Source organism: Scardinius erythrophthalmus (genome assembly GCF_964197995.2).
Source record: "Scardinius erythrophthalmus genome assembly, chromosome: 23".
Taxonomy (NCBI): Eukaryota; Metazoa; Chordata; class Actinopteri; order Cypriniformes; family Leuciscidae; genus Scardinius; species Scardinius erythrophthalmus.
The window spans coordinates 16071745-16143833 of NC_138243.1; the positions used below are offsets into that span (position 1 = coordinate 16071745).

At 38.3% G+C, this 72089-nt stretch overlaps 3 protein-coding genes across 4 annotated transcripts in view; 1 reads left to right on the forward strand and 2 right to left on the reverse strand.

The window, feature by feature from the left end:
- Window positions 1-7339: 7339 nt before the first annotated feature.
- On the reverse strand, window positions 7340-21743 carry slc43a2b (solute carrier family 43 member 2b). 2 transcript variants are annotated; one of them, XM_081354779.1, is made up of 14 exons: window positions 21622-21743; window positions 19823-20060; window positions 14297-14579; window positions 14055-14110; window positions 13863-13939; window positions 12065-12157; window positions 11836-11969; window positions 11548-11741; window positions 11263-11406; window positions 10262-10394; window positions 10010-10142; window positions 9083-9156; window positions 8858-8981; window positions 7340-8756 (listed from the first exon to the last, which is right to left on the reverse strand). In XM_081354779.1, the coding sequence occupies exons 2-14, from the start codon at window positions 19980-19982 to the stop codon at window positions 8595-8597; spliced, it is 1767 nt and encodes a 588-aa protein (XP_081210905.1). In that variant the 5' UTR covers window positions 19983-20060; window positions 21622-21743; the 3' UTR covers window positions 7340-8594. The 2 variants fall into 2 exon arrangements, with proteins under 2 accessions (XP_081210905.1, XP_081210906.1); XM_081354780.1 differs by having other exon boundaries at window positions 19823-19984; window positions 21622-21742.
- Window positions 21744-24314: 2571 nt separating this feature from the next.
- hephl1b (hephaestin-like 1b) lies at window positions 24315-53755 on the reverse strand (the record flags this gene model as incomplete). Its single annotated transcript, XM_081353890.1, has 20 exons — window positions 24315-24391; window positions 24507-24669; window positions 25173-25312; window positions 25583-25802; window positions 26421-26527; window positions 26718-26846; window positions 26959-27098; window positions 27173-27380; window positions 27822-28034; window positions 28566-28710; window positions 28788-28993; window positions 29098-29229; window positions 29356-29495; window positions 29581-29752; window positions 30426-30680; window positions 30883-31080; window positions 31762-31974; window positions 38246-38490; window positions 39829-39940; window positions 53410-53755. The coding sequence occupies 20 exons, from the start codon at window positions 53753-53755 to the stop codon at window positions 24315-24317; spliced, it is 3561 nt and encodes a 1186-aa protein (XP_081210016.1).
- Window positions 53756-64749: 10994 nt separating this feature from the next.
- The window catches only part of paxbp1 (PAX3 and PAX7 binding protein 1), a 12791-nt gene continuing 5451 nt past the window's right edge, over window positions 64750-72089 (forward strand). The window contains exons 1-7 of the mRNA XM_081353831.1: window positions 64750-65165; window positions 66193-66321; window positions 66877-67059; window positions 68325-68546; window positions 68802-68902; window positions 69519-69742; window positions 70196-70385. Of these exons, the coding sequence (XP_081209957.1) occupies window positions 64889-65165; window positions 66193-66321; window positions 66877-67059; window positions 68325-68546; window positions 68802-68902; window positions 69519-69742; window positions 70196-70385 (1326 nt within the window). The 5' untranslated portion in view covers window positions 64750-64888. The remainder of the gene's footprint in view (window positions 65166-66192; window positions 66322-66876; window positions 67060-68324; window positions 68547-68801; window positions 68903-69518; window positions 69743-70195; window positions 70386-72089) is intronic.

Here is a 72089-nt window from a genome sequence, read left to right on the forward strand (position 1 = left end):
GTTGAGGCATGAGTGACTAAAAAGGTATTTTATGGCAGATAAGATCAGTAGACCCAGCAGACATTGTGTCTGGATCCTGGAGGTAAACTGGATCAGAGGAAAGTGAGTAAGAGACACACAGAACAAGAGGTCACTGCTTTAGCCTACACAAACTACTGATGTCTAATAAAAGCAAAAATCCTTAAATGTAGGTAGTGGAAGTATAATATGTCCATGGATCATTTATAACGGTATCTCATATCCTATAATTGTTTTAAGTTTGTCACCATTTTTACCTTCACTAGTGTCATTTAGTGTGGTGTGACAAATTATTTTTAAAGTCACCATGAAATAAAAATGTACAAGTCTTGTATTTTTATGGAATATTGATGTATTTATTATAAATGATTTATCTGTGCACATCATTCTTTATTTATTTCATGTATAATGTGCCCATGTGGCCTCGTAATCAAAGTAACTTCTTTAGGCAACATCTCTACTGGCATGAGGGCGGGACAACCTGTCACTCACATGACATCACAGCAATAGCAAATGACAATAATCAAAAGCGCTGCCTTCTCATACGAAAAAACGTTTCATTTGGATAAATGTCACAATAGGCAAGAAAAAGACTATCGCGACTGTTGATTTAAAACAACAAATATTTCATGAATCTCTCAAATATGAGGTCATAAAAGCTGCATGTATAATAATGAAGCTTGAATTTAAAATATGACAGTAATCTGCATTAAATACAACTGATCAAAACTGAAACTCAAACCACATTCCAATTTCAGTGGTCTAATTCTTCACCCGAGGGTGTTTTTAGTGTTGAGGGTTATTTTTTACTGCATTATTGGAAGCATCAAGTACCATGGACCGCAAACCCTGAGGGACCTGAGGTGTACAAGCATCCACTTTAGAGCCAAGAGAACCTGCTCCTCTTAATAAACGTGCCAATTATTATTATTTGGTTGTTACTGCGGCAGAATATGAAAATTGAAACTATATTTCATGATTCTTTAAACCAATATGCTGCATTTTTTTTCTTTTATAGAACGGACATCTCGTTCTACGAAGCCCTCTCTTTCTCAAAACCTCCATGACGTGGTTGAAAGTGACGTCAGAGAAATGCCTGTGTATTTTTTACAGTCTATGTGCATGACAGATGATGATAATACAGCGGCGCGTCCTTGTTACATGCGTCGCGTTGTAGGGATTCAGCTCGTGTCTGAGTCATCCCGAAGACGTGTGTGTGCGCTTTCCTGCACGAAAGAACACCTCGACAGTGGAATTTAAGAGAAAAAGGTATTTCAGAAGGACACACATTAGGAGAAACCTGATGTGCACTGAGTTTGTGTCCGCTTTAAATCCATTTCCTTTTTCATTTTAAAACGTAGCCTTCCCTGCTGAGAGGAAAAAGATGGTTTGCTTGTGTTAACTGGTCAACAACTCCCAGCTTATAACCAGATGAACACAGTTTTACTAGGTTTACACAGTCACCACAGAAGTTTACTGAGAATGTACTATAGTATACAAACGCACGCGAACAGAATTCAGCTTTGCGCGAGTAACCATAGCAACAGCTGCTCGATCGTTATGTAAATCGGCTCTGTCGCTATGTAAATCGTCATACAAAATTACTGTCATGTTTTACACTTTATTACAGTGGTTTTACATCTCATAAATGTATAACAAAATCGCCTGTTTGTTGAAAACGTCTTTACGATAGTTTGACGATAGGGGCGCCAAAACAAACCTGGCTCCCAGAAAATTACTGACAGAAATTATTTTAAAGTCATTGAACAATTCGCACACTAACCAAAAACCATCTAAAACCAACAAACAGCCCAGGTTGGGTTTTTTTTGTTCTTTTTTTTTTTTTTTTTTTTTTACCACTGACATCAGAAAATATGTGATATCATACGCACTGCACAGTTTTGAGATGAATAGAGAGCCTCATATGGTTTCAGTGACCTTTCTGACGGTGCCTTCTGTTTGTGGGCAGTTAAAGGTTATTAATATTTCAAAGGTGAATGACGGGGGACTGAGGGTTGGAGTATTATCAAGTAGTTAGTCGCGCGGTTCAATGAAACATGCGCAAGGTGAACGGATCCAGTTGTTCTGAAAATTTGAATATGGCATAGGCCTATCGCATTGCCACATGGTGATGAATGAACGGGATATTTCTTAAAGTATTAGTATAAATACGCAGGCGCCATTTAATATCGGAACGCGGTGTGCTCAATTCGGTCCGTTTCACCTTCACGAGCGTATCAATAACACAATGAAGAAACAATTAAACTCACTCGATGATATATTTGTTCCAAAAATCCTCTTCAAAGCGTTTAATTGATTAATAAAAATTATTATCAAGGAAAAACGTTTTAATTGCACCAGCCAAAGCGTCACAGACACGTTTTAAACACATATAAAGTGTATTGTAGGCCAAGGTAAAATGATAAATATCACCAAAGCCATTTGTATATTAAATGCCTGAAAAATAATTGCGATCAAGGACTTTAAATGTGAACTGTCAGAAAGTCAAGTTTACAATGTCGCCATGGCCTCTGGTACCTGCGCTGCATGAACAGAGGATGCTCTCATTACAATCAGATCAAAAATAGCGCTGCACTTACAATTCTTTAATAAGCATTTTCTCCGGTGCTTTATGCCTTTCAGCGATTACGTCGTTTTGCACCTGGATGAATCCAAATTGGTGTCGAGTCCTGCGTTAGTCCCGGTGTCTCGGTCTACCCCACCTCACCCGCTTCTATGTCATTCTAGGGACCGTTTTTCTATTTCCCACAGATTCACTTCCTGATCATGGCCGAGGGGGGCGTTAACGACAACCCCTGATGCCGTGACATAGGAGTGATGTCGTCACAGAGGAGGGGGTAATCGTGGTCAGCTTTAATGTAAATATTATTTATTTATTTATTTTATTTTTTATAACTGGGACGACCGTTGATGGATGGTCTGACTTTGAAGTGGTCGCTTTAGTGATGTAACAGCTGGTGGTCGCATGTTTAGCCTATACCAGTCAAATTACAATCTGTCACAAATTATGTAACGATAAACTGGTGCAGTCTATTTATAGCACATCTGGAGACAGATCCCACCATCCGATTATTTTCATGTAGTTCTGATTTGCCCTCCACCGAAACATTTCTCAAAGCACAGACTGTGTCTTCCGTTCACACTGTTTATTTATAGTATTTCAAAACCTGATCCAGTGTATGCTATGTTTCTGCAATGGACTAGTAGCTAATCCTAATTGAGCATTTTAAAATCTGATTTATAATTTTAATAAGGAGTCAGATCATCATTCTCGTTTAATGTCATACATAGACTTTCAGCAAACCTTTTAATGCTAGTTAATTCTAGGGACCGTTGTGTGTGTGTGTGTGTGTGTGTGTGTGTGTGTGTGTGTGTGTTCTATCCCTTTAAGGACGCCCAAATATGATGATGATGAAGGGATAACGGCATGTAATTTTATTTATTCATTCATTTAGACTCATTTATAGAATTTGAGAAAAATATGAAGAGACTATAGAGAGACACATTTTATTTGTTTTATTTGAGACAAATAAAATATTTGCATTAAATAATTGCTCATTGTAGCCTACTAAAAAAATCTATATTACTTACTATCACTAATATGTTTTTTTTTTTTCACAAAACTATGCAGAATTTGTTTATTTGTTTCTGTTAAACACTGTCAATTAAATAATCACAATTAATCTCATGATTAAGGCAGGATGAAAAATATTCAGTGTTGGGGTAAGGCATACAATGGGATTGGATGTGAGGAAAGGCAAGGATAGAAAATGAGGACGGAGGAATCGGATGAAATATGGTTGAAAATAAGTCGGTCCGCTAAGATACCACATGTTTTCAACTGATCATCTAAGACAGGATAAGTCTGTTATACATGCTAAAATAACGCAGAAAAACAAACTAACAAACCATGTTCATTATTGTCTCAAATAAATGAAAGAGTTTTACATATTCCATTAAGATGTTGAAGATCGACCTGTTTTCAACGTTGAAAAGTCGTAATTAGACGTTGAAGATTTACATCTATTCAACATCTAATAGATGACTTTTTGCCAGCTGGGTTATACATTTGATTACTTGATCACTCGAGCGTCACTTCACAGCGTCATCAGCAGCGCTCAAAGGATCTGCCCTTATGTTGTATTAGTTTGGTTATTTAAGGAATTCATAATCAATAATAATAAAGCAAGGTACCCTGTTGAAATATGTGAGATGTGTGGTTTATATAAACTGCAAAGGTAAAGTATAAATTAAAATTATTGTGACCGATGTGACGGGAGAGGAGAATTTATACGTGCGTCACGTTTTGTCGATAAAAGCTCATGACTCCTCAGGAAGCCTCCTCATCCTCGATCCTCGCCTTCTCGCGGTGCAATTAGAGAATTGAGATGTCCTTCAAGATGGCTGAGCTCGATCGGTTTCCGGGTCATTGGATGGAGGATGGAGGAGCGAGGAGAGGCACCCTTGTCTGGTCCTTGTCGGCCTAATTATGTTGACCTGTTCCTCATGTGCTCTGCTCTCTTTATATTGAGCTCCTTCCCTCATGTGTTTGATGGTTTGTTGTTTTCATTGTGTGTAAAGATGTGCTGCCTGTCAGTCAGTGCTACATTTCATTTCTAAATTGCAAGTTGTAGTTTTGTATTTATTTCATTTTTTGTTTTTTCTTTTATTCTACTTAGTCAAGTTCAAAGTTTGCTTCACTTATCCCAAGTCTTGTTTTTTTATTTGATTGCTAATTAATCTTTTATTTATTTTCTCTCTGGTTCCCTTTAAGGTTGTTTTATTTCTTTTTGCAAGGTGCTAGCTCCAGTTATTTCGTTTCTTTATTTGGTTTTATCTAGTCTTATAGTTGTCAGTTTTGCTTTTATCTCTTGTTGTCTTGACGTGTGTGTCTTTGTTGGTTCCGGCCCTGCTTCCTGGTCGCCGACTCTCCTGTCCTGGCAGCCAGTCTAGTGCATAGTGCTGGTTACATCTCACTTATGCCAAGCCTCTGGTTCCTTAAAGGGGTGGTTCAGGATTTTGGACATCAGACCTCATTTCCAAGTTAGCCTGTGTGTTATTTATCAGTGGAGACAGTTTTCAAAAAATTTCACCCAGTCCTTCCAGTTGCATAGTTCGCCGGTGCTTGGCTAGCGCGAGTCAACGAACGGTAACTGCTAGCCTGCCATTAAAACAGTTTTACCCACTCCACAGTACACCAAAAGCAAATAAATTATAACGCCAGACTATCGCTGTAAATGTCTGTTGAGAGAATAATGTTAGAAATCAAACTACCCTTTCATCGCATTGCAATACTTATACTTTGTTCCCTGTATTTATTAGCACAGTCTACAGCAGCGGAGGAGTGATATTAAAGGTGGTATCATGATTTCAGGCCCAAAAATATTTTTATCACATTCATCTAATCTTTCATAACGATCCGCTAGCTGCCCGCCCCATAAGCATGCCGTCAAAAAAACGCGTCTCTGTAGGCAGCCTAGGCTCTGAGATCTGCACACAAAAACAAATGGTTTAGCCAAACAATCAAAACCAAAACAAATAGTGTTCTAACCAATCACCGACAGGCGGAGGGAGTTGTGAGGTTTTGTGCTCGTGCACGGCTGCACGCGAAGTCAGAGCTGAAGAAAAAGCTGGCCCAAAACCTCACAACACCCTCCCCCTGTCGGTGATTGGTTGGAACACTATTTGTTTTGGTTTTGGGTGTTTGGCTAAACCATTTGTTTTTGTGTGCAGATCTCAGAGCCTAGGCTGCCTACAGAGACGCATTTTTTGACGGCATGCTTATGGGGCGGGCAGCTAGCGGATCGTTAGGAAAGATTAGATGAATGTGATAAAAATATTTTTGGGCCTGAAATCACTGATACCACCTTTAAGTTACCTAAACGAGACTACTACTAGCTAGCTAGACATCCCGACTGTAGTGTGCTTCTGTTCTGTGTTTACTTTTCGGCGCAGTACTAACCGGAGCAAAGTAAAATTCCGCCGCTGCTGAGAAACTAGTTCCTGTAAATGTAATTCGATCATTGAGATGCAAGAGTAGTTTCTAACATTATTCTCTCAACAGACATTTACAGCGATAGTCTGGCGTTATAATTTATTTGCTTTTGGTGTACTGTGGAGTGGGTAAAACTGTTTTAATGGCAGGCTAGCAGTTACCGTTGACTCGCGCTTGCCTAGCACCGGCGAACTATGCAACTGGAAGGACTGGGTGAAATTTTTTGAAAACTGTCTCCACTGATAAATAACACCCAGGCTAACTTGGAAATGAGGTCCGATGTCCAAAATCCTGAACCACCCCTTTAAGGTTCCACCTTTGCCATAGAGCCTGGAGTTGTCTCATCCCTGACCAGCCTGTTCTCCTGCCCTAATCAGATTGCCTTTTTCATGTAACTATAAAGTAACACATTACTTTTAGATTTACAACATAATATAAGTTATTTTTTCAAATAAGTAACGCAAGTTACTTTGTTTTCCCATTTATTGACTGACAGCTCTCCTGTCCCCATGTTGAGAGAAATCGGTAATAAGGTTCAGAGGTGTTGTGTGTAAACATGATGGTTACTGTAGTTCTAGATTAAATGTGAGCATGCATTTACTCATCTCACTTGCTCAAAAACAGATTCAGTATTCCTTAAAATAAATTAAAACAGTCAATGCTAACTCAAAATATGACACAAACCTTCAATGCTTAAATATGTTGAACACAAATACACTTTTCCCCGGTTTCACAGACAAGACTTAAGCTAGTCCCAGACTAAATTGCATGTTTGAGCTGTTTCAATTGAGAGAAACTAGCACTGGCAAATCTTAAAATATGTCAGTGCAATTGTTTTGTCTCAAGATGCACACTACTAATGTTTTATTTCATAGACACTTTTATAAAAGTTACTAAAATGTCCTAATTGAACTAAGGCCTAATCCTGGCTTAGTCTAAGCCCTGTCTGTGAAACCGGGCCTTAATGTATTTAATCTCACTTTATTAACCAATGTCTTTGCTGCTGATTGTTTTATTGTTGAAGTAAGTGTTGAAAATCTTTTAACAATATTGTAACACTACTTTTAAAAGTAACTTTCCCCAACACTGAAACTAAAGCTGTTTTTTTTTCATCCCCCCACCCACCTTTTTCCACCTGTCAAACAAAAATATTTCCATCACAGAAAACAACCTTCTTAATTCTATTTATATATATATATAAAAAAAAAATTAATTTTACAGTACATCTATTATAATAGTATTAGTATATAATAGTATAATAATATTAAAATGTTTTCACTGTAAAATAGTAAATGGCACAAATGAAATAATTACAAATTTTATTGAATATAATCTTCAACATTAATGCCATATAGAACAATACATGAAGGTTTTTGAAAAAACAAACAAACAGCCACTGCAACACTGAAATGTAAGTTAATATAACACAACCTTTGCAAAGACTGCATTGTCCATACGGCCCGTTAAGAAATAAATACATTACACACAACACCAAAACATTTCCACAGAATCCTTTACTCCAGTCTTCCTGTCAGCTATCATCATCTATTGCACCGTAAACTGCACAAAAGGCACGTTTGTGAGTTAAGTTGTGCTTTCTACACGATATTTTACTTCAGAGGTCCAAGATAACTTGATCTAACGATCAGTGACACATAAATGACTCTCAACACACTATGAGAAATCATGGAATGTTAGTGAAAGAAAGACAGAAAAAGGGAATTATGGGTCATGAGGGTTTTTTTAAGGACATGTGTTAAAGTGCTGTTGTTGCCCTGACATCTGCGCCTCAGCTTTCAGCCATCACCTCGCAGATCATTAGCAGTTCAGTCCAGCCTCTTTTATGTATGCATCTCATGTGCATAGAGTACAAACTTAATACATAAATAGTGGCTTTCATAAAGTACCTATGATCAAAAGTGATCAAATCATTTTCATAAATACATTATTTCATAAAAAGGCACTTTGTGTATCATTATGAATGAAACATGTTCTTGAAAGTGGTTTTCAGTGAATGCAATTACATTACACCACTATTATTACAGTTAAAAATGTGGGGCTTTACTGGTTTACATTGAAATCTCAATACAGTGTAGGTTAGTTAAATGAATGGGGTGTTTGGCTGTGTTTCAGGGTGAAACAGCCAACTGGCATCCTTACGCCGTCTGTGCGGGCCAGGCTGGCCTCGGCCTTCCTCAAAAATGTCCAGTTGGCAGAAACAGTGTATATAAAAACCATATACTAATATGCCGTATACTGAAATGTCCCTAGTTTGCATTATGAAGAGACAGTCAGGGTTGAAACTTTTCCACATGTATAAATGCGTAATATAAAATATCTGAATTCAAATAAAATGGTGAAGAAGGGGGATGCCAATTTTCCCATGTTGCTTTCTGTCTCTCTCATTCCTCTTTTCATCCATTGAGATACTCAATAAGCCTCCAAGAAAGAGACGCACAATAGTGTTTAATCGTCACTGCGGGTGTGTGTTTTTATGTGGCTGTGATGATATTCTCATGCCTTTGTTTTTCCCTTTATCTGCTTCTTTTCTTTAGCTTTTTTACACAAATGCCTCTGGTACGTCAGTGCCGTTAATTTTCAGATAGATTTTAGCATTATTTTCTTTCTCCTTCCTCTTTTTGTGCAGAGTACTCCTGAAGTACAGCAGGTAGAGGGGTAACAAGAAGCCCATCATACTGAGAGCCAGCAGACCAACGTTCACCTACACCGGAAAAAAAAAAAGATAGAGAGGAGGTCAAAACATGCCTAACGGGCATTTAATCCATTTAGTATTACTAAAGCTCTCTCTTGTTTGTTTCATACCCAGAGCGGGTCTCCATTGAGGGGTCCCATCATGGCCATGAACAAAGGCTGCTGCAGCAGAGCGAACAGAGCGCTAACCAATGACTGCATTCCGGTCAGACTGCCAAACTGAGATGATGGGTACCTGCAGACACACAAATAGATTTTAATGCTGCTATTACTGCCAAAAGTAATGATCACAAGCAGAATATAATCATGTATTAAAGATAATGCTGATAAACTCACACAGCAGCGTAAAGTCCTCCGATGGCGGAGTGGATGAAGCCTCTGACGATGGTGTGAAGGACAAATGAGAGCATCTGGACAGAGATGACATGAGGTTAAATGACAAAATCAAACAGTATTAACTTGTTTATTTGATTGCTTCCTATGGTAAAATTGGCAGCTGACATGCTAGTAGTTTCATAATTGAGCCACTAGAGGGAGATGCTGTACAGCTAGTAATAGTAAGAGTAGTATGCTATTCCAAATTTGGTTGTATATCATGGCCACCAAAAAAAGTAATTAATTTCTAGCCACTAATTACATCTTCAACAGTTTAACTACTTACTTTACTAATTACTCTCTCATAAAAAGTTGCATTACTTATTACTAATTACTTTCTAAATCCCATATAAACTATATAAAAGAAAGATAAAGGTGTTATTTTAACTGATTTACAAATACTACATATTATATACTCCAGAATGCACATCATTTAAAAAATAGCATGTCAAAAACAGTGCATTTTGGAACAATAAATGATTCAACTAGTATTGTGCTACATTGTTGTCAACCTCATCATATTGCAGGATTTCTTCAGTAGAAAAGAAACATTTATTTTGCTTTATTAATTTAAATTTTGTGCAAATATCTTAACTACTGGCAGTCCAATCATTTAAGAGAAAGAGATATTATAAACTGCGGATGATGTTATGTCCAGTTTGTGCATCAAATTGCAATGGAATTGCATTGTGGGATATACTACTTCACACATTCTGCTTTTTTTGTGTTCAGCCCATTTTGGCAATGTGGGTTATTCTGGTATTCTGTACACATGCTGCAGAAATAGAGTAGTATGGTAGTATACTATTCTGAACACATCCTGTATCTTATTGTTGAATTGATACATTTATATGGACTATTCATAACACAAAGACACATAACACACACCTGAAGTGGGAGATTGGGAATTAGGCAGGTGACGCCAAAACCGACGAGGAGGATGTTGGTGAAGATAAAGGCACGTGTGGCATTGGTGACTTTCTGAATCTGTTTGTCTCTACGTTTGGGCTGGGGTTCGTCCCTGGAAACATGGAGTGAACAGAGACGCTTAAAACAGCTGTCACTGATTTTCTAGCATTTTGAGCTTCACACATTATTAGTCCATGTCTGAAGTTCACTAAGATGTGTTCTATAACCTACTTGTTGGGCTCTTTTTCATCGATTTCTCCATCATCGCATTCTTTCAGCTTCCAGTCCATGATTTGACCGATGACCGGCGTCGTCATCAAGCACAAGAGTTGCATCACTCCAAAAATTGAGGTGTAGAGGCTCACTGAGAGAACAAGAGAAGGAGAGATTATAACACTGTCTAATGGATAACGTCTGAGGTTGGTTAATAACTACTCTGGTTAACGGGAGTTTATGGCACTCTGCAGGCTTGCGTATGCATTTCGTCCCTGAGCACAGGTGGACAGGGAGTGGGTTACGCTTAAGGTGAGTACAGGAGAAGGTTAAATGTTAGAACAACAAGCTTAGGGAACTACATGCTCTACTGGTTTCTACAGCGCTACTGAGATTCTTACCCAGTTCCATTTTCTCAACTGCAAAAATAGTCAAATTTAAAAAATATATTAGAAGGCAATTAAAATTTCAAATCTGGCAGAAAAAAATAACTGATATGGTTTTAAAAATCTGTACTAGTAACACAAAAATACATATATTTTTATTTTTCCAGAAAGGATTTTTTTTTTTTTTTTTTTTGCTGCATTCACATTTCTGTATTATTGTAAATTTTGTTTGTTAGTTTTTTCAGAAAAGAAAAAAGTATTATCTTTTCTGTGGCATATTATACTATCAATAATTGTTATATTATAGGTTATAATTAAAACTAATTGTTTAGTCTTTTTTTCAGAAAAATCCAGAAAAAATTATTTGCTGCGCTCAAGATCTTAATTATCATAATGATTTTTTTTATTATTATTATTTATAATTATATAATAATTATTTATAATTATAATAATAATTTTACTGCAGTCACATAATTATTGTTTTTGTTATTACTGCATCAAACGTTACTGAATTATTGTACTTAGTAAAAAAATTGTTTGCTGTGTTCACATATCAGAATTACCCTAAATAAATGTATTTAGAAATATATGCAATATTTTTTTTTCCAGACATGCGCAAACATGCTTATCCACCTGTGTTAAGATCTCCTCCGCTGAGGGCCTCCAAGATGTTGTTCATGGCTCCCATGTAGAAGATGAGACGCAGCTGAGTCACACACATGGTCACCAGACTCAAAATGAACAGAGGGCTGAAAATACTCTTCATGAACGACTGAGCTGCAAGGAAGAAAAGGAAAACAGAGATAGTCAAAATTATTTGTTGACCTGTCGACCCATTTATTGAAACTTTGTATTTGTGTATTTGCGTATGTTTTTGGTCTTTTCTTGTGTCAGACTAGTTCAAACATTGTCACTTACTTTCCTCCTTGGTCTCACACTGCAGTTCCAGGTCCATGGTGGACAGACAAAGTTTCTGACCCTCTCTGGCAAGCTCTTTCTGTTTGTGAGTGTTATCCACGCTAAGACGCTTGCCCACTGTCGTCACTTGATTATAAAACTGCTTTCCTGTAATCTTATGGTCAAATCCCAGCCAACTGAACTTGATCTTGATACTGGATATACAGAAAAAAGAAAGTGAGATATTGTAGATGTTTGATGCATATGAAAGTGTGGGTTAGGGTTAGGGTTAGTATGTGTGTTTCTTACGTATAGTCCATGTCCTCGGGTCCAGGGAAAGGCTCCAGGGGCCAGTTGAAGAAGCAGTTGATGAAGACGAGTCCTGCACAGGCCGCCCAGACCACCAGAATCGTGATGAAGGTCACACCAATGTCATAGATCACCTGTTAAGAGAAACTCACAATGAACAAATCTTATCTAAGAACATAAAGTAAGATTACAATCATTTGTTTTCCCCCTGTTGTTTAATCTAACAGACCTTGACCCCAGGAAAGGTGACAGCTGAGGAAGCATACGAGCCGATCATGAGTGCGATGAAGGTGGCACGCAGGTCACCAAACATGTTGGGCAGCTGGAAGGAAACATGAACACAGATGAATAACATTTGGTTAAAAATAACTTTAGATAAGCAGACAGAGGACTACTTTGTGTATATATATATATATATATATATATATATATATATAAATAATTTATTAATTTAAAATGTATATAATTCTAAATATAAAAAACTTAAAATGTTAAAAAAATTTATATAAAATTATATAAAATTTAAATAATCCATAACAATCATGGCAAAAAAGAAAAGCATGTTTAGATCTATTTTTAATTTTTAATAAATAAATGTATATATATTTACATTAATTGTATTTGTAATCATAGTATTATATTTGTTTCATTTTTATTTTAAAGTTTTAATTATCAAAAAAATAACTTTATTTTATTAATATAATATAATATAAATAATCCATAACGATAGCAATATAAAAATCATATTCAGACTGTGGTTATTCAGAGCATCTTTTTACTGTGTGACTGCTATGAGAATAAAGACAATTGACCCACAGTCTTTCTCTAAAAATGGCAGGAAGCAAGGAGAGACAGCAAAAAATTACGGGCTTATGAAAGCACAAGTCAGTGAAAGCAGTTTCAGTTCCGAGGCACTGACTATAACAAGAGAATGAGGGTTGTGGGTTGAAAGAGAGGAAAGAGAAAAAGAGCAAGTGACAGAGGACTAGAAAACTAGAAGACTACGAGAACTATTAAGTGGCCCCAAATTATTTTGAACACTTAATCCACACTTCTTTCTTACTTCACTTACTTTCTGTTCCTCATTGTTAATAAAAGAGGAATAACTAGGTTAGTAAGAACTGAAGAATGATCCACCCAGTCTGAACCGGCTGAATCTGAGTCTCTTTTATGACTAATTGGAGGCCAAACTGGGGCAGCCAGCCCACAGTTATGCCTTGTTCCTGTGACAACAAGTGGATGAGCAACAGCGAGTGTCCTGTTATGTAAGAATGCGTTTGAATGTGAGTGATCAGCAGCTTTGTGATGGAAGAGTTGTGTTTTGTGAGAACAGAACTGGTCTGAAGATATTCTCCAAAATCAATTGTTATGCGACTTTGCCACTCCATGTACACTTCAAGCAGGCGACGCAACACGCCAAACAAGAACACTCTCATTATTGTCAACAAAATGTTTGCATTAAGCCATCAATGTAATGCAAGTATTTGGGGCAGGTGTTGTTTTAAAACTTTTTCATTTTGTGGACATTAAGAGGTGTGGCAAAAAGAACATTTTGGACTCTGGGTGTAAGTGTTTTTGTGAGTTCATGGTCATATAGTTCCTCTGAGCACATGATAACCGCAGGCTAATCTTACAGGGTCAGCACACTGAATCAGGAGTACTGTATGCTGCCATGGTGCCAGAGCGGTGACAAAAGCGAGTCAGCAGGAAAAACACTGAAGTAAGATGCACAAATGATTAACTTACTGCACCACGCTTGAGAGAAGCTCAAAAGATTGAGAAAAAAGAGACACATCGACTTCTAACTAGCCTGGATGTAGCAGGATTGAAGGGAACAAATGTTACAATTTCAAAATCAACCACTGAAAAAGCCACCTCTAATCTGAATATCAGATGGGACGTATCCCCCTCAATGTTTATGGCGGTTACAACCTGCTAATTAGCAAGCAACAAGCAAATTCAAACACATCAAAAGAGGTGGAAAAAATGAAGCACAAGTGTACATTCATGAATAAGTTAACACTCACCGTAAGTGAAGTGAAGGTCATACACATTCCCCCAAAGCCATTAAAGGTCAGAGCGATGAAAATCAGAACGGACAGTTCTAGAAAAAACAAGCAGGTGTTAACTGTTCCTAGTGGAAAATTGACATATTGCTATTTGTTTCAATAAGTATGAAGACTTAAATTCATACTGAATTGCATATAGGACATTCTTACCATTTGGGTTGCTGGCTCCATAAGCGATCATTAGGCATGAGAGGGCAAAGCAGGCACTGGAAAGGAGGATTTGACACTCAGAGGTCAATTAATCATGGAAAATTTTCTGGTCATTCATCTGTATTGTGATGTGACCTTAGGATACACACTTACCATATTACACAGTGCAAAAGATTTATATATTAATCCAAAAATTGGATTGTTATAGGAATGATATTGGAAATTAAGCACATGCCGTCTACCTTCCAAGCAGGCGGAGTTTGCGTGGGCCGTATTTGTCCATGACGATTCCGAGCGGGAGTGTGATGGCGCTGAGGAGGAAGGAGCCCACGGTGAAGGCCAGATTCAGCATCTCATCCTGTTCTTTACAGATGAGCCAGCCGTTCATCCTCAGGTGTTCCTCAGGATGTTTCAGAGGGACCATCTCCACCCCTCCCGGCTGGAACTCGTCATAATCAAACTCTGCATCATTCGACAGTGATGAAGGCACAGCTGGTAACGAGAAGTTTGCCTTTGAGCTGTTTCCTGTAAGAAAGAAGAAGAAGAGGAGAGGTATAAGAGGCTAATGGTGACCCATGTAACTTATTACCTGCAGCTACCATGTTCCAAAAACCAGCTCACTGCTAATGTGACCTGAAATACAACCCGCTGGAGTTTCACTCCTCATCAGGTCACCATTTCTGCTAAATCATGGGGATAAAGAGAGAGAGTGAGAAAACTCAGATGTTGGTGTAAAAACTGGTCACGTGTGTCCCTGCTGTTAGCCCTATGCTGTGACGTAAGCATCAGGTACTTGTAATTCTGGTTGCTGTCCAACCACGCAGATGCCGCACGTGCAGACTTCTATACCTCTCGATAGTTCCTTGAAGTTCATGACTGGGGTTTATGCAATCTTCAGCCTTTTGTTAACACCATGGGTGGAACGGTCCATGAATTAAAGTTACAGAAGGTAAGGACACTCCAATAATGCCTCAAGACTTGGAATTGTCTGTTGATGTAAAAGTTCTACAGCAACAAGAACACTGGAAGCCTGAGGAAAGTTCGTTCACTCATGTCGTTCCAAACGATACAATAAAAGTCAATAGGCTCCAATATTGTTTGGACCCTAACATTCTTCAAAATATCTTTATTTCGTGTTAACTAGGGGAAAAGTCATAGGGGTTTGAAATGACATGAGGAAAAGCAAATGATCACAACATTTTCATTTTTGGGTGAACTATCTCTTTAACATGCTTAATGAAAATGGTGTCTATATGGACAAAATGTACTTCATATGTTTGTACTTCAAATGATTTACTTATGATAATGTTCCTACCAGGTTTTCTATCATTGGAAAATGTTTGCTTATGACAAGCTTGGCTAGACCAGTATAAATCAACCTGGAATTACATCTGGTCTAAACTGGTCTTTTCAGCTGTTCTCCAGAGTGTCTGAGATAAACCTTTACCCAGCAGTAAAATGCTTGGAATGAGGAATCACCATTCTGTGGTCTCAATAAAACCTGAGATAAGGGCTGGGAAAGATAGAGAGGAGAAAGCTCAACATTTGCTCTTCCTTTATCTTTGATCTGCTGCAGGAACAATGTTAATAATCGTCCTTTTGGACTATTGTACAAACCTGTTCGACATTATCTCACCACGCATATATATATATATATATATATATATATATATATATATATATATATATATATATATAAACTACTGATACTGAACCAGGTAACACACAATTAATAGCTGCTGGTTCACTGGAGACATATAAAGTAGATAATCAGACATGACCTTATACTAGTCGTTTTTTCCATCTTAACTGCTGATGAGTGATAAATGAATGTTTCTCTGAAAAACACAAAATGTGGTAACAAAGTACACTTTTGAGACATGTGAGTTAATTAGACAAAACCTGTCTTTCAAAACTTTAAGATATCACAATGGCATTCACAACTAACAGGGAATTTCCATAAAACTTTGGCTAATGTTCTGACAAGGTTCTCTTAACATTATGGACAAATGTTCCTCCAGTAATGTTAACGGAACATACGTTCAAAGTTATCTGGTCTTTAATAACATGTTCAGAGAACATAAAAAAAAAAGTTTTCATAATTTAATGAGAACGTTATAAAAACGTCCGTAGAATTTTTTTTTTGTTAGGTGGGTTATTGGTGTCGGAACAGTTACTTTGCTATAATCGGCCACTCAATTGTGCCAGTGTCATCCTGATGATACACGTGTCCTCCCTCCACAACAAAGGAGGAGGTTTCCAACTCCAAGCATGTCCTAGAACTCAGTGCAGAATGTTCTGACGTGTTTGGCACCTGGTCGTGAACTTTCTCATGCCACACAGGAAGGGTTGGGTTTTACCTCCACTGCTAGGAAACTGAGGCTTGCTCTGGCTTCTTTCCTAAACCATGCTAATGTGTGTGTTAAAGATGCACCAAACATGGTGTATGTAGGCCACATTAATGTGCAAATGGCTGCATATTGCAGGACACACCCGGGGAGATAGCAGTCACAAAGAAAAATCTGATCTGAAAATCTGAATATGATTTTTCATCTGATCCTTGACCTTTTTTCTGATGGGCTGACAGCCATGTGATGCATTTGTGAGTCTGAGTGTCACATAAAAATCCAAATTCGGTGTGTTTTTTTATAAAAAAAATCTTTAAAATGTCCTAAAACTTTGGAAATGGCGAAGTACTGACACTAAACACATTCCTACAGGAACGTAGACATTTTAACATATTAATACAATGATTTGGGGAAAGATTAGGGAGTGAAAACAAGGAGGGGTTGTTCTTTTCATTCATAGCCATTAGTTTGGTGGCCAGATCTGATAAAATGTAAGGACCAGACAGTACAAATTGTCTCTAACCTCGTTTCAGAGAAAGCTTGAATGTGATAAAGAACTGTTATCATGCCAACTTCAAAGTTTACATGATTGGAAATCAAAGTTAGTGTACTAAACCACATGCTTCGCATCCTTCAAAATGGTCAAAAAGAATGAATGCTGACTAATGCCTCATGACACTGTCCTTTGAGTCTTATCTGTGGACTTTAAGATTGCTGAATACAGTCTTGTGCACTGACGATTTTCGCTGAGACAGTCTTATTATGCCACAATAATGTGACTGACCGAAAGGACAGGCAATAAGCTGAGTAATGTCAAAAAACAGGAACTTCTATGACAGCAGCAAAAAGAAACGATAAGCACTTTCCCATGCAAAAAAAAAAAATTCCTGCCAAGCAGACAGACAGACAGACAGACACGTAAGATGCCCACCACTCCACCCAGAAGAAGTGGTATTCCTAGATCTACCCAAACGATAAGCCTCCTACGGTTTCCTTCACAAACAACTCTTTTTCTCGTCTTCTGCCCCTCCTCTACCCCTTTTCTTCTTGTCTGCCTGGGAATTTCAAACTAGCTTTTGTGGTTAAATAGGTTTCAATGTCCTCATGTTCTATTAAATCTAGTCCAAAGTGGTTGAGAAAGAACAAGACAGTGATAAAAGGGTCATCAGCATACACACTACACAGTAAGACCAAAACATGTTCTGTGAAGCAAATCAATACCAAAACCAGTTCAATCAATCAATTATGAGCCAACCAGTAGGTCTGAGGTGAACTGACTGAAAAGATAAACATTTTAATTTACATCAAACAGGTTGTAGGCCTCTCGATTTAAAGGTGCACTTGATTAGGTCAGGGTCCCTGTGGAAAATCCTTCTACATTCCAGTGTTTTACTGAGCAACCATGACTATACCAGCTGATTTAATGTAAGTCTGTGGTAGTGTCTGTGATTGTGAGGCTCCTTTGGGAAGATGTCATTCTTCCTCCTTAGAGAAATTAAGCACAAAAGTGTTTTTGTAGAGCGCAATCAGTTACACCACATAAAACGCTACTGTCATGACGGATTACACAATACACGTGACTTTAAAAGTAGGATCCTGCAAGTACTATCAGACACAGTGTGTGTGAGCTTTCAAGATCAGATTGGAATAATGGAATTTGCCAATATGCATACTGACCGTTAGACAAAACACAATCAGGCATTAGCCTACTTTAAATTATTTTATAGATAGGATCACAAGCTTGACTTGCAGCGCATGTGAACTAGGCTTGGGCGGTATTGGAATTTTGATACCGTCAAACCTCCTCCCTATTTTACCGGGGTATACGGTATTACCGTGACTAATTAAAAATTATGACATAATGGGCTCAGATGGCGTCACCAAACTGTTGGCTTGTGCCTACACCGTTCAGAAACTGAATGCCAGATAAAAAAAAAAAGAAAAAATAAAATAAAATCAAGCCGTGCACGTTGTGTCTGAGTCCGGCCGACGGCATTAACTGTTATTATGAGCCGGAGCCCACCATTATTCAACATAATATCTGTGTGCGTGCAACAAGCAAGAAGTGCCTTTGTAATCCGTTGACGCGTGTCCATTGATTTTTATTAATAAATCTTTTCTGCAAAGATGGAAGTTGACGATCGCCATCTCTGTAGTGAACGCGCCTATAGAGAGAAATGCACATCATTGATCAATCAGATTTATTTTCGTTTTGAATTGTTTCGTTTAAAGAAATTGACGATCGCCATCTCCATAGTGAACGATAGAGAGAAATGCACATCATGGATTACAGAGAGTAGGCTAGTCTATTTCTTTTCGTTTTGTATGGTTTCGTTTACTGAAATTGATGATCGCATCTCTGTATGAACGCGCCTAGAGAGAAATGCACATCATGGATTAAATAATCAGAGTGGACTCTTTCTTTTCGTTTTGAATTGTTTCGTTTAAAGAAATTGACGATCGGCATGCACATCATGGATTAATCAGAGAGTAGCCTACCCTATATTTCTTTTCGTTTTGAATTGTTTTGTTTAAAGAAATTGACGATCGCCATCTCTGAGTTTCGGTTAATTTATGAGATTTCAATTTCAAGTGACCGTGGCATGCCAGCGCCCATCATGTCATGATTATATTAAATCCAGGCAATTTGGTTGATGAAAATTTTATTAAAATTAAGATACAATTTATACAAAACGAAATTCGTTTTAAAGAGGCCTTTTACAAAACGAAATTTATTGAAGTGGTCAAATCGTCTGACTCCCGATGCATCCCATCTTATTTGTGCTGTTCACTTTTCATAATCAACAACGATGGAAAAAATAACATTATAATATTTTAACAAATACGAAACTTAATGCGCTTATTTAATGAACTCGAGAACAAAATGCATCCTGGCAGTAGTGAGTGGGTGGTAGTTTCGGAGATGCGACATTAGGTTAGAGGTGTTTACATCTCTCGCGGTCACCTTTTTATGGCACAATTTACAAATTGCCTCGTCAGTATTTACCGCCTCTCCCTTCTCATTTGGCTGGAACCAGAAATATTACCAAACTGCAACCACACAAGCATTTTTAGGCAATAAATAAATTATATATATTATAGGCTATATAAGTGCCGGTAATGACGGTATTGAAACTGATACCGGTGCTATTTTAAGATCCCGCGGTATCCGATATTACCGTAATACCGCCCAACCCTAATGTGAACTAAATGTTCCTCAATGACTCTTCTAAATTGCTGCACAGATTTCTTGAGTTCTTGTTCTTGATGTGTCATTCCTTCTTCAGAGCAGTGTATTTGTTTCTGGGTTACGTCAAACACCCTTACATAAAATAAACTCATTCTTTGTGGTTCTGAAAAGGTTCTGTGGCCTCAGATTGGTAAACCCTTTTTGAATCTGGGTGGAAGAGTGACTCTTACCTGGTTCCATGCAGAGGTATGAATAGAAGCCTTCAGACTTCAGCATGATGAGTAAGGAACCCCAGCCCAGCAGAACAGCGGAGAAGAGCAAATTTTCAATAATGGCCGTTACCGCCATCCACCAGCGGCGGGCAAATGCTGTGGCTAGAGTGGGTGCCATGGCTGCAGGGAGAAGGAAAGCAGACAGATAAGAGGAAAAGGGTGGTTGACAGTGTCTGGTGGGATGAGACCTCACAATCTGTGGATGAAGAAGAGAGAGAGAAGAGTGTTTTAATGGAATGATCATGTTTACATGTGAGGATGCTGTTATAAATAAGTCTGCATTTTTATAGGGTAACACTTTAGAATACTGTTCCCTTCATTAATGAATAAATACACAGCAACAAATGAGTAACGCATTATTAAGATTCTAGTTATTACTATTAACTAACAAGAAACTCTGATTAACAAATTAGTAAGTAATAGTGATCAGTTGAATGTGGTAGCTAATCAGTACTATTTTTCATACCTCCCAGAGAGGGTTCGTAATTAACACGAATAATGCATAATTTATAATAAAAGGAAACGGTAACCCACTTCGTAAGGACTCGAGTGTAGTTTTTTAGTTTTTGATCTCTTATTAAAATGTGTAAATGATCAATTGAAACCGCTTCAGAGACTCACACCTTTGTTATGTATATCTTTTTCAAAATCACTCAGCTGGCTATTTTGCATTACAGTGCAAGGATAGTGAAAGGGAGGGGTGCCAAAACTTACAAATTCACATTACAACAGACCCCAACACAATGTTTCGATGCAAAATGACAAAACAGATAGCTATAGCAAAAGTAGCCTAAATTGAATTTTATGACTTGTAGGCCTAGGCCTATATCAAACGCATTATTATTCAAAGGTCATCACTATTTGTAACGCAACCGAAAAATAACTGATTTTGTGTGTGGAAGAATAATCCTAAACCCTATGGTGCTTTTCTGTAGGCTAGGCTACTTTAGTTTTTTTTTTTTTTTTTTTTTTTTTTTTTTTTTAACTTCACCGGAATGGTACGAAACTTGGAAAAGGTTTCGGCACTTGCTACTTGAACACACACACAAAAAAAAATCATGAACATGATTCGAAAAGGTTAAATGGTCCTGAAAAAAATAGTCACACTTGTGCTCCTCGGAAATGAATGGGAGACGCATATCATCTAGTGAAATTTATCTTTTGGTACTGCGGCCAAACAAAATCTTACTGAAAGCTAATTTTTTTAGATTTCAAGCTCAAATTTGGAACACAACTTGTTTAGATGTATGCCTTTGATTTTCTTGCAGTTTTAGAGTAAAATTTGTTTTTGAAAATATAGATTTAATACATAAATTAAAAATAGTATTTTTGTGCATTTTTCAGAACAATAAACGTAAATTTTTTTAACTTTTTTAGGTTCACTTTTTTAAACTTTGTTTCACTTCAGCAATAATTTACCATGTGTCGTATTTAAAAAGACATAAAACTTAAATCTGTGGTTTAAAACATTCAAGATTTACGACAGTTTAAGTTGGAAATTTAGTTTTCAGGTCTAGGCCTATGCTCAAAACGTGAATAAATAGATTATAACTACTGCGTAAATATAATGTAGTACCATAAAATCCGCTAAAAATATAAACTATTAAATAAAAAAAAAACATTATCAAACTAAATATAGAAGGCTACATTCCTTTCACTGGTTTAAAATGTAACAACCCAACTAGTCATATACTGCATTTGTTCAAAATAAAATATTATAATATAAATACAAAATATATAAAATAAAGAACACATACCTTTGAGAGAAAGGCAAACTAGTTCTGTAGCCTTTTAGTGCAGCGTGATCTCCCTCTTGATGCCTTTGCTCTCGCTTCCCCCCTCTCTCTCGTTCTCCTGCAGTTACGGGCACTTTCTGAGAATTTGTTTCAGGGCAACTGTCGAATTTATAGCTGTTACATGTGGGAAAGCATCAGATCGTTTCTATTGGCTGCATCGGGAGGCTGAGTATAACTGTCAGCCAATCAGCTGCGAGTCTCACGCTGCACTGGAAAATCACGGGCCGTCCACAGGTGATCCTACAGATGTGCGTTTGAAGGAGCGAGTGATTTAGGTTTGACGTGGTGTAGGAAGTAGTTTTTTAGATTTGACGCCTCAGTAAACGTTGGATCCTTTTATCATAAATGCTGAAATCAATTTTTTTCGACTGAGTTCATTGATTATAGAGTATTTCCTAAACGGCAGATTAGACCTAACAGCAGGGAAGTGAAATATGAAGGTGAGTGGAGATGAATCAATCTCTGATTAGCAGTTACAGCTATTCAGGTAATTATTCTACATAAAACTATGTATATAACGTACAGTAATTATGAACTTGTTTTTCTGTCACTGTGAGGAGAAGAGGTGATAGCCTATGAAGAATTGCAAAATGTAGCCTAGATAAGACTGCAAAAACAAAGAAACAACGTGTTATCTTCAGAAGTCAACAAAAACAGCTCGAAGTGTCTGAAATACACGATACTGTTTCACTCACAAACCACATCTACTGGAAAAATAAAATGGTAACGTTAGCCCTTCCAACGGCTCTGCTTTAGCCTAACCGACCAGCCATAGCTACAAATCCGTCAAGCCATAGCTACAATACTTTTTTTTTTTTTTTTTTGCCAGAAATATGCGGTTTATTGTTTTGTTCGTGTCATAAACATCAGTACACTCCCGGTCACCCGGGTTACAGGAGATACCGGGTGTTAATCAGACTGTTATCCTCGAAACACGTCGCCCTCGTGTTATTTGCCAGAATAGAGTTCCCTTAAATCCGCACTGACAGGCACAAAGCAGTGACTGGGTATTACTCATAGGTATTACATTCAATCGACTTAAAAGCCTTGATACAAACATGAAACTATTCTCTACAAACGACCTATCAGACTGCTGCAGGAACATAAGTCTGGCGTTTTCGATTAAATCATTGCGTAACAAAATTTTATTGATGACCCTAATCAGCAAGACTATATCAGTATGACTGATAGCTGCCTGTCAGACACACACACGCACACACACACACACACACACACACACACACACACACACACACACATTAAGCATGTTATACAGTCTGTTAACCGTTTACAGCAGGATATATTTAAATAAATAAGCTATTAAAATTAATATATTTTCCTGAACTGTGGCACATTATTCACTTAAAACAACCAATGATTAATGGAAGAGAAACAATGTGTCAATGAGCTTGTTTATTTGACTGAGCTTTGCATTCTTTCCTATTGTGAGCTAATGGCCTGTCTCAAGTATGTGATCAATGCCTCTCCTGCTTTATCACTGTGAAGAGTAAACGCTTGATCATGGGGTTCAGCATATTATCTTTGCCAAACAAAGCATAGTTTTGATTGGAAATTGGAACCATTCACAGATGTTGACTAGAAGTTACTTAAAGACTAAAGTCAAATGTTTACTGACAAGGTTCACTTCTTTGCATCATAATCTTCAACTGGGCACAGGTTGCTTAAAGCCTACGTGATAAACTACATTCATTTGAGAGTTCCAAGCTTTGAGCTCAAAATGAGCACATCAAACGAACCAAGAGGAACAAAAACAACTGCTCACCCAGTTATATAAGCTCCAATCAGCTCACACTTGTTTTTCACTTTAACACCATCGTCTGTGATTTCAGTTCCTTCTCACATTGGCCTAAAGGAGCCTTGTGCAATTCAGGATTTTTCTTTTCCTTTAACATCAGTAACAATAAGGTAGATCTTTATTCTAAGAACTTCAAATGAAACTGAAAGCAAATGCTCATTAACATAATCTTTGCCCCAGGGTGTTTTAAAAGGACATTCTCTCACTAGGTGGTCTTGCAGTAAGTTTCACATTTGAATGTTGATAGTGGTTTTATTTTGATTTGGTTGTAACTTCAGAATTACACATAAGTAGGCTATTTAACTTTTTTCTTTTAATGTACACTACCGTTCAAAAGTTTTGGGTCAGTATAGATTTTGAAAATAATTCTATTCAGCAAGGGCTCATTAAATTGATCAAAAGTGAATCATTTTCATTACAAAATGTTGTTCTTTTGAACCCTCTATTCATTTAAACAATCCTGGAAAAATGTTTCAAGGTTTCCACAAAATATTAAGCTGCACAACTGTTTTCAAAATGTTTCTTGAGCACCAAATCAGCATATTAAAATGATTTCTGAAGGATCAGGTGACACTGAAGACTGGAGTAATGATGCTGAAAATTCAGCTTTACCATCAAAGGAATAAATCAAATTTTAAAATGTATTCAAATAGAAAACAGTGATTTTAAATTGTAATATTTTACAATATTTCTGTTTTAATGTATTTTTGATCAAATAAATGCAGACTTGGTGAGCATGAGAGACTCAAAATCATTTAAAAAAATCACACTGGCCCCTAAACTTTTGAATGGTACAGTGTTAGAAATAAATCAGTTGAAATATATGTCCACCGAAAGATCACCATATCAGTCTGAGCATGAATGTTGTGACCAGTAACCAGAGGATGCTTAAACCTCTCTTCACAGTGCCACCACCTGGAAAAGAAGAACCACAAACATCACATCACTAAACAGTGAGTGAGTCCACTTTTATGAAATAAAGTAAAAGCATAACAGACTAAGCCAATAAACGCCTAAAGCTGAAGCTCACCTGATCGAGGTTTGATGGTAAATGTTGTTTCCATTCCAGCACGGATGTGGTTGGCAACGTGACAGTGCAGAAGCCACGTTCCATTGACCTCTGCCACCATCTCCAACGTCTGAAATGCTCCTGGGATCAGGTCATACACATCAGTACGGTGAGCCTGATCTGTCTGAAAAAGCAGTTTAAGTCATTAAAATGGTTGGGTTTCACGAGTTCACACGTACATATAATCAGATAAAGAATATGCATATTTGGGTATTTGGTGTGCTGTCCGAGGGGAGGGCTCCAAGCTCGGAATTTGGCCCAAACCCAGAGTACTCCCCCCATATCCAGTTAAGAGAGAGGAGTTGGGGTGTTGAAAGAATGCTGGAAAAACTAGTGTGTGTCAGAGGTGAGTCGGCTATATACTGTATATGAATACTGTATATATATATATATATATATATTTATTTATTTGTGTATATATATATATATATGTATATAGGCCTCCTCTTGTGCCGATTGGGTCGATTATCGGAACATGCTCCTCCCGAACTTTGTTAATAAAACATCATTTAGTGTATGAAAACTGCAGAACACACTGCTGTAATATCATTGAAAAATCATTTATTCTATTGCATCTGATTGTGAATATAATTGCATATATAATAGTTGTTAAGCTCATTGCTGCACCTTGTATGTGAAGGTCTCAGAATGAAAATGGACGGTGTGTATGTCCACTTCATTGCCCATCCCAAACAGATACCAGACCACCCTGTCGCCCTCCACCATTTCCAGGCCATGAAGGTTTGCATAGAGCTTCCCATTGATCCCTGTCAATAGTGACGGAAAAAAACATGCAGTCTGGAATCATGTAATTCTCTGAGACAAAATGAGAATTACTTATAGTGATTATTTTTCCTTTGATGTCTGTCATTTATCTACTTATTTATTCTCTGATGTGGAACAGGGATCGTGAATCCCATACAATTCATCCATCATATACCAAGCAATGCCTTCTAGTGGTCATAATTTGACTTTTGTAGCATTTTACATCAAAATGCATTATTAGGGTTGAGTTGCATTTACTTGTGACCTCTCACCATACATCTTGTTGCTTTTCTGAAACTCTGCATCTCTCAGAAGAGGTTCTGCGCTGTTGTAGTAGGACTGAATGTTTTCTTCCAGGTACCAGGATTTATTCTCATCAAACACCATAAAGAGGAGAGCAAATTCTCTATCCACATCAGTTCTCTGTCTGGCCTGGTTCAGTACACCTCTCCTGCAGATTACTAATGGCCCAATCAGACCACTTGCTGTGTCCTTTAACATATGACAAAAGCCACACACACACAAAAACTATAACCATAATATTGTTATTATATTATTGTTCAGAATTAATCTTTTAGAATTCCTGGCTGAATGTAGTAGTAGTAATTGTTGTTGTTTTCGTCGTCACAGTCAAAAGCCAAAATAAATTGAACAACAGCAATATTTTAGTAACACTTAAAATATTAAATAAAATAAGGTTTAATCTGTTAACATGTAACATGAAGTAACAATGAAAAATACAGTATATTCCATACAGTATAATAATTCTATAAAAGCATTTATTAATCTTACCCATACATTGTTAAAACCAAAAGTTGTATCTCTTAATATTACTTAATGAAGCTGAGGTACAGTTGTATTTTTTTTTGTATTAAATAATGTTAACAAAGATTAATAAAATAAATTTAATAAATGCATTGCTCATTGTTAATTCATGTTTAATTAATGCATTAACTAATGTTAACTAATATGACCTTATTGTAAGGTGTTACCAATATTTTTATATTATTGTTGTTCAGAATTAATCCATTTTAATTCCTGACTGAATGTAAATAATAATAATAATAATAATTAAGGAATTAAAACCGTTTCCGATACTAAGAGCTTTACCTTAACAAAGTCCACAGCTGAGCGGTAGGCAAAAGCAATGCAGTTTGGATCAGACACGCCTGGGCCGGATTTCTCTGGAATCATCCACTGGTACTGAGTCTTATTTCCTGCAGTAAAGAGTTTCATTTGCATTCACAACAGGAATGTGTCACATGTATAATGAGGGAAACCTAGCAGATCTCTATTTAAAGTCCGATGATGTTCAAAACACATTTTATGAAATCCCTGAAGGTGTCTTTGTATACATTTTACAGTTGAAATATGGAGGCAAATGGTGGGATTTTCATCTTCCTCTACCTGGCATGACAGCTTCAGGTTTAGAAGTAGAGGTTCTGACTCCATGTGCTTGTATTGAGTAAGGATGACTAGCTTTATTCATGAATGTGATCAGCAAAATCTGGCCAACTTCAGCTCTAATTACAGGACCTATAAAACACATACAGATTTTCATTAATTTATTAATTCAAATGAAAAAAACAAAACTGATGTTCAAAATATTTTAAAATAAAGGTGGATCGAAATTGTGATTATAAGTCACCAAAAATCTCCAAGTGTTTCTCTTGAGGCTGCCTCAGTTTTATTGTCCTGAAGGTGGCGTCGGTGTATTCTCTATACACTACTTTCTTATACCTGGAGCCCAGTCTGTTCTTTCCGGTCCCCACATACAAACTGCCAGGACTGAGACAAGAATCTGGTTACCAAAGCCATTCAAACGCTGCAACATCAACAAAAGTTGTAGAACATACATCTACCTTTTCTCCTCAGTCGTGTTGAAGTTCTGCAATTCCCAGGTACGATCAGGTGAGTAGTCCCACTGCCTCTCTTCAGCACAGATGAAATACTCCACTATCTGAGACCTTAATACTGAGGGATTCTTATTCCCTGACCCCTTCACTTTATACAGCTGTCTCATCCCACCAACATAGTGATCAGAGACCAGACAGCTCACCTCAAATTCACCTGCAATCACAAGGAAAAGGTTTATAATATATATCATATATACATCATTACTCCAGTCTTTAGGGTCACATGATCCTTCAGAAATCATTCTAATATGTTGATTTGGTGCTCGTATTATTATCAAAAGTACAAACAGCTGTACTGCTTCATGTTTTTGTGGGAACCGTGATCCGCTACCATTCAAAAGTTTGGATGAAGAAAAAAAACAACAACAGAAGTTCATACTTTTTTTCCAGCAAGGATGCACTAAATCGATCAAAAGTGACAGTTACTTAAGATTTCTATTAATGTAATTCCACAAAAATATTAAGCAGCAAAAAGTGTTTTCAGCATTGATCATAAGAACCATTATTAATAATTGAGCACCAAATCAGCTTATCATCAACATGAAGGATGACTGAAGTAAATATACATCATTTGCTGAAATAACATGGCACTGACCACTGACATCTGGTTGCATGGACACAGTGACTGCAGTGTGTGGGAACAGGCTCAGCGTGTCACGTGTTGTGCCTTGTCTCTGGAACGTGTTGCCTTGGAAGTAAATACCATGCATGTCTATCTCTGTGCCAAGTCCCATGAGATGCCATCTTACCCTGGACTCCTTCTTCATCTCAAGGCCAGGTAGGTTCCCATACATAAAGCCATTCACAGCTGCATTACACAAACAAAATAACAGGGTGTGTAAGAAGGACCCTGAATGGATTCTGAATGGAATTTGAAACTTTCAGCTGATTTGTAAAATTATTAGTTGGCCATTACACTGGGTCTTCAATTACAGCTTTTTGTTTAATCAGGGGTTCTGATTCTTCTTTTTCTTCGGTCTGATTTCTTCGGTCTGTGGTCTGATTCTTAAGCCAAAAATATGTTTCATTTGTCCGTTTACCATTACGACTTGTGCAAAGCATGCGTACGTAAAATTATTTGTAACCTTCAGAATCTGTTTGAGAATGAAGTCGTGTGCACGTGTGCCCTGAATAAACTACTTGAAGAAGATAAAATGCCAATTAAAAAAACAGAAGAAGAATGTGAGAGGGGAAAAATGGAGGTCAGAAGATATCCGCGTTTGTAGAAGTATAAAGATGAACAACTTGCTGTCCTCTGCGGCAGGTGAAATATCACAAATAAGTCACAGTGCGAATACGTCAATTTCATGGTCAGATATGTACCAAAATAAATAAGTACCATGCATTTTATTGCTTTCCTGAAACTCCAAATTCTCTGAGTCTGATTCATTGGTGTCATAGGTTTCAATGTTCTGTTCCAAGTACCAGCTAAGATTTTCATCTAACACAGAAAACAGCAGAAAGAACTCCCGATCCACATCTTTCTGTAAGAAAAATTATATTATAGATAAAAAGTAATATTGTTTGTTATTTGATTATGCACATTTGATTCTCATATTACCTGAGCGCCATTGGAATTCAATGCATCTTTCTTACACACCAGCAGGGGGCCTATGAGACCAGAGTTGGTGTCTCTGACTGGATCACTGGAGGAGAAGTACAGGTAGGAAATACAGGGTGGGTCACTTTCAGATGGTCCCTCCTTCAACTGCCACCTGTAGGTGAACGTTTCACCTGGCTGAACCTGATATCCTTTCCTCTTTATACCTACAATATTTTATTATATTATTTATTGCAATACGTTTATTTCTCTGGGACAAAACAAACCTTTTGATTGACACATTAGCCAGATGGTGTAAAATAAGTCTCACCGTCTTGATAAAAGACACCCTCAAAGGGTTTGTCGTACTGAAGACCATGTGGCTGGATACTGTAGATTCTGTCAGCCTTGTTCATAAACATCACCTGAAGGGTGTCTCCAAACTCAGCCCTCAGAACTGGACCTACAGTTACAATAATATAAATGTGTCAGAAAGGTTCAGATCAAATTCATGAAACACTTATTATCTAACCAAGGTTGAAAATGTTATTTATGTTATAATTATTTAAATCCACATGAAGAAGCTTACCCAAAATGCCTAGATGAGTGTCAGCACTGGTTTGCTTTCTCTTTAAAGTGAAACTCTTATCTGTATATTCTTTGTACACCACTTTCCAATACTTTCCACCAAGTCGGCCACCATCCATCCCGAAGAACACTTCTGAAAAGCTAAGGATGACCAAGAATTTGTCAAAAACAAAAACTTTCATAAACTAATTGCAGTGCATGTCTGAATTATAATAGGATATTTGACCTCCCAGGTTTGGTCAGCGACTCATTGGTCAGTTTATCCATCCCTGATGGTGCGTAGTCCCACCGAACCTTCTCAGCAGCAATGAAATACTTCCTAATCTTCCCACTGAAAGGAACTGTGAAGTTTATCTCATCCCTGCAGGATGAGACTTTGAACAGGGCCTGCATACCCGCTGTGGAAGACAAAAACATTTTTTTTAATGATCAAGACAGTAATGGTAACACAAATGTAACTACTTTAGATTAATTAAGGCTAAAAATCCTGTACAATCTTGGTCTACTTCAGGGGTTTTCAGTCTTTTAGATGCAATAGAACCCCAAATATAATCATCCTTAGGAGCAGCTATATATTTTCATTTATGAAGACCCAATTTACTCATTTAAATAAGTATATTATGCAATATACCAGTATAAAATATTATTTGGAAAATATTTGAGGTTTTTAGTGTCCTTGTTAAAACACCCACCACCCATGCCAGAGACATCGGTTTCAATCCCGCTTTGAGCAGGTCGAGTAGAACCGGAGGGGTTACATTAAGATCTGTGTGAATAAACCTTACTCCCCTGGCCTCAAGAGGTGCGCTAGAGACAGACGCTAGAGACTGTGGTCTTTAGTGTCCTTGTTTGCTCGCCCGCCTCCCATGCCAGAGATGCCAGTTCGAATCCTGCTTGGAGCGGGTCGAGTAGAACAGGAGGGGTTACACTAATACATATGCACGTTCTAGAGTAAACAAACTACCAAAAAGCCAACTAGCTTTTTTTAACTGAAGCTGGACTACTTTCCATTACTACAACTGCCTTAATATGTTATCCTGTTATCAAAGAACACGCTTCCTCAAAGTTTACCTTTCAGATGATCGTTCACTTGGCAGTTCAAGAGCCATGTCCCTATTGTCATAGGCACCATCTCAGCAGTGGCAAAAGTGGCAGAAAACAGACTCAGGACATCCACGCGGTGCCCGCGGTCTAGGAGTGTGTGTCCGTGGAAATAAGCAGAGTGAACGTCGATCTCGTTGCCCATGCCAAAGAGATGCAAAGCAACTGTGTGGTTTTGGCAAAACTCAATGCCTGGTAGGTTGCCGTACATGTATCCATTTATGGCTAAAAATTGATAATAAAAAAAAGTACTTGATGACTCAAACTGTGTACATTAGCTATGTCAGTTTACAAAACATCTCTTGGTTCATGAATGTTCATTACAATTAACGCACCACACCACTCTTTTATTTTTTAGTTTTTTTTTTTTCTTTAACGTCTTGACAGCCACAATTTTAGTTCACACAGTCAATTGGCAGGTACATACCATGCATCATGTTGGATTCCTGGAAATCTTCTCTTGCAGGATCCACACCATCTGGATCAGAGCAGAAGGTCTGGATGTTCTCTTTCAGGTACCAGCTGATGTTCTCATCCACCACACTAAACATAAGGATCAGATCCTGTTCTACATCAGCACGTTGCACTTGATGGTGGTCTGAAGTGGACACAGCACGCAGGGTTCCTGAGGCATAAGGATAAGGTAAAACAAAAAATTTAGCTAATAAAGACCAGAGGTAAAAATCAAAGGCACATTTCATTTTTTTTATTTTAAATATATTTTTTGAATGTATATTAAATACATTTGTTAAAATTTAGGGAGAAACTTAAACAGGAAATTTTCTTACATTATAACCATAATAACATTTATCAACAGTAGTATCATTGTAGTACTGGAAATAAATAGGAAATTCAAGGTAACATAACTTTGATAAATAGATTACAATGCCTAGAAAATACTGGTATTTTTTACCATTAAACATGTATGCAATTAAGGATACTTACAAACCCTTCACTGAAAGTGTAACTTAAAATAATACAAGGAATTATTCTTAACAAAGTTGTATTTTTTAATTAATCACAGAGGTAAAAATCCAGAAGTGCATTTTATATATATATTTTAATATTAAATGCACCCATTTAAATTTAAGGAGGAACATAAAGAGAAAATGTTCTTTACCCTAATTACATTTATTAATTGTAGTATTATTGCACCTAGTTGACCTTTATCTAAGATGCTTTAGCAGTGTTTTTAAAATAAAATGTAAAAATATCACAGGGAGCTAAATTTCAGGGCTAAATTTTCATAAAAATATAGGGCTAGTTTTGCAAGAAATTAATAGGAATGTCAGAATGTCTGCTTTACCTTTCTTACAGGTGAGAAGGGCTCCAATAAGCCCGGAGGAAATGTCTTGTGAGGCGCTAACATGGGAGTGGTAGGCCCAGGTGAGGCAGTTGGCATCACCCTTTTGAGGGGCATAATCTGGCTTTACAGTCCAGGTATATGTGAAGTTTCCCCCTGGTGGAACCCCATCATCATTCTTTAGAGTGTCTGAGGTTCCGTCTGGATACAGTGCACCTAGTGCAGACAGGATTCGATAACACAAGTAAGTCCACACAATTAAATTTAGCACCTTTGAAATGATTAAAAATCCACTGATGAGCCAAAACATTATGACCAGTCGCAGTCAAGTCAAGTTTATTTATATAGCGCTTTTCACAACATAGGTTGTATCAAAGCAGCTTCACAGTAATAAATTAAAACAAAACATCAATGTTTGTTTCTAGTGGAACGTCCACATTTGGTAATGTTGATCAATAGTATCGTTGATTGATTAATTAAATTAAATATCCCCAAATATCCCCAACTGAGCAAGCCAAAGGCAACAGTGGCAAGGAACCGAAAAACTCCATCAGGTGACGTGACCTAATGGAGAAAAAAAAAAAACCTTGGGAGAACCCAGGCTCAGTCGGGGGCCAGTTCTCCTCTGGCATTTATGAACTAGAGGTCGGATTTAACTGTAAGATTAAAAGTATTATATGAATGCCTGGCTGAAGAGATGCGTCTTTAATCTAGTTTTAAACTGGGAGAGCGAGTCTGAGCAACGAACAGTATCCGGAAGACTATTCCAGAGTTTTGGTGCTAAATGTGAAAATGCTCTCCCTCCTTTGGTGGATCTGGATATCCTAGGTATGACCAAAAGCCTCGAATTTAGTGACCTTAAAGAGCGCGATGGATTATAGGGCGATAGAAGATCGGTTAAATAGACTGGAGCTAAGCCGTTTAGGGCTTTATAAGTCAGTAGCAATACCTTGTAATTAATACGGAACTTTATAGGTAACCAATGTAGTGATGATAAAATTGGTGTTATATGATCATATTTTCTTGATCTAGTTAGAACTCTAGCGGCGGCATTTTGGACTAACTGTAGCTTGTTTATTGAGGATGCAGGACAACCAGCTAATAAAGCATTACAGTAATCTAGTCTCGAGGTCATGAATGCATGAACTAACTTTTCTGCATCCGAAACAGATAGCATATTACGTAGCTTAGCAATGTTTCTAAGGTGGAAAAAGGCTGTTCTTGTAACATATGAAATATGATTTTCAAAAGACAGGTTGCAGTCTAATATAACACCCAGGTCTTTTACTGTAGAGGATGAAGTAACAGGACATCCTACTATGTTAAAGTTGTATTGTGAGAGGATTTGTGGGTGGTTTTTTGAACCGATGATTAGTACCACTGTCTTGTCTGGATTTAATAAAAGAAAAATTCGCGTCATCCAATCTTTTATATCTTTAACACTCTCTGTAAATTTGGATAATTTAGCGTTTTCATCTGGCCGTGATGAAATATAGATTTGAGTGTCATCACATCAGCATAACAATGGAAACTAATTCCATGTTTCCTTATAATATTTCCAAGTGGCAGCATATATATTGAGAATAATAGAGGGCCTAACACAGATCCCTGCGGCACTCCATAGTTTACTGGAGTTATGATCGATTTTTCTCCATTTAAATAAACAAAATGGTAGCGGTCAGATAAATACGATCTAAACCAGCTTAATGCTTGTCCTTGAACACCAGTATAATTTTGTAGTCGATCTAAGAGTATTGTATGATCTATAGTATCGAACGCAGCACTAAGATCAAGTAAAACTAATATTGAGATACAGCCTTGGTCAGAAGCTAAGAGTAAATCATTTGTGATTCTAACAAGCGCAGTTTCAGTGCTATGATGCGGCCTGAACCCAGACTGAAACTTTTCATAGGTGTCATTTTCTTGCAAGAAAGAGCCCAGTTGAGCGGACACAACTTTTTCTAGTATTTTAGACATAAAAGGTAGATTTGAAATGGGTCTATAATTTGCTAGATTATGTGGATCTAATTGTGGTTTCTTAATGAGAGGTTTTATAACTGCCAGTTTAAATGTTCTTGGAACATAACCTAAAGATAAAGACGAGTTAATAATATTGAGGAGAGGCTCTTCCACTATAGGTAACACTTCTTTCAATAGTTTAGTTGGTATAGGATCTAGTAAACATGTTGTTGTTTTAGATGAAGTGATAAGTTTATTTAACTCTTTTTGTTCTATAGTTGTAAAGCACTGTAATTGTTCTTGCGGGGTGATAATTGAGGCTGAATTATAAGGCGCGTTTGAGGATGGAACGTTTACAATTGTGGTTCTGATGTTTTCTATTTTCTCAGTGAAGAACTTCATGAAATCATTACAACTAAACTGTAACGGAATATTTTGTTCAGGAGACATCTGTTTATTTGTTAGTCTAGCCACGGTGTTAAATAAGAACCTAGGATTGTTATGGTTGTTTTCTATTAGTTTGCGGAGATGCTCAGCCCTGGCCTCTTTTAGGGCCTTTTTATAACGTGACATACTGTCTTTCCATGCGATTCTAGAGACCTCTAAGTTATTATTTTTTTTCCATTTACGCTCTAAATTACGGATTTCTCTCTTTAGAACATGCGTAGTATTGTTGTCCCATGGTGCTTTACTTTTCTCTCTGACCTTTTTTAATCTAATGGGTGCAACAATATCCAATGTTCCAGAGAGAATGGTGCTCATAGTGCTAGTTAATTCCTCAAGTTCATCTGTTTGTTTGGGTTCACTGAGCAGCTGGGACAGATCAGATAAGCTATTTGAAAAATTATCTATGGTGGATGGAAGGATTGTTCTGCTTAATCGATAACGCGGCGCAGCATGATATATTACAGGAGTACGTAATATGCAAGTTACCATGTAATGGTCAGTGACATCGTCACTTTGTGGAATGATATCTATATCGGTTGGATCGGTTCCATGTGATATAATTAAATCGAGTGTATGATTAAAACGATGAGTTGGTCCGGTAACGTTTTGCTTTACCCCAAAGGAGTTTAATAAATCTGTAAACGCAGCCCCTAGCGCATCATTTGAATTATCTACGTGGATATTAAAGTCTCCAACAATTAATGCTTTATCGAAATTAACTAATAGGTCTGAGAGAAAATCTGCAAACTCTTTTAGGAAATCAGCGTAAGGCCCAGGCGGTCTATATACGGTAGCCAAGGCTAGAGATAATAGGGATGTTTTTCGAACATCTAAGAGCGTAACATTTAGTACAAGTACTTCAAACGAAATAAACTTATAGCCCGTTTTCTGAGTAACATTGAGAATATCTCAGATATATAGATTGTTGCAACACCGCCGCCATGACCAATCAGACGGGGCTCGTGCTTATAGGAGTATCCTGATGGAGTAGACTCATTTAGACCGAAATAATCATTTGGTTTAAGCCAGGTTTCAGTAAGGCAAAGTACATCGAAGCTATTATCTGTGACTATTTCATTTAATAACTGCCTTAGGTGTGAGTGATCTAATGTTTAGAAGACCTAGCTTTAGAAATTGTTTTTGATTACTAATAGCAACATTTTCTGGTTTAATAACAATTAGATTTTTTCTAGATCCTGCAGTAGATTTATTATTTGATCTCACTAAACGAGGAATAGACACCGTTTCTATGCAATGTTCTACACTATTTATATCAGTTAAATTGGTGCAGCAGAGACTATGATTTGGACTTTTGGTTACTAGTGAAAAGGTATTTAACATTTTGGAGATGTTATCTGACAGAAGATCCGATCCGAATCTGCTTGGGTGTAAGCCATCAGCACGGTAAAGCCTAGGATGCTCCCAAAACAGATTCCAATTATTTACAAAGAGCAGTTTCTGCTCATTGCACCATGACATTAACCATTCATTTAGCGCGAATAATCTACTAAACTTTTCATGACCTAGTCGGTTCGTGGGAAGCGGTCCTGACACAATGATCGTTATATCAGGCGATGTGCTGCGTACCGTATCGATCAGATTCCTGAAGTCTTTCTTCAGAACTTCCGTCTGGCGCAGCCTGATGTTGTTCACTCCCGCGTGCACGACCACAGTTCCGACGCGCTCGTTCAGAATCTCGGGAACGTGAGCAGCGATTTCAGAAACACGAGCACCAGGAAAGCAGTGACTGTGCACCTTACTTTTATTTAACGTAGTGTGTACGTGTCGAACGATGGAATCGCCGATGATCACAGCATCGCGTTCTGTTTCGCGAAGAGGGGAGAAGCGGTTTTGTGTGGATATCTCGAAAACCGGGAGGGTCGGAGAGAGTTTTCTTGGTCTAGACCTGACTCGCGTCTTCCGCTGCAGAAATATCCAGGCTTCGTGGTGGCATGTTGGAGCCGGAGTGAACGAGACCATGGCTGATCGCGACCTCGACGCTCGGGACCGATGTTGAGAAACGCACAGAGTAGATGAGGTCGGAGTCAGCGGGTTAGTAACGTTAATCTCTGATTTGTGTGCATCGGCGCGTGATGTTTCAAGAGCCAAACGCCGGTCTATCAGCTCGGCTTTTCTCACTAAAAGGTCGTGGATCTGTTTCTTAACAGTTTCCAGCTCAGACTGCACCGCGTGCAGCTCAAATGTGTCCTCACTTGCACCAAAAGGCAGACTACTTACATTATATATAGATATATTCGCCATTTTAACAGATGGACAGTAAGTTAAGTTAGCAACGACGCTACCAGTGATGCTATCAATATTAATACTAATTTATGAATGAATGAATGAATGAATGAATGAATGAGGCATTTATATAGCGCTTTCATATGTACTACTGTACACCCAAAGCGCTTTACAATCATATCAGGGGTCTCTCCTCAACCACCACCAGTGTGCAGCATCCACTTGGATGATGCGACGGCAGCCACAGAACAACGGCGCCAGTGCGCTCACCACACACCAGCTATAGGTGGAGAGAGGAGAGAGAGTGATAGAGCCAATTCAATGTAAGGGGATTATTAGGAGGCCATGATTGGTAAGGGCCAATGTGTGGAATGTGGCCAGGACACCGGGGTTACACCCCTACTCTTTACGAGAAATGCCATGGGATTTTTAATGACCACAGAGAGTCAGGACCTCGGTTTTACGTCTCATCCGAAGGACGGGTGACGTCTCATCCGAAGGACATTTATGCCTGAAGTCTTGGATATAATCCGTCTTTTTAGTGGTACGGGTGTAGAGTAGACGCACGATAGGCGAAAAAATTTTTGTTTGTAAATGAGTGCGGAGAAGACACGTTCAGCCGTGATCCACGGACGTAACCTATAAGAGTATCCAGCGTTGGATCACTAGGCTTGAGACGCGTCTGCTTAACAGTCCGCGTTGTAACTATGAGGTGAGGAAAAGTAGAAAATGTTCGTTGTAAGTGAGTTTAAAGAAAAATTAAGAATTATAAATCAATCGATGGAGCTCCAAAGACAACAACGCGTTCAGACGTGACGCATGCGCATTCGAGTCGCAGGTGAAGTGAATATCACTGATCATCTGCTAACAAGGCCATATATTAAGGTCTGGATATTAGATGGTAAACAAACAATCATTTCACTAAATCAATGTGTTGGATGCATCAGAAATGGGCCAGAATACATATCTGAGCGACTTTGACAATGACCAAATTGTTATGGCAAGGCGACTGGATCAGAGGATCTCTGAAACAACGAGGCTTGTGGGTTGTTCCCAGTCAGTAGTGGTGAGAATTTACCAACAGAGGTGTTGAGTGCCCAAGGCTCATCAGTGCACGAAGGCAACAAAGGCTATCCCATCTGGTCCGTGCCCAACAGAAGGTTTACTTTGGCACAAGTCACACAAAATTATACGATGGTTATGGAGGGAATGTGTCACAGAGTACATCGCATTGCTGCATATCAGAGTGCCAGTGATAACCCCGTCCATCGTCAAAAGCACCTATGCTAGGCACGTGAGTGTCGCAACTGGACGTTGCAGTAGTGGAAGAAGGTCGTCTGGTCCGATGAGTCCCATTTCCTTTTACATCACGTGGACGGCCGTGTACATGTCCGCCATTTACTTAAGGGAATTGATGGCACCAGGAAGCACTGTGACAAAGACAAGCTGTTGGAGGGAGTGTGATGCTCTGGGCAATGTTCTGCTGGGAAACCCTGGGTTCGGTCATTCATGTGGATGTAAGTTTGACACGTGCCACCTACCTAAACATTGCTGAAGACCAGGTACACCCTTTCATGACAATGGTGTTCCCTAGTGGAAGTGGCCTCTTTCAGCAGGATTATGCACCCTGCCACAGTGCACATATTGTTCAGGAATGAACATCTGTGGGATGTCTTGATGCCTGATACTACATGACAACTTAAGGGTACTTGAAGTCCATGCCTTGGCAGGTGGGCGCTGTTTTTGGCAGTACGCGGAGGACCAAAAGCATATTAGGGAGGTGGTCATAATGTTTTGGCACATATATTTAAGAAGTGAATGGTAGAAAGAGGTATACCTTCTGAATCTTTTGCATAGAAGACACCATGTGGATGCATAGAGTAACGTCTGGAGGCAAAGTTCTTCAGGTGCACAATGATGATATCATGGACCTCTGCCCTTAGTATTGGGCCCAGATAGCCCAGCCAGATGGGTTTGGGGATCTCTTGAGAATAAGAAGCATCTGTGTACTGCCTGTATATCGCCTTTTTGTAGACACTGCCAATCCGCTGAGACCCGCGCTGCAGAAATACTGATGCATACCTGGGCCATGAGAAAGAAGAGGTGTTTTTTAATGTTTTTCCACAATTATTATAATGGGATGATAATAAATAGTGGAGATTATTGGGAAATTTGAAAATGAACATTTTTTTTTTAATAAATAGGAAATTCAAAGTAACTTAACTTCAATAAATAGATTACACTCTTAGAATAAAGGTTCAGTGGGGTTGTACTGTATAGAACCTTAGGTTTATTGACTCAATTTTAAAGAACCCTTTATGCCAAAATGGTTCTATAAAATGTAATTAAAATTAAAAACGAATTAAAACAAAATGATCCCATGATGGGAACCCCTAAAACGTTCTATTTATGATGCACCTGACAGAACCCTTTAAGGTTCTTCTTTAGAGTGCACACTTATCAAAATAAAGATTCCTAAAGGAGGTTTTTGAATTTTAGGTTCCCCAAAGAACCTTAAAGTAAACAGTACTTTCTAAAACCTCTTTTCTTTTCTCAATGTAAAGAGCATTTAATAATATGTAAAACATTTTTCACCTTTTTACTTTGACCATTAAACAATGCAATTTTAGATAATTATAAATCTTTCACTGAAAAGTGTTAATAACCTGGGTTGTTAAATGAGAAATGTATTTCTAATTAATGATTTTCAAAAAATCCAAAGTATTCTCAACAAAAATAAACAAATATTTAAATTCACACACACAAACGCCTCTACTTGTGAATACTTTTTTGGGCACTGATACCAGGAAAAGTAAACTATATCAAATACATTCATCCAAATGAATACAGCTATATCAAATGACCAGATATTATCTAGAAAAAGTCAGTCCTCAAAACTGTCTGGGTAAACAAGAGACTCGTGAGAGGCGCCACTGAAAGGCTAACGAGTTCATTGAGAACAGAGTAAAAGTGCACCAGCATGCATGGGAGGATGACACAAAAAAGAAAAAACACTCAAAAAGATTCATGTGACGGCATGTCTGGATCCTTCCCCACCCACCCCCTGTAATCCAAATTATTATTATTATTTTTCTTTTCTATTTTGCCTGCTGGTGCTGTGGTGCAAATCTAACACTATCTTAAAAAATACCATTGTCTAAAGATATATCATAACTATAAAAGAAGAAAAGAAAAATAAACTTATTCATTATTAATAAAATGTAATTTAAAAACATCACAGTGAGCTAAATTTCTGTGTACAAATATATACCTTATGTGCTGTATATATAATATATATATTAAAACTATTTAGGTAGATGTAAAATAAATAAGCATAAGAATATATACAAATTTACAATATTGCCATGTTTCAATCAGATGAATAACTTATAATTAATGAAGAATATATATAAATCTTACTCATCCGCTGCAATAGGTTTCCCATTAATTAGATTCTGGCCGCTCGGTGCGTAATTCCAGTTTTCCTCTTGAATCCCAATGTAGAAGGTTCTGTTGATTCCAGACACTTGTGCTATCACAGCACAAAAGATGCCCAAGCTTCTCAAACAGTTCCAGAAAGTAACCATAGTCTCAGGGACACAAATGTCCTCGCTAGAGTCCTCAAATGATTCTAAACAGGAAAGTTCTGTGTGGTCCCTCGTTATTATGTGACAGCAGGGAAATTCAAGATGACCAGTCATGAGCCATGATGACAGCCTTCAGGGATTCACACACCCATGAAATTTATGGGAAGCCCTTCGTTGCCGGAAGAATCCATCTGAAACGGCTCACTGTAATATGGTAGCTATAGTTTCTAGTTGGTCATTAGCTAATTCAAACTAATCATTAGCTGGTGCAAACTGGTAAACCATCTTGGAAAAACAATAAACAAAATACAAAATGGTTATACCAGTTTAAAGTGGTATACCAGTTTAAAGAGTATGGTAGCTGGACAACCAGTTAACGATCAGCTTGCACCAGCTAATGACCACCTAGAAACCGCAGCTATCATGTTCCAAAACACAGCTACTGGAGTTTTCAACAGGGTTTAAGCATAAAAAGGTATGTCATAAATATCCATAATTGCATTTCAATTGCTTTTTTGAGGGTCAGTGTAAGAATTTGAATAATAAACTGAAATACATTAAAGCCTGTGCATTTATGATTAGATAAACCATTATATAAATATTATATATAAAATAAATAATTCTGGTGCCACCCATACATTTTTTTTCTTCCTTTTTTACAAATCTCCATTATTACAAATATTAAGAAAATTAATATCAAATATTTTTTACAATATACATTTTTCTGTTCATTTTAAGGTCACAAATCTATGAAAACCCCATTAGCACCACAAAAGAATAAAATCTATGCTATTTGATCTAATAAAAAAAAATATTCAAGACAAACTAAAATATTTTTCTCAATAAAATACAATTATTAACTTTTTAATTATTAATATTTTTTTAATAATTAAAAATAAACAAATTTTTGAGTTTGACTACGAACACATGAGAACATGAAGACATGACAAGTCTTAGGTCAAAAGAAATTATTTTGTTTTCCAATCCAGATATATAAAATAATATACAACTATTATTTCCAATGTCGACTAGCAGCAGTAGGCCTAATGTTTAGTCAACCAGACTGACACATCCTGAGAGAAAACTACCCGTTAACATTCCTATTCATCTCAATGGCACTTGCTTGGCGGCTTTAGGATCCCCAGATTTTAACTCGGCCATCTTTGCTCATGCTCAATTCTTCTTAATATATAAATTGTGACTGTTTTTAGAGAAGTCTTCACAGACAGCTGTCGTAAAGCTTTGTCTGAAGTGTATGTACTCATTCCTCCCTCTACTGGACAATTGAGGAATTACAGCTGCACACGACACTTTGCTTGTGCCTCAAAACACATTTGGTTTTCTCTTCTCTCTCCCTTTCTCTTATCTTCAATGTCTCTTTAGCAATTATATTTTATTTCATACTCATAGGCTTTAACCCTCTGGGGTCTGAGGGGTTTTTGGGGTCCTTGAGTTGTTCTGACATGCCCTGACATTTGTGGCCATAAGGCCATAAAACACATTCTAAATATATGTAAACAAGACTTTTGACTAATGGATGACGTTGCCTAGAATTTTTTCTTCAAAATTATGTGAAAATCATCCTGCCTAATCATTCACATAACACAATACATTGATTTAAATCTTGTAAAACACTTTTTGTTTGGAAAGGCCATATGCGGGTGGGCGTGATTCACACCTGCGGAGTCAATGGGGCCCGCATAATGAGGCTGCATACGTAATGAGCCTTTCATTCAGGTGTGTGACTGAGCCACAAGAATGCAAGGACAATATATAACTGGTTTGTTGTTTTTTTCCACAAATTTTGCTTGCAAATTGTACAATATCCAAGGTAAACATTTCTAGTAATCGTGCAGTTAATTGTTCTCATACTGTATTTTCAGATTTGGAATATATTCTCTTCCCAAATGTGTCTCTAATAAAGCATAATAAAATTATTTAAAGAGAAGGCTTATAATGACCTTTTAAGATTCTGTTTACATCTATCCTTATATATATATATATATATATATATATATATATTTTTTTTTTTTTTTAAGGTTATACAATTACAACAACATTTAAAATTGTAACAATATTTCCAGTGTAATCTTTCTTTGTATTCGCGATTCATATTAAAACAGTATTTTTGCCAGCTGTAGTAGCTCCACAACAGCGCGCATCTGTGCGTTCATTCATTCATAAACGCGATTCATATTTAAACAGTATTTTTGCCAGCTGTAGTAGCTCCACAACAGCACGCATCTGTGCGTTCGTTCGTTCGTTCATTCATTCATTCATAGAAACGCGATTCATATTTAAACAGTGTTTTTGCCAGCTGTAGTAGCTCCACAACAGCACGCATCTGTGCGTTCGTTCGTTCATTCATTCATTCATTCATAGAAACGCGATTCATATTTAAACAGTATTTTTGCCAGCTGTAGTAGCTCCACAACAGCACGCATCTGTGCGTTCGTTCGTTCATTCATTCATACACAGAAACGCGATTCATATTTAAACAGTATTTTTGCCAGCTGTAGTAGCTCCACAACAGCACGCATCTTTGCGTTCATTCATTCCGATTAGAACAAAGCAAACAGAACTGACCTACCCAGCAAACACAGAACGTTGGCACAACGTAGCCAACCTTTTAACAACGTTTTAACAACATGGCCAAAAGGTTGCTATAACTACGTTGTGTAGGAAGGTTGTTACAGCGTTGTCACAATGTTGACATTAAAGTTTAAACCATCGTTCAGGGCCATTGCTTAAGGTTGTGCCTAGGGTGTCTGGACAACCACTGGACTATAATGTACTCGTCACTGCCCTGAAGCGCGAAAATCAGCCTTTTAAATTCCAACCACCTGTTGCTGGGCTCATTGTGTTCTCATTCATCATCGAGCAAGGATACGTGAGTATTGCGTTTAGCCTAAACAGTTACCTCAGCTATCAAACACAACCTACAACTTTAATTTCTAATGTGATTAATGTAGCATCGCTCGCACTGTTTAGTTTTTCGTTTGATTTTTCATTTTTTTTCGCTATTTAGTCTCATTCGTTTCTTTGCTCCACTGGATTTGTGGATGTTTCCCCGGTGACACCTGCTTTCGGCTACTGTCCGCCATACAGACCCGGATTTGTTCATTAAATGTTCTGATCTGCCTTTGCTTTTTTATACTTTTATTTACTGTTTTATTTATTATACTTAAAATAAATTTGTATATTCGTTTATTTATTTCTTTTTTTTTTCCACAAATGTATGTATGTATGACTTTTGGAAGTGCAATTTGATTATATGCAGTTTTAATAAAGTTGAATTAACGAAACCTTCTGTCATTTTTACTCTTCAAAGTGTAGGCTACACTTGCAGGTGTTGATAGCCCCATTAAATAATAATATAGATAAACAATAAACGATAAAAAGTATATAATTATCTAACAAAATACACCATATAAAAATATTGTCAGAACGTTGTCTCTCAGTTGCTGAATGTCGCACAACAACGTTGCTACAGCCCTGTCGCGTCTTACAATTCTACGTTGTTACAATGTTGCGATCACGTAGACAGCGACGTTGCCATAGAAGAAATGCAACGTGCCACAGACGTTGCCACAACGTAAATGTGTTTGCTGGGTAATTCCTCAGCGGGATCCGTTTGCTCCTCGAAATGATACTTCCAGAACTTCTGAGATAAATTTTTGCAGGATTATTATCAAGATAGTATTATTCCTCACAGCATCGTAAAGTAGGCTACATAAGTCTGAAAGTGAACTCGCGGTGTGTGTTATCCAGCTGATGTGGGCGTTTCACAGGTTTGTTTGGATCGCCTCACATTTGCGTTTGAATAGCGCGCGCTCTCCGTGGGCGGAGCACATTAAAACTTAATTAGCTGAGATGAGAACGACTGACATCTCTCTCTTTGCATACATATTACATAAACTGTGAATATTTGTTTTTTATAAAAAATACTTCATTTAAAAGAAGAGAATTCAAGCTTCGTGCCTGTGTGACTGTATGCCTGTTTGACTGAGTATTCGCTGAGTTACAGTTCATTTTCGGACGCGTTTCAGAATTGACTTCACTGACGGAGAGTAGGCAGAACTCGCATCATGTTTATTTTTCTTTATTTGGCGAAAAGCACAACACTTTGTTTTTATTATGAGCATACACAAAAAAAATACACACTAAACAGGATCGATTGATGTATAACACAAGCATATACGATAAAAATTAATATTTTTTTATATTTTTTTTTGCACTCATACAGAAAAAAACGAGCCTATCGCGCCGGCGCGATAGCCGACCTCAGGGGGTTTAATGGCATAGTCATATTCAGTGTTGTCAGAGACATGACACAGCAGTAGTTTGCTTTCTGTATGGTGCGTCAAAGATGTGATGCTCTCACTGGGACACAAGATTGAGTCCAGCCAGCATTCATTCATTCCCTCATTCATTAATTCGTTAATTCGTCCATTCGTTGGTTCATTCATTCATCCACATCATTATAATTTAGTTTTTATTGCTCATCATCATGATGAATGTTTTCATATACTGTACTTTTATTGTCTTCTCTATTAGTCTAGTCTAGTAATTATAATTAGACAGTATTTTTTGAATAAATACACATTATCTGTTTTTTTAATAATTATGCATAAAAACTTAAAATGTGCATTTTCAGAATAAAAACACATTTACTTAATTATGAATGGATTAAAAAAAATGTATAGAAAACACAGCTATACAACATAGTTCAAAACATATTAATAATTAGTCATTTCTGAACATTGACTCTCAGTCTTTATTCACCCTTTTCTCATGTTTTCTCAATTGAATTCATAAAAGTATAGAATAGAATAGCATCGTTACATTGTAACGCAGTGTGACGACATGCCCCATCTGCACAACTGGAATTTAAACCCGGCTAGTGTCTTCTGCTAGTTAGCGAAGCATTAAAGAACTATATCAACCGTTAAATAACATATTGGAGATTAGAATAATATCAGATTTGTCTCATTTTAAATAAACACAAAAAATAGAGATGAAAAATTAACTTAAGTAAAAAATGTATTTATTTGTTCTCTATATAGTGTTGATATGGCAACTAGTAAATACACCAAGTTTCGTCATGCTAGCATGTGTGGAAGTATTTAAAAAAAGTGTGTTACAACTTAGCCTGGCTAACGTCAGACCAAGTCTCATTTGAGACTTGAGGTGTGTTGTTCGACATCGGCTGTGGCTGGATGCACCCGATCGGCGAGAGTAGCCTATGCAGGCGAGGAGGAGCTGCAAACGGAGACGTGAAGTCGGACACTTTCTGGTTCCCGTAGTGACCGCTCACGTGGTGTTTGCATACTTTACCACAGCTGAAGTGAAATAAATGCACTATTTGCCAAATAATGTTTCAGAGACATTTTGATTCAATATTTTATGTACTGCTTCACACAGCATCTGTTTGAACAAGAATAAAGTTCAACATAAGCTACTATCAATGAAGTGGAGTCTACGTTTTTTAATCAGTTTTATTTTGATAAACATGACACAATATAACATCGCAACTACATGAAAAGAGTGTTTACTGTTATAAAAAACTGATTTGTGCGCTTTAGAGGAACTAAAGGTGTTTGAATAAACACGCAACACGTGATCGTTGTCATGCAATGGATCTGGCCAATTGTGGAACAGCTGTGTCGTCATCAGCCCTCGTGCAGCCGCTCTTGAGAAGCTGCGCTGGCTGAGTTCTCCGGCTACTCTCAAATCGCTCTCGCGATACTTTGATGGTACACGTCACAGTCACGTGGCGTCGGCGCTGCATCAAGTCGGACAGAATTTCTAACCGGCATGCACTGCTTCAAGTCAGCCCCCGATCGGTCTGCGCATAGCTGCATGAAGTCGAACAAGCCTTTGGTCTGGGAACCACGTGTTCATTTTCTCGTATTTGAGGCGTGGTTTACGAATGCCTAGAGCCGTTTATTGGGCGCTATGAATGTCTATCAAATGTGCCTGTATGTAGCTCATAGCGAATCGCTTCAATTATACCAGATGACGTATGTAGAGTGACAGAAATTTGACGAGGAAAAAGACAATGGGTCAAAGATTTATTTGTACACGATGGCGTTTAGCGAATATTACCGTTTGTGCAAGATAAACATGAGGGTAGAAGGTAACGTCGAGTCTGATGCCATATTGGATCCATAGATATTAACAAACTACTTCGGTGTCGTCCTCGTCTTGCTGCTCCCTCCCCCTTCTGTGATTGGTTCCCTTTTTCAGGGGAAAATTTGGTCCATGGTGTCCAGACTGCCTAGCAGCGTGAATAAAATCGCACTGCGAGCAAGGCAGTATGGGGAAACCCAGGCTAGTTACAACTAGCCCTGTGTTACCTTGTGTCCCACTCTCCCTACAATCCGCCCCCTACTGGATGACTTCATACTTACAGAGTTTCATTTGATCAAAAACAAAACCAGGAGACAGGTAAAGCAGTTGTCCAGTAGTTATCTGTGACAGTGCACATGGTGAAATGGCAGAAGCCAGTATTTCAGTGGCTCTGGACCGGTTTTGCTGTCCAGTAGGCCTATGTCTGGATCTCCTAAAGGATCCAGTGGCCCTTCCCTGTGGACATAGTTCCAGTATGATCTTTATTACAGACTGCTGGGATCAAGATGATTAGAAGGGAGTCTACAGCTGCTCCCAATGCAGACAGACCTTCACTCCAAGACCTGTAGTCAGCAAAAACATCATTCTGGCTGAAATAGTGGAGAAACAGAATGGTGGAGAATAATAAATTTGAGATTTAAAAAAAGAGATTTGAAAAAAAGGATGTGGAAAGTTTTCAATGTCCAGCGATTATAAAAGCACAGTAAGCCTAAAAAGCTTGAAATGAAATAGATAGATAATGTAAAAATACTGTACAATATATATACAATATATACAATATATATATATATATATATATATATATATATATATATATATATATATATATATATATATATATAAAACCTATCCCTTTATATTATTAAAGGGATAGCTTAAAAAAGAAACTTCTGCCATAATTGTATCCCATGTCATTCCAAACCTGCATGACATTCTTTGTTCTGTAGAACACAGAATGATTAAACATACAAAATTGCACAGTATTTTGTATGCTGGATGATAAATTCTTCAAAAATGTATTGTAACGTATGCGATTAATAACATAAAGCCCTTCAATTCTTATTTGCTTATATTTGTATAACTTTTTTATTTTCTAATTTATAAAAACAGTTTAGGCCTAATAATAAGTTTAAAAATACAAATCACGTAATGAATTTCTATTTTATTTGTTTAGTTTTCTATATGAGCATTCACTTAACAATCACAATTTTCTTTTTCAAACTATTAAAACTTTGTCTCCTTAAAAATGTATGTGAATGATTGATGACCAATTAATAAATTAAATAACGTATTGTGTTATTTCAGTAAATTTTATTTCCTTCTCCTCATGAATAGACACTTTAAAGGGGTGGTTCACTGCCTTTTTTCTTTGCTTGATTGTGTTTATGGGCTGCAATATAACATGTCTTCGTGTTTCGTTTGTTAAAAAACGCCTTATTTTTCATAAATTTCACCTTTATTGTAAGCCGCTTCCTCCTCTGTCATTTGAACGACCGGTTGACTTCCTGATTCTATGAAACCACTCCCTCAGAAAGAGGCAATGAGCTCAGATTGGTTAGTTCGGCCGGTGTGTTGTAATTGGCTAAACTGCGTCCGGAATCTTCACGCCCATTACCTTTACGGGCGACAGTTGCATGTGCTCCGGTCAAATGTAATGGTGTCAATATTGCCTCATCAGTTTGAGCCAGAATCAGACCCAGAGAGCGGTGATGAAGAGAGTCAAGCAGAACCTCCGCAAACACGGCTCTTACTAAACGTTTCTGAATGGTAATTTATTTTATTTTATTATTATTCTCTCAAAGAATTTCCATACGCTGTTACTTGAAAATGCTACTGCTGTTTGTTAGCTTTTGAGATACGCTTTCCCCCTGATTAAACATTTAATATAACTGAATACATGACTGAGTAATACCGTTTTTTAAAGATATTGTTTTATTGATAGAATGAACAATCGTTTAACTATTCACAAAGCTTAGTTTACTCAGTTTGTCGTTTTCTTTAGGTGTACATGTGATAACAGCAGCTGAAGTTTGCCGTTGCGATAATTTTTTTAAGTTTGTACACGTTTGTCTTATACACACAAAATAGCATCGAACTAACTAGCTACTATAAACAAACAGCTTTGGCATTGGTTTGCGTTCTTGATCAAATCAAAAAAATACGTCATAAAGTATACATGGAAAATACGTTTACAAAATTTGTACATATTACAAATTCGGGTCCAAAATGTTTGTACGCGTTTGTCATATACTAAAGCCAGCGCTGGCATTTTTTTACATCCTTGATAAAACTAAAACATTACGTCTTAAATTATACAGGCAAATACATTTAAAATGATTAAACCTTACTTGCAGGTTGTGGCCTCTGGTTTTAAAGCTGTAACTGCTTCATGTTGGAGTAATAGTTTCTTGTTGAATCCGGCATTGAACTCGTGTAGATTCTGGAAGCTGTCTTCCGTAAAATGTGCAGCACAGAGAGCTAAACTACGATTGTAATTGTCAGGAACATAACCAAACTTAAATTTTAACCATTGTTGACGAACTACAGCGTCTGTAGGAAGCCTGAACACAGAAGACCTGACAGCTACAGCTCTCCACTATAACTCCTCCTCTTCGACAGCAGAACATGTTCCGGAGGGAGGGTGGATGTAAATGTATGGGTTAGTTACGTATAAAACCCGGGAAGTATCTCGTTGTAGTCCCATTCGAGACGTTTTTGTAGGCATTAAACTTCCTGATTTTTAAAAGACAATATCTCCGCTTACGTTGAACTTTAAGCGCAGCAACTTTGCAGATACTGTTCATGCACCAACAGCAACATTACACAGTATTTAAAATGAAAAAAGTGAAATAGCAATCAACCACCCCTTTAAAATATTTTTTTGCCTTTTATTAGGAGATAGTAAAGTATAAGAAAGTTCAACAATCCAGGACTTGAACCAAAGCTTAAAAAATTATGTTTGTAAGGGCACTGACCAATAGGCTATTGAGGTTAGCAGTTTTATAAATATTAGAACCTCATTGTGTAAGAAACATAGGGGAACAGAATCCGACAGCAAATAGTTCAGCTGTCGAAATCCGTTCCCCCAACCCAATGATGAGTGATGTTGATGTATCGGCTTAAAATATGCTTATTCTATTCTGTGTGTGGATGGAGCTTAAACAGTATAAATTTGATAAATATTAGAACCTCAGTGTGTCAGAAATATAGGGGGAACAGAATCCGACGGCAAAAAAAAACTGCTGTCGGAATCCGTTCCCCCACTCCCCTTATGAGAGGTGTTGATGTATTGGCTTAGAATATGCTTATTCTATTCTGTGTGTGGATGGAGCTTAAACAGCATCAATTTGATAAATATTAGAACCTCAGTGTGTCAGAAACATAGGGGGAACAGAATCCGACGGCAAAAAAACAGCTGTCGGAATCCGTTCTCCCACTCCCATTATGAGAGGTGTTGATGTAATGGCTTAAAAAAATGCTGATTTTATTTTTGTGTGTGGATGGAGCTTAACTTGCATCAGTTTAAAGAATATTTTTTTTTTTTTTGCTTTTTATTATGATAGGAAAGTATGAGAAAGTTTGACAACCCGGGACTTGAACTCGGGTCGCCCAAAGCTTAAAAAATCATTTTTGTAAGGGTACTGACCACTAGGCTATTGAGGCTAGAGATTTGTTGCAATTTGATAAATATTAGAACCTCATTGTGTAAGAAACATAGGGGGAACAGAATTCGACGGCAAAAAAAACAGCTGTCGAAATCCGTTCCCCCACTCCCATTATGAGAGATGTTGATGTAATGGCTTAAAAATGCTGATTTTATTTTTGTTTGTGGATGGAGCTTAACTTGCATCAGTTTAAAGAATATATTTGTTTGCCTTTTATTATGATAGGACAGTATACTATCAAGAAAGTTTGACGAAACGGGACTTGAACTCGGGTCGCCCAAAGCTAAAAAAAACATTAACAGGGCATTGACCACTAGGCTATTAAGGATAGGGACTTATTGCAATGTATTAAATATTAGAACCTCATTGTGTAAGAAACATAGGGGGAACAGAATTCGACGGCAAAAAAAACAGCTGTCGAAATCCGTTCCGCCACTCCCATTATGAGAGGTGTTGATGTAATGGCTTAAAAAATGCTGATTTTATTTTTTGTTTGTGGATGGAGCTTAACTTGCATCAGTTTAAAGAATATATTTGTTTGCCTTTTATTATGATAGGACAGTATACTATTGTTGAATTACATATTTTATTAAATGTTTAATTTAGTTTGCAACAGTAAAAGTTGAGTATATTGAAGTTAGCATTTTAAGGTTAGGTTAGGATAATGGTATCAACAGTTCCTGCCAGCCCTGTTTTCTCTATTGTGTTTTAAATGAGTCTTTAATGGCTCTAGCCATTAGCTCCAAGACGCACCTTTTGTCTTAAATGGCTCTGGGATGGCCCGTGGAACCAGAGTTTCTTGGCCAGTATCAGCATTTGAATAGGTATGCTGATTAAATTGATACTGCTAACACGCTGGGGTCTGGGGCGGGTTCCTTAACCTGTATACCTAATTTGCATGCTTTGTTCAACCTCAATGTAAATCCCTCCCCCTAAATGTCTATAAATTTGCAAGGCAACTCTCTTGAGTTAGTCTTGATGATGATGATGAACTACAGACTACTTGGAAGAATAAATCTCTTCTGCTTAGAAAATCCATCTCAAGTCTCCTGGTCTCTGCTTTGAAGAAAGAAAAACTTTACAACAGATGGTGCCTTGTGACCCGGATGGAGAAGAAGGAAACTCAAAGAATTTTAAGCTCAAAGAACTGCATCTTGAAACTTCAAGCTCAAAGATCTCAACAAAGCTGACTGAGTTCCAGACTGAATCTTCTGAATCCAGATTGAAAACGTCAAGCTCCAAAAAGATCTCAAAGACTGAATTTTTCCAGACGTAATCTTTCTCTACAAATGAAAGACTTGGTGAGTTTCACTCCATTAAAAGAACCAATGCAGACCAGTACAAATGTTTTCCTCTGCGCCGTTCAGAGAAGTAGTTAACAAACAGCTGTAGAGTTTGGTTAACTAAAGATAAGCCTCTAAAAAGTTTTTCTTTTAGAGATGAAATTTACCCCCTGTTGTTGGCAGGGGAGATTAACAGTTACATGTTAATATAGTGTGTATGCTTTTGCTAGAGAAGACCTATCTGTAAGCTAGAGAATTAGCTTTAGAATTAGATTTAGCCTCATGTGCTAATAAGATTGTACCCTCTGTTTGCAAGACAGTAGAGAGAAGTTTTTTTAGTGTTTGTTTGTGGTAACAAAAATTCACAAAATGTTTAGGAAAAGTACTAGACAGATTACACCTTTTTGGACAGATAGTGAATTCAAGTCTTTGTTATCAAAGCACATGGACTCAATCGTGACTGAGGAAGTCAGATTGAATTTAACAAACAAATTTAGCATTGATCCAAGCAAAGTTTGGTCAATCGAAGATTGTAAAAAGGTACTAGGAGAAAGTATTCGCAAGAACAGTGTCAAAGGCATTATCTTCTGTCACAGAGAATTCGGTTTAACCCTAGCTACAGAACAGTCTAAGCGCAACTCTGAGCTAGAGAAACAGATCAAAGAGCTCCATGCTAGAATATCTTCGTTGACTAAGAAAGTAAACCGCAACAAAGATACAGAAAAAAACTGATGTGGAAGAAGTTAGTCAGCCTGATAACAATTATCCTGACTTAAAAGCTTTCGTTGAAACAAATGTAGCCATCCAATCAGTAACTGATCAGCCTGTAGATTCAGTGCAGGTTTGTGGGGCTAGGAGAAGATCTCAGGGAACTAAAAGTGTTACTCCGAACTCTTCTGTTGTCCAAATACAAACGGTTGCCAAAACATCTTTAGGTCCTAAGGATATAGATAGACTCTCCCAGAGTTTACCCTCAGCACGCACAAATTTTTCTGAATTTAGAAGAGCATTGTTCAGTAAAATGCATCTTTACGACATGTCGTTGCCGGAAGTCACACAGCTGATGTCACAAATTCTAACTGAATCTGAATTCAACAATTTTGAGTCTGCTGTTACTTCCGAACTGCAACATGTCAGTAAAGGCGATTTGAGAGAAGGTGTTTTGAAAATTTTAAAGAACATTGTTGGACCGAACGTGGACTGGTCAAAAATTACCAATTGTGTACAAGAGAAAAAAGAAACTGTTTGTGAGTACACAGAACGATTCTGTCAGACCGCTGCCGTTTACAGCGGAATTGCCGACACTCCAGAGAAAGTGTTAGGTCATAACGGTCCTCTAGTTCGCGCATGGTCCGATGGTCTTTTGTCAGAACATAGAAATGCATTGCCTTTCTTAGATCTTACATGGTCAAATAGAACCCTGCAAGACAACTTGGACAGTTTAGCTATGTGGGAAAGAGACTCTGATGTCAAGGCAAGAGTAAAAATTGCAGCAGCATCCTTTAAGGTTAACTCAGAGAAGCAAAAGAAATGCAAAAGCCCTAGAGAAGCCAGTTGTTCTTACTGTGGCAAGCACGGACATTTTGGAAATGAGTGTAGGAAAAGCAAAAAGAATTTTAAAGCTGTAAATAAGGTTACTCAGCTTCTGCTTAGCCTGCTTGATATTCTGAAGCAGCCCCTCCCCTCCTCGTTAAACTCGTTGGGCAACGTGATACGGTGTTAACCATTTAGGCTGTGATTGCTTAACCCCCCCCCCCCTAGTAACTCACAACAAAGATGTGTCATGATTCTGCCTTCTTGTCTCTGATTTTCCCTGGTCTTGAGGCAGGATCATGACAGGCCCATGTTTTGTGTGTAAGCACATGGCCATTTGTTTGGCTGTGTGCTTGCGTTGTCTCGTCATGTAACCCCGCCCCCTTGTTATCTCATCTTGTTATCATTATTGTATCATCGCCGTCACCTGTTTCCCTCATTAGTTTCTCCCTATTTAATCCCCTTGTGTTTTCTGTCCTGTGTCGGTTCATTGTGAATACTGCTGTGATGTTACTCTGTGAATCTTGCCTGTGCTATTATTTCATGTGAGTCATTGCAATATAGTTCCTGTGAGTATCCTGTCTTTGTTACGAGTCCTGTGAAGATCCTGTTTGTGTATTTTCTGTTAGTTAGTGTCTAGACTTCTGTCAAGTTTATAGTCTAGTTAGTATCCTCAGTCTTGTCTTGTTTTACCCCATTGTGGGCTTTATTTTCCCCTTTTTGCCTATAATAAATCGTGTTTAGTGTACTTTGTCTGCGCCTGGGTTCTCCTTCCTCATCATCATAACAGAATGAACCGACCAAGAAAGAACCCAGCAGACAGTATGTCCTCCCAGCTCAAGCGACAATCTTTTGAAGGGACTCGGTTGGTCGTGTTTCGCGGGATCCGTGGAGGCCGCAGTAGAGGAGGTGATCGAGAGGGTTCTATAAGGGCTTCTTCCTCGAGGTCTCCACCATCTGCCTCGCTACCTGTGATCCCAGAGGGTCGTGTCCTGGGCGTTGTTGCCCTTGGTGATCTGGCTGGTTCCACCTCTCCTGAGGCCCCTTCTGCTCCCATTGTTCTCCATGGTAAACGAGGGAGACGAGTTTCCTGGGATTCCCCGTCTGAGTCTTCCTCGACCGAGTCTGCGCTGCCCGAGAACGCCATCCCTGCTCCTGTTGCGGTTCCAGCTGAACATCTCCAACTGGTCGCTAGTCCAGTTACAGATTCGGCTTCGCGTTCAAAGAGAAAGAAGAGGAGAAAGGGAGCCTCTCGCTCTTCATCTCTAGCTGTCCCAGGCGCTGTTCCAGAGCCCGCTACTGCAAGCGCTGTCCCAGGCGCTGTTCCAGAGCCCGCTACTGCAAGCGCTGTCCCAGGCGCTGTTCCAGAGCCCGCTACTGCAAGCGCTGTCCCAAGCGCTGTTCCAGAGCCCGCTACTGCAAGCGCTGTTCCAGAGCCCGCTACTGCAAGCGCTGTTCCAGAGCCCGCTACTGCAAGCGCTGTTCCAGAGCCCACTGCTGCAAGCGCTGTCCCAGGCGCCGTCCCGGAGCCCGCTGCTGCAGGTGCTATTCCCGGATCTGCTGAGAGAGTTGCGGCCGACTTAGCAGCTAAAGAGATTCTTCAAGCTGTTTCTACCCCTAAGACAATGCCTGTTGTCTTAGCTGCTCGAGCCGTATCTGACTATCTTACCGCTCTTGTCAAGATCCTTGATGTCCCTGTCTGTCCTGTCAAGTCCTCTAGTCCGGAATCCACAGCTGCAAGAGATCCGGTTCCTGAGTCAGCTGCAGCCAGTGTTGATCTGAGGCCAGACACCCAGAGCGCTGTTCCTAAGTCAGCCACCGCTTGCACTGTTCCAGCTAATGTGTCCAGTCCTGTCCCAGCAGATGTGTCCAGTCCTGTCCCAGCTGACTGGAGGATGTCTGTGTCCAGTCCTGTCCCAACTAATGTGTCCAGCCCTGTCCCAGCAGATGTGTCCAGTCCTGTCCCAGCAGATGTGTCCAGTCCTGTCCCAACTATTGTGTCCAGTCCTGTCCCAACTATTGTGTCCAGTCCTGTCCCAACTATTGTGTCCAGTCCTGTCCCAACTAATGTGTCCAGCCCTGTCCCAGCTAATGTGTCCAGCCCTGTCCCAGCTAATGTGTCCAGCCCCGTACCAGCTGTCACCCGACCTCTGTTTGTTTCCCCGGACACCCCTGTCACCACTTCACCCCGGTCTGTTTCCCCTAAGACTGTTCCTCGTGTTTCCCCATCCAAGTCTGCCCGGACCCCTCGTCCTCAGCCAGCATCCTGTCCACCCAAGACCACAGTCCCATCCACCCACCCTGGACATTTCCCCATGAACTCTGTGTTGTCTCCACCTCCTCTGCCTTGTCTGTTGTTTTTGATTTTTCACCCCAACCCTGCTATTGTTTATTCATGTTTGCCGTTGTTGGTTTTTGTCATGTTTTGTTGGTTTGTGTCCATGTCTCAGTCCGTCATGTCACGTGTTTAGTGTTCCCTTAGGGAGCGTCTGGAAGCCGCTCCTTAAGGGAGGGGTTCTGTCATGATTCTGCCTTCTTGTCTCTGATTTTCCCTGGTCTTGAGGCAGGATCATGACAGGCCCATGTTTTGTGTGTAAGCACATGGCCATTTGTTTGGCTGTGTGCTTGCGTTGTCTCGTCATGTAACCCCGCCCCCTTGTTATCTCATCTTGTTATCATTATTGTATCATCGCCGTCACCTGTTTCCCTCATTAGTTTCTCCCTATTTAATCCCCTTGTGTTTTCTGTCCTGTGTCGGTTCATTGTGAATACTGCTGTGATGTTACTCTGTGAATCTTGCCTGTGCTATTATTTCATGTGAGTCATTGCAATATAGTTCCTGTGAGTATCCTGTCTTTGTTACGAGTCCTGTGAAGATCCTGTTTGTGTATTTTCTGTTAGTTAGTGTCTAGACTTCTGTCAAGTTTATAGTCTAGTTAGTATCCTCAGTCTTGTCTTGTTTTACCCCATTGTGGGCTTTATTTTCCCCTTTTTGCCTATAATAAATCGTGTTTAGTGTACTTTGTCTGCGCCTGGGTTCTCCTTCCTCATCATCATAACAAGATGAAAGACTTATTGACTGTCACAGCCTTTGTTTGGGGGACATTCAGTATACTCACAGCCTTAAAATGTTATACCACAGAAATATTCCAGTCAGACCCCCATGCTCTATATGATGTCTATCAAGACTGATGTTTCACTGGAGAATGGAAATGTGCCAATTTTCTCACACACAGTACAGTTGTTTCCCCTACAGGGATAGGATAGGACACATGGACCAGTGAGGAGCCCAGGAAGAACTGGAAGCAACAGGCTTTCGGGGGCCAACCCTGTGGTGAAGATTCCCTTATAGGCCCTTCCCAACCATAGTCCATCCTCACCTCACTGTTCCTTTTAGGTGTCTCAAATCAATTAAGAAATAGGAAAAGAATGAAACAACAACACTAGACTCTGAAAAAGCTACAGCCGTAGTGTTTTGAAGAAATACTGCTCTCTGTTTTTCTGTTTTCTGTCTTACAGTGTGCAGATAAAACTTGATGGCTTTTTCAAGATCCATATGCAACGACCGTCTCATCTGCGTATGAAGCCCCAACCTCAAGAAGACAACCAGACCCACTGCTGAACGAACTATCACAAAAGAAAATGAAAAATACACAACGCAGAAAATTCACGACCCTAATCGCATGTTCGTTTCTGTGTCAACATGCAATTACAGAAAATCAACACAGAACATGTGCGACTTATGGAAGAAAGTCCATGCATGAATACTGCTGGTCTGCCGTTTCTTTGTTTTATTGTGTTACAGGTATGTGTGTATGCCATGATGTCTTCACAAGCAGCATCCTGGTATAAAACATCACCTCAGATTTCCATGAACAAACCTCATGAGGGACGAGTCATCAGAGCGACTCTACATGACAAATGGACTCTACAGGAAACAGACTTCCCAGCTATTCAGGCGCCATGGACTTTCAAGACTTCCACTCTTATGCTACATGGTTTTCTGTGTAATCATGTAGTTTATACGACATTTTACAACTTGCTTCGTATGTGTCAACAGTTATGGTTTTAAGAAGAACTATGACACTGATGTAAATCAAGGACACTACACAGAATAAGTTATATGTGCCTGTGACGATCACCAGGTACAAGAATTAACTTTTAAGTGTCTAAATTTGTATTTTGTGAGAGTTTTTAAGAACTCTCAAAGGGGGAAGTGTTGAATTACATATTTTATTAAATGTTTAATTTAGTTTGCAACAGTAAAAGTTGAGTATATTGAAGTTAGCATTTTAAGGTTAGGTTAGGATAATGGTATCAACAGTTCCTGCCAGCCCTGTTTTCTCTATTGTGTTTTAAATGAGTCTTTAATGGCTCTAGCCAGTAGCTCCAAGACGCACCTTTTGTCTTAAATGGCTCTGGGATGGCCCGTGGAACCAGAGTTTCCTGGCCAGTATCAGCATTTGAATAGGTATGCTGATTAAATTGATACTGCTAACACGCTGGGGTCTGGGGCGGGTTCCTTAACCTGTATACCTAATTTGCATGCTTTGTTCAACCTCAATGTAAATCCCTCCCCCTAAATGTCTATAAATTTGCAAGGCAACTCTCTTGAGTTAGTCTTGATGATGATGATGAACTACAGACTACTTGGAAGAATAAATCTCTTCTGCTTATAAGATCCATCTCAAGTCTCCTGGTCTATGCTTTGAAGAAAGAAAAACTTTACAACACTATCAAGAAAGTTTAATGAAACGGGACTTGAACTCGGGTCGCCCAAAGCTAAAAAAAAGATTGCCAGGGCACTGACCATTTGGCTATTGGGCTGTGTATTTAGCTGTAAAGTGATAAATATTAGAACCTCATTGTGTAAGAAACATAGGGGGAACAGAATTCGACGGCAAAAAAAACAGCTGTCGGAATCCGTTCCCCCTCTCCCATTATGAGAGGTGTTGATGTAATGGCTTAAAAAATGCTGATTTTATTTTTGTGTGTGGATGGAGCTTAACTTGCATCAGTTTAAAGAAGATATTTGTTTGCCTTTTATTATGATAGGACAGTATACTATCAAGAAAGTTTGACGAAACGGGACTTGAACTCGGGTCGCCCAAAGCTAAAAAAAAGATTGCCAGGGCACTGACCACTTGGCTATTGGGCTCTGTAACTAGCTGTAAAGTGATAAATATTAGAACCTCATTGTGTAAGAAACATAGGGGGAACAGAATTCGACGGCAAAAAAACAGCTGTCGGAATCCGTTCCCCCTCTCCCATTATGAGAGATGTTGATGTAATGGCTTAAAAATGCTGATTTTATTTTTGTTTGTGGATGGAGCTTAACTTGCATCAGTTTAAAGAAGATATTTGTTTGCCTTTTATTATGATAGGACAGTATACTATCAAGAAAGTTTGACGAAACGGGACTTGAACTCGGGTTGCCCAAAGCTAAAAAAAATATTGTCAGGGTACTGACCACTTGGCTATTGGGCTGGGTAATCAGCTGTAAAATGATAAATATTAGAACCTCATTGTGTAAGAAACATAGGGGGAACAGAATTCGACGGCAAAATAAACAGCTGTCGAAATCCGTTCCCCCACTCCCATTATGAGAGGTGTTGATGTAATGGCTTAAAAAATGCTGATTTTATTTTTGTGTGTGGATGGAGCTTAACTTGCATCAGTTTAAATAATATATTTGTTTGCCTTTTATTATGATAGGACAGTATACTATCAAGAAAGTTTGACGAAACGGGACTTGAACTCGGGTCGCCCAAAGCTAAAAAAAAGATTGCCAGGGCACTGACCACTTGGCTATTGGGCTGTGTGACTAGCTGTAAAGTGATAAATATTAGAACCTCATTGTGTAAGAAATATAGGGGGAACAGAATTCGACGGCAAAAAAAACAGCTGTCGGAATCCGTTCCCCCTCTCCCATTATGAGAGATGTTGATGTAATGGCTTAAAAATGCTGATTTTATTTTTGTTTGTTGATGGAGCTTAGCTTGCATCAGTTTAAAGAAGATATTTGTTTGCCTTTTATTATGATAGGACAGTATACTATCAAGAAAGTTTGACGAAACGGGACTTGAACTCGGGTTGCCCAAAGCTAAAAAAAAGATTGCCAGGGCACTGACCACTTGGCTATTGGGCTCTGTATCTAGCTATAAAGTGAAAAATATTAGAACCTCATTGTGTAAGAAATATAGGGGGAACAGAATTCGACGGCAAAAAAAACAGCTGTCGGAATCCGTTCCCCCTCTCCCATTATGAGAGATGTTGATGTAATGGCTTAAAACTGCTGATTTTATTTTTGTTTGTGGATGGAGCTTAACTTGCATCAGTTTAAAGAAGATATTTGTTTGCCTTTTATTATGATAGGACAGTATACTATCAAGAAAGTTTGACGAAACGGGACTTGAACTCGGGTCGCCCAAAGCTAAAAAAAGGTTTGCCAGGGCACTGACCACTTGGCTATTGGGCTGGGTAATCAGCTGTAAAATGATAAATATTAGAACCTCATTGTGTAAGAAACATAGGGGGAACAGAATTCGACGGCAAAAAAACAGCTGTCGGAATCTGTTCCCCCTCTCCCATTATGAGAGGTGTTGATGTAATGGCTTAAAAAAATGCTGATTTTATTTTTGTGTGTGGATGGAGCTTAACTTGCATCAGTTTAAATAATATTTTTTTTTGCCTTTTATTATGATAGGACAGTATACTATCAAGAAAGTTTGATGAAACGGGACTTGAACTCGGGTCGCCCAAAGCTAAAAAAAAGATTGCCAGGGCACTGACCACTTGGCTATTGGGCTCTGTAATTAGCTGTAAAGTGATAAATATTAGAACCTCATTGTGTAAGAAATATAGGGGGAACAGAATTCGACGGCAAAAAAAAACAGCTGTCGAAATCCGTTCCCCCTCTCCCATTATGAGAGATGTTGATGTAATGGCTTAAAAATGCTGATTTTATTTTTGTTTGTGGATTGAGCTTAACTTGCATCAGTTTAAAGAATATATTTGTTTGCCTTTTATTATGATAGGACAGTATACTATCAAGAAAGTTTGACGAAACAGGACTTGAACTCGGGTCGCCCGAAGCTAAAAAAAAGATTGCAAGGGCACTGACCGCTTGGCTATTGGGCTGTGTAACTAGCTGTAATGTGATAAATATTAGAACCTCATTGTGTAAGAAACATAGGGGGAACAGAATTCGACGGCAAAAAAAACAGCTGTCGGAATCCGTTCCCCCTCTCCCATTATGAGAGGTGTTGATGTAATGGCTTAAAAAATGCTGATTTTATTTTTGTTTGTGGATGAAGCTTAACTTGCATCAGTTTAAAGAATATATTTGTTTGCCTTTTATTATGATAGGACAGTATACTATCAAGAAAGTTGGACGAAACGGGACTTGAACTCGGGTCGCCCAAAGCTAAAAAAAAGATTGCCAGGGCACTGACCACTTGGCTATTGGGCTCTGTATCTAGCTGTAAAGTGATAAATATTAGAACCTCATTGTGTAAGAAATATAGGGGGAACAGAATTCGACGACAAAAAAAACAGCTGTCGGAATCCGTTCCCCCTCTCCCATTATGAGAGATGTTGATGTAATGGCTTAAAACTGCTGATTTTATTTTTGTTTGTGGATGGAGCTTAACTTGCATCAGTTTAAAGAAGATATTTGTTTGCCTTTTATTATGATAGGACAGTATACTATCAAGAAAGTTTGACGAAACGGGACTTGAACTCGGGTTGCCCAAAGCTAAAAAAAAGATTGCCAGGGCACTGACCACTTGGCTATTGGGCTCTGTATCTAGCTGTAAAGGGATAAATATTAGAACCTCATTGTGTAAGAAATATAGGGGGAACAGAATTCGACGGCAAAAAAAACAGCTGTCGGAATCCGTTCCCCCTCTCCCATTATGAGAGATGTTGATGTAATGGCTTAAAACTGCTGATTTTATTTTTGTTTGTGGATGGAGCTTAACTTGCATCAGTTTAAAGAAGATATTTGTTTGCCTTTTATTATGATAGGACAGTATACTATCAAGAAAGTTTGACGAAACAGGACTTGAACTCGGGTCGCCCAAAGCTAAAAAAAAATTGCCAGGGCACTGACCACTTGGCTATTGGGCTGTGTAACTAGCCGTAATGTGATAAATATTAGAACCTCATTGTGTAAGAAACATAGGGGGAACAGAATTTGACGGCAAAATAAACAGCTGTCGAAATCCGTTCCCCCACTCCCATTATGAGAGGTGTTGATGTAATGGCTTAAAAAATGCTGATTTTATTTTTGTGTGTGGATGAAGCTTAACTTGCATCAGTTTAAAGAATATATTTGTTTGCCTTTTATTATGATAGGACAGTATACTATCAAGAAAGTTTGATGAAACGGGACTTGAACTCGGGTCGCCCAAAGCTAAAAAAAGGATTGCCAGGGCACTGACCACTTGGCTATTGGGCTGGGTAATCAACTGTAAAATGATAAATATTAGAACCTCATTGTGTAAGAAACATAGGGGGAACAGAATTTGACGGCAAAAAAAAAACAGCTGTCGAAATCCGTTCCCCCTCTCCCATTATGAGAGATGTTGATGTAATGGCTTAAAAATGCTGATTTTATTTTTGTGTGTGGATGGAGCTTAACTTGCATCAGTTTAAAGAATATATTTGTTTGCCTTTTATTAAGATAGGACAGTATACTATCAAGAAAGTTTGACGAATGGGACTTGAACTCGGGTCGCCCAAAGCTAAAAAAAGGATTGCCAGGGCACTGACCACTTGGCTATTGGGCTGGGTAATCAGCTGTAAAATGATAAATATTAGAACCTCATTGTGTAAGAAACATAGGGGGAACAGAATTCGACGGCAAAAAAACAGCTGTCGGAATCTGTTCCCCCTCTCCCATTATGAGAGGTGTTGATGTAATGGCTTAAAAAAATGCTGATTTTATTTTTGTGTGTGAATGGAGCTTAACTTGCATCAGTTTAAATAATATTTTTTTTTTTGCCTTTTATTATGATAGGACAGTATACTATCAAGAAAGTTTGACAAAACGGGACTTGAACTCGGGTCGCCCAAAGCTAAAAAGAAATTGCTAGGGCACTGACCACTAGGCTATTAGGCCGTGTAATTAGCTGTAAAGTGATAAATATTAGAACCTCATTGTGTAAGAAATATAGGGGGAACAGAATTCGACGACAAAAAAAACAGCTGTCGGAATCCGTTCCCCCTCTCCCATTATGAGAGATGTTGATGTAATGGCTTAAAACTGCTGATTTTATTTTTGTTTGTGGATGGAGCTTAACTTGCATCAGTTTAAAGAAGATATTTGTTTGCCTTTTATTATGATAGGACAGTATACTATCAAGAAAGTTTGACGAAACGGGACTTGAACTCGGGTTGCCCAAAGCTAAAAAAAAGATTGCCAGGGCACTGACCACTTGGCTATTGGGCTCTGTATCTAGTTGTAAAGGGATAAATATTAGAACCTCATTGTGTAAGAAATATAGGGGGAACAGAATTCGACGGCAAAAAAAACAGCTGTCGGAATCCGTTCCCCCTCTCCCATTATGAGAGATGTTGATGTAATGGCTTAAAACTGCTGATTTTATTTTTGTTTGTGGATGGAGCTTAACTTGCATCAGTTTAAAGAAGATATTTGTTTGCCTTTTATTATGATAGGACAGTATACTATCAAGAAAGTTTGACGAAACAGGACTTGAACTCGGGTCGCCCAAAGCTAAAAAAAAATTGCCAGGGCACTGACCACTTGGCTATTGGGCTGTGTAACTAGCCGTAATGTGATAAATATTAGAACCTCATTGTGTAAGAAACATAGGGGGAACAGAATTTGACGGCAAAATAAACAGCTGTCGAAATCCGTTCCCCCACTCCCATTATGAGAGGTGTTGATGTAATGGCTTAAAAAATGCTGATTTTATTTTTGTGTGTGGATGAAGCTTAACTTGCATCAGTTTAAAGAATATATTTGTTTGCCTTTTATTATGATAGGACAGTATACTATCAAGAAAGTTTGATGAAACGGGACTTGAACTCGGGTCGCCCAAAGCTAAAAAAAGGATTGCCAGGGCACTGACCACTTGGCTATTGGGCTGGGTAATCAACTGTAAAATGATAAATATTAGAACCTCATTGTGTAAGAAACATAGGGGGAACAGAATTTGACGGCAAAAAAAAAACAGCTGTCGAAATCCGTTCCCCCTCTCCCATTATGAGAGATGTTGATGTAATGGCTTAAAAATGCTGATTTTATTTTTGTGTGTGGATGGAGCTTAACTTGCATCAGTTTAAAGAATATATTTGTTTGCCTTTTATTAAGATAGGACAGTATACTATCAAGAAAGTTTGACGAATGGGACTTGAACTCGGGTCGCCCAAAGCTAAAAAAAGGATTGCCAGGGCACTGACCACTTGGCTATTGGGCTGGGTAATCAGCTGTAAAATGATAAATATTAGAACCTCATTGTGTAAGAAACATAGGGGGAACAGAATTCGACGGCAAAAAAACAGCTGTCGGAATCTGTTCCCCCTCTCCCATTATGAGAGGTGTTGATGTAATGGCTTAAAAAAATGCTGATTTTATTTTTGTGTGTGAATGGAGCTTAACTTGCATCAGTTTAAATAATATTTTTTTTTTTGCCTTTTATTATGATAGGACAGTATACTATCAAGAAAGTTTGACAAAACGGGACTTGAACTCGGGTCGCCCAAAGCTAAAAAGAAATTGCTAGGGCACTGACCACTAGACTATTAGGCCGTGTAATTAGCTGTAAAGTGATAAATATTAGAACCTCATTGTGTAAGAAATATAGGGGGAACAGAATTCGACGGCAAAAAAAACAGCTGTCGGAATCCGTTCCCCCTCTCCCATTATGAGAGATGTTGATGTAATGGCTTAAAAATGCTGATTTTATTTTTGTTTGTGGATGGAGCTTAACTTGCATCAGTTTAAAGAAGATATTTGTTTGCCTTTTATTATGATAGGACAGTATACTATCAAGAAAGTTTGACGAAACGGGACTTGAACTCGGGTCACCCAAAGCTAAAAAAAAGACTGCCAGGGCACTGACCACTTGGCTATTGGGCTGTGTAACTAGCTGTAAAGTGATAAATATTAGAACCTCATTGTGTAAGAAACATAGGGGAACAGAATTCGACGGCAAAAAAACAGCTGTCGGAATCCGTTCCGCCACTCCCATTATGAGAGGTGTTGATGTAATGGCTTAAAAAAATGCTGTTTTTATTTTTGTGTGTGGATGGAGCTTAACTTGCATCAGTTTAAAGAATATATTTTTTTGCCTTTTATTATGATAGGACAGTATAGTATCAAGAAAGTTCAACGACCCGGGACTTGAACTCGGGTCGCAATAAGCTGAAAAAAAAAAAAAAATCCATGTCAGTGCACTGACCACTAGGCTAAGAGATCTGGCAATTAACTGCAATGTATTAAATATTAGAGCCTCATTGTGTAAGAAACATAGATGGAACAGAATCCGACGGCAAATAGTTCAGCTGTCAAAATCTGTTCCCCCACCCCAATGATGAGAGATGTTGATGTATCGGCCTAAAATATGCTTATTCTATTCTGTGTGTGGATGGAGCTTAAATAAATATAATATTTTGAAATTTAATTCTTACAAAAAAGCATGTGCCAGTGTTGTTCATTAGAAAAAAAATACCATAGTAACCATTAAAGTTGGCATCGAACAGAAATTCTTGAATAACTCTTGAGATGCATATGTATCTGAGTGAAATGGCTTCTCAAGCAAGATAAAAAATGTAGGGCGGGGACTTGAGTTTTTTTCATCAGGAATTGATTGGATCATTGTAGTTTGGTATTGCTATGATCTCATGTGAGTGACAGGTTGCCCCAGGTTGCTATTATGGTTGAAAAAAAAAACATGTTAGATAAAATTGGATATTAGAACGAAGCCAATGATCAATGCAGAGCAGAGTAGAACACCACCGGTACCAGGGAATAAAGAATGACACACACACAGAAGTGAAAAGGAGATGCAAACATATTTATCCTAACAAAACAAAAAAACATTGAACCCTCTCAAATAGTTTGATATGGCACCTCTCCTCTAGATGGCAGCAGCGAGTTCCCGCTGCCGCTTTGCAGATCCAACGTTCAGAGAGGTACTTAAACGTTTCCGCAAAAGCAAAATGGTGGTTTTGTTATCATCCTTGGCGCCCTGCAAAAATCTAAAAACCAGTCTGTATATACTATCCTAGAGGCGTTGCACACTACATAACCATGTTTAAGAAAGCTAAGAGGTGCAATTTCAGGCGGAGGAATGAATCGGACGATGAGGAGAAAGAGGAGGTCCAGCAGTCCGGCGGGCCCGGGGCTGAAGAGTCGGCGAACCCGAGCGAGTCCAGCACTGGTCCCGCTCCTGGAGCCAACATGCTCAACAACCACGGAAACGGGTTTCAGCCCGGTGCTGTTAAGGTCAACAAAGAACTTAAAAAGAGAAAGAAGGAGAACCGAGAGGAACCTAAAGCGAGTCTGCTTAGCTTCCACGACGATGAAGGTGCTTATTAACTGCCATAAAAGACACGTGTAACGTAAATAAATTTACGTAAAAACAATGTAATGTTTCACATATTGTTCGTGTAGAGTTTTTGCTGTGCAGGTCATCATCTAATTGTAGTCTATTTAAATGATATAACAGTTCGGGTCTTTAAAGTGACAGTCACTAACCGAAAACGAGAGCTACTTTCATATTATTTTAACTAGTAATAGTGATCAATTAGGACTCTGCACATATTAGAATATACTCAATAATTAGCTTAAGACAATATGTGACCCTGGACCGCAAACCACATTTTTGTCCAAAAATTTACGTTTTTGGACACTGAGGTTTATACATCATCTGAATGCTTATATATAAAGTTAGGATATGACAATATTTGGCCGAGATACAACTATTTGAAAATCTGGAATCTGAGGGTGCAAAAAAAAATCTAAACATTGAGAAAATTACCTTTAAAATTGTCCATTTATTTTCCCGACGGTGCTGCATTCACTGCAATGTTTTATATATTTACGGTAGGAAATTTACAAAATATCTTAATGGAACATGATCTTTACTTAATTTCTTAATGATTTTTGGCATATAAAAGAAAAATCGGTAAATTTGACCCATACAATGTATTTTTGGCTATTGCCACAAATATACCCGTGCGACTTGTGATTGGTTTTGTGATCCAGGATCACATATGATACAGTGATACGAATCAGAATTCCATGGCAAAGGTGGAAATAGCTATTGAGTTGATTCTTTTCAATGAACCAGGTTTACATGATTCCTTATTGAATCAGTCTGACTCTGAAATTAAATGCTTTCTAAAAATCTTTATCCAGTAATTATAAAAATAGAAGGACAGTTACATTCATTGATCAGAAAGTGTGAGGTCCCTATAGAAAACTTTGAAGTTGTGTCCCAAATTACATGCTAAGTCTTTGATACTATACACTTTGCACTTTTGCAATGCATTATGTACTCAATCATCTAGTGTATGAATTTTATAGATTCACTATATATATCTCTCTATTAGATGATACTGATGTGTTCCGTGTGAAGAAATCCTACCACAGCAAGAAGATCGTCAAGCAGCTGAAGAAAGAATACAAGGATGATCTGGAAAAGACCACCACTGCCATACCAGAGCAAAGCACACGCATTGGTACTTAACATCTTTCTTTCTTTCTTTTTTTATCTTTTCATTAAATCATGCATTTCTATAAAGCAGAATCAGGGGACTGCTTTTTGTCTTTAAAACATCAAATTTTATTAAGAAAATACTTTGTTTGCTTCCCCCCTATAAGTTGTAATGGTATGTACACATAAGAATAAAGCACTATTAAGTTTTGGATTATTGCAAGATAACGTAGTGGCCCCATGCCCAGGGCAACAATGGGGCAAAAGGAGGCATTTCCCCCTCAGTTTGAATTTGTCCCCCCTCCACCCCTGATTCCTGAAACTCTATCGATTTTAACCCTTTGATGTACAATTGCACCGATGTGATCAATTGCTTATACCTGAAGAATTATGTATGGCTCCCCACCAGTTTGTTTGTCCTGGCATCGGCTCTGAGTTTGACCCCCTTTGTTCTAGAGTTATTATTTTTATGTGGTAATTTAGCCTTCAAAAGTATTACAAACCCTCAGTAATCTTGGCTCTAGTCCATCTAACTAGTTACATAAGTTTGTATTCTGGCTCACTGGTTTGTCCGTTTCAGGTGGACCTGCTTATAATCTGTCAATTAAAGAGGAGCCCTTAGTGGGCAGCAGAGCCAGCAGTGAACAGGGAGAAGAAGAAATGGAGGTCGACAGCAATGAGGAACAGGAAGAGGAGGGCGAGCAAAGGTCTGCGGGTGGAGCCTTTAGCCAAACTCTGTCTGCCCTCAGCTCGCTTAGACCAGGTGAGAGTTTCCATGACATCCAGACTGGACCTGTAGAGCAAGTCACAGGACCAACGTCAGCATGATCAGGCTGTTTTTGCTTATTAAACATTTCAAGGTTGGAACCTGCTGATGTGTATTGTGGTTAAACATTGAATGTTGTTAAACAATGTATGTGATCAAATCCACTTTTTTAAATGGCAAACAAATTGCTTTTAGTTCGTTCTCTTTCTGGTTAACCTAATTCACATGAAGGTGATTAATTAGGGATGCACCGATTGATCGGCTAGTGACCGGAATTGGCCGATTTTCACGTGATCGGCCGTGACCGGCGACCGGCCGGTCAGTCTGACAAATGGCGATTTTATGCCGGTCAAATGCACTCGGGCGATGATTAGCATCGCGCAACATCAGAATCACACGTGCACACGGAACACACATGTAGGAAACTTCGTGAATTACGTCCGTTCAGACCGCAAGTGCGTATTTTTTTTCAGCGTGCATGTTAATCGATGAGTGCTTTCACAACGGGAGCGGGAGCAGCGCGTGAGCGTCAAGCAGGAGCGTCGCGGCAGTGAAGCGCGTGTTTCGGCGCCGAGTCTATTTGCTGCACTGCTCACGCTCAATTAAAGGGAAAGCACTTTTGATGGATAAAATAGCCTAAATAGGGTTTCACAAAAAAGCGCCCAAAATGCACAGAATTTGCGTGTTTTATGTCAGAAAAGAAAACGAAGACTAATATTTATAGAAAATGTACCCATTTAAACTTGTTTTATTATTCAGTTTGTACAAGTGATTGCAATAGGCCTGTGTGTGAGTGCTTTGAGAAATATCTTTATACTGCAAGGCTATTTATTTTTTATTTTATTATTTTATTGCCATTCCCTGTTTTCATACAGACGTTTAGTTTGCTAAATACATATATAAAAAAATATTGGATATTGAATGTGAAAAGGAAATGGTTCTTCCATAACACTACACTTTAGATGCTTGAATTACCCACACCTGGAGTAATTTATATAGTTCTATTTTATAGCGTTTATCTGTTCAAAAAAATATTATGCAAATTGTAAAATGTTCTATTACAGAAAAGATATAAAATAAATATTTGTGTGTGCTGTAAAGTGGTTAGAAAAAAAGAAATCGGAATCGGCTAAAATCGGTATCGGCAGGTCAAACTTAATGAAAAATCGGAAATCGGAATCGGCCCAGAAAATTGTAATCGGTGCATCTCTATGATTAATCATTGTGTTTAGACCAATAATAAGAGTCGTACGTCTCAACAGGTGAGATCCCCGACGCGGCCTTCATTCATGCAGCTCGTAAACGTAGGCAGATGGCTCGAGAGCTCGGGGGTGAGGCTCCGTTGATCGAGAATGAAGCGACGAACAAGCGCCTTGTTCACGAAGATGAAAACGGCGGCAGTGACGATGATGAAGACGAGAAGAGAATCAACTTCAGTGGAGTCAAGATAAAGACTCAGAGGCAGAAAATAGCGGAGGAGATCGGTCAGTTTATGCAGTTCAGAGCTCTAGTAATCTGAAACTTGTTTATGTAGAATTACAGGAACCCCCATTCACCTGTTCTCCAGAGGGACTGTCCTTGTAATAAATGTCATGTCACTAAGTAAAAGTCACACAAAAAAAGATTAACTAGAATAACTATAAATAGGAATTGTGTGAGAAATCAGATCCTGGTAAAGATGTGCACTTAACCATGATCTGACCTTAGTGTTTGTTTTGGATGTGTCTGTTGTGATTCAGGTATTGAAGGCAGTGATGATGAAGCTCTAGATAATGGCCAGGATGAGGAAGTGAATCGCTGGGAGCAGGAGCAGATCAGGAAGGGCATTAGCATCCCGCAGGTGAGTCAGAGTATCATAACCCTGCCCAATTTTAAATTAAAAATTAACTATCCACTTGTTCCTGACGTTGGTATTGTTCTGAAGTGTCTACAGAAATGAGCAAATGAGCTGTTTAAACAGGACGTGTCAAAGCAAATGTCCCATTACGCTTACATCTACTCTTCCATTTGTCCTCGTCGGCAGACTTAAGTGCTTGGATTAATTAAGAAAGTGAACGGGCATCTGTATACTTTACAGTATCACCCAGTGTCAGTGATTATAATGGGTTCTGTTTGCATTTGACACGGTGCTCGCATCATGTAACTCCAGTGGGCGGGGTCTATGATGCAGTCATGTAAAACTATTTGTCACTGATAAACATTGATCAAATTTGAGAAATGTTTCTTGAACTCCAAATAGCATATTTCTGAAGGATTATGTGACAAATTCAATTCCAGTTTTTAATCAAATAAATGTAGCCTTCAAAAACATTTGAAAAAAGCCTTTCTGGTCCTAAACTGTTGAATGATACCAGTTCTGTTGACATGCCTACAGTGTACTATAGTTTGTACTTTTAAAATTGCAATATTTAATGCTGACACCAATCCTTTTGTCTCATCTTGTTTTGATATTTTAGGTCCAAGCCACCCAATCCGAGGATACAACCATGTATTACCAAGGCAGTTATGATGCGCAGTCATATGGAGCGTCCTACGCCATGCCGTTTAGCTACACCACCATCACAGTTGGAGCCGACAACAGCAAGACTTTGAAAGCAGAGCCCTCAGTTCCTTATCCCATTCCCTCTTGTGACCTGACCCCTATAACCACAGATCTGGTAAAGAAACGTCTCAAAGACAGGTACGGTCTGAACTGCCTTCTCATCGGCGGTCACTGTAACCCCTCAAATTGCCAGTTCAAATCTGCCCAGTTGGTATTTCCTAGGAGTTTAAATAACCAACACTTTATAGTTTTAAATGCCCTGATAATATTCATGCACGTCCCATAAAATTGCCCTATTCAGACATTGAAGATGACAGCTTGCACTTTGGACTTCCAGCATAGTGAGGATACACACAAGGCGCATATCTCCTCACACGTTATTCCTGGTTAATTCTGGGTATCCCTGTTTCTGCAGAAGTGTAATATTTCTTCCCCCGGATGGAGTATTTGCAGATGCTAAAATCTGCAGCTGTTTTACTGACTCAATTGCATTGTTTAGACCTAACCGTCTTCATCAGGACATGTGCGACCCTGGCGATGTCCCCATACATCACTAATAGCAAACCTCTCTTTGACTCCCCTGTGCACCAGGCTGAGCTTCATGCGCCAGGGGCACAATTCCAATGCCCGGCGCTTTGAGCAGATCCAGGAGGAGCTGGAGGCCTCCAAAAAGACCATCCAGCTCCTAGAGGGCTCCTCACAGGAGGCCGCAGACAAATATAGATTCTTGCAAGAAATGCGAGGGTATGTTGGAGACTTGCTTGAGTGTTTCAGTGAAAAGGTAAGAATGAATGCATTTGTTTTTATGTTGCTGCTGTTTGTTTTACTGACTTGTTTTTCAGTTGTTGTTTTTTTTTTTTTTTTTAGACCTTGCTACTGTATTTCTTTTGGAATGATTTCAAAGTTTATTGGATGTTGCCTGTGTCAGAATTTTGTGTAGCTAATCAGATTTTAAACGTATTTATCTCAACTAAAATACCATTAGTACTAAAAATAACACCAGTTACTTGTAATGTGTATATATAATCACATAGTTCATGTTTATGATGTTTGTTAAACTCATTTTCAGCAGTCCACCAGGTCATATTTTCCATCAGATCATGGATTATTTTGTAATCTTCCATATTTTTCCCCATAGCTGATGCAGCAAGAGATTCTTTCTGTTTCTCTCATTTCTTTCAGCTATAAAGAGGCACTATAGACAAATCATGGTGTCTATGATGATGCATTGGGAACTAACATAGCACCAAAAGTGTTATTAGTTGAAAAAATGCCTTTCTCGTGATTTTTCACGATATGATTTTTCATGTTATTTAGAAAGTAATTGTTCAAACTTCCTTTTTTTCTGTGTGTGAGACTTCCAATTCGTTAGGTAGCTAAGTAGCTTGTTTACAGTGGTGTTGAACCATTTAAAAAATATTAAAAGTAATAAAAATCCCAAATGGTGAATCTCTATTACACCACCAGTGCACTATACTGTCCTTTAAAGGCAAAATGCATTAATCAGGCATCTGTAGCATTAAGCTCTCATTTGAATGCCTGATGATAGCTTAATGATTGCATTATCTTAAGGTTAGCTTGTCCCAAGAATTTGTTAATATCTACATTCATTTGTGGTACATGTGTATGAAAACTATAGAGTGCAACATTCGGGTACCAAAAGTAAAAATCCCATTCGTTTTCTCCCTAGGGGAATTGATTTTGAAATAATAACTTTTAAATTACTGTGAGCTTAGAGCTATGAGTTTGTTAATTGATGACACATGCTTTTGTTGAAGCCATCAGCCTGCTTTATTTCAAATTATTATTTTTTAAAACATGTTTTACAGTGGAATTCTTGGTGAAAAACTACATTACCATGATTCAGTAGAGACATCTCCACCAATCAAAAAATGTTAACAAGCAAAATAGCTGTTTTTAGCACCCGTCTGTTCCCATGAAACACTTCATATGATAATTGATGTTATCATCTCCCTGCACTCTCAAACTGCATAATATTTATATATTCATAGTTTGCAATTAATGTAAAATATATTTCTATATACACAATCAGCATCTTTAGTTTTTAATTTATTCATCATTTTTAATATCAATAGATGTTTCCCCACATTAAATCCATTCAGTATGCAGTTATGCATCTTTGTCTTTTTTGAACTATTTTCAAGTACTTTTTTGCTAATCAATGTTTGTAATGTTGTCATTCACCTCGAAGCTGGTTGGTTTGTCTCTTGGCTTTTAACTCTTAAGGACTTTTTAAAAATCCCTACGGGAAAAATGAATGGAAAAAATACTTCCGGAACCAAGGCAGCTGAAAAAGTGAACAGGCGCTGTTGCACTCTATTAAACTCCTGACTGTGCAACTGTCTTTGATTCTGTACTTACTTTTGAGTAATTATACTTCAGTTGTGTTGTTAACCAGCTGCATTAAATGAAAAAGAGCCGTTTGTCAAAAACAACCTACAATGGCTTTCACAGAAGTTTCATA

Coding starts and splice junctions, on each gene's coding strand:
- slc43a2b (XM_081354779.1), bottom strand. CDS start 19,982: ATGGCACCCACTCTAGCCACAGCATTTGCCCGCCGCTGGTGGATGGCG. Junction 14,580..19,822: donor ATACCTCTGCATGGAACCAG/GTAAGAGTCACT, acceptor TCTTTCTTACAG/GAAACAGCTCAAAGGCAAAC. Junction 13,940..14,054: donor TGGAGCCAGCAACCCAAATG/GTAAGAATGTCC, acceptor TGTTTTTTCTAG/AACTGTCCGTTCTGATTTTC.